This window comes from Eschscholzia californica, unplaced genomic scaffold (assembly GCF_041429995.1).
Source record: "Eschscholzia californica isolate CP2 unplaced genomic scaffold, dmEscCali1.0.p SCAF_4, whole genome shotgun sequence".
Lineage (NCBI taxonomy): Eukaryota > Viridiplantae > Streptophyta > Magnoliopsida > Ranunculales > Papaveraceae > Eschscholzia > Eschscholzia californica.
Window position 1 is genome coordinate 20,619,998 of NW_028238461.1, and position 63,183 is coordinate 20,683,180.

The following is a 63,183-nucleotide window of genomic DNA, read 5'->3' on the forward strand; positions in this document are numbered from 1 at the left end:
GTTAAAGAGAGAGAAAGTTGGAAGAAACTATAGATAGATCCTTGATGCATGTGAGTGATTGTTGCATTGGAGTATAGACCAGGCTAAAATAGTTGTTCTTAATTGGGTTAGTCGTAATTTCAACTCCGGATGTGGAGGTTCTCTAAGTTTAATGCTTCGTATTGGAAGTAATGGATGATGAATGCCTTATTTGGAACTTTGGCTTGTTGTTTCTTCAAAGTGTAACCCTTGGCTGCGAGGGGAACCTTATATTGCGCAATGGAGTCATCAAACCAGAACTTTTCTTCTATAAATTTCCTTTATCAGTGGGGGGAGAAACAAGGAGTGTTTTTTTCAGTCGAAAGTTCAAATATTATTTTCAATGAAATCATGCCAATGAGGGTATGTCATAGCTTGAGAGAAGGAACTAAGTTATGTGGAGGAGAGTACCAAAGCTAAGAAAAATTTATGAGAATGCTGCAAGGAATTGACTGATAGATAACTAGTGGGGCGATAAGAAACATTTGAATCAAATTTAGAAATAGAAAAACTTATAGCAAATGTAACCATCGACATTGAGGTTCGAAATTCACAACAACGCTGAGGAGGTCACAGAGTGCCTAAAGGCAATCGAAATTGGTCATAGGCAATGGGCTTGAGGTGTCTATAGTGGTCATGATCGTTGGGCAGGAGGAATGGAGTCAGCGGGCCCGAAAGAGTTTGAGGCAAATCCGTATTGGCTAGACCCACATGCAACACAAGAGTTGGGTCGGGCTAAGATAAACCTGACAAAGATGATGGAGATGAGAGATAGTCGTCTCAAGTAGAAGGAAAGTGTCCCGAGAGAATAGTGCAAGTGAATGAACCATCATCAAAAATTGAGACAGATGGAAAAGAAGAAGAACAAAGGGAAGAAGTGGTCGCAGATTTCTTGGGAAAACAATTTTCATGAAAAACTATGTCAAGTCAGGTGAAACTTCGCTGAAGGGAAAGGTAAAATATTTTGTACTCTCGTTAATATGAGGATCGTCAATTCGTCCACAAGAATACCTAAAACGACATGACGGTCCATTTTCATCTTAGTTGAGGTGTTAAAAGCGTAATACAAACAATCAAAAACACTTTACACCGACATGGGGACAAGAGTGTAACAATGTTCTTTTTCGAGATGGTGGTTGAATGAAAATGATGACGATTCTGTCTAATTCTTTCTCTTATTGGCAAAATATAAAATCTAATAAGAGTTTATAGAAGACAAATTAAATTTAAAATTACATATCATCATAAAACCTGACAAATGGATCTACGGAGCTATTTTTAAGTTGATAATCTTTAAGGGGGCTATTTTGGTGAGTTGACTTTTTTAGGGGGCAAAAAATAATTAACCCTTCCAATTATTAGCGAGAAAAAAATGATTGTTTCCCATCTTGCTTTTTTGGTGGCCAATATATAAGGACAATCAAATATCTAATATTGACAACAATTTTATATGGACAAACAGAACAATTAGAAATCTTATATGAACATCAGTTTTTAAGGGGACATCGCTCTAATAAATTTCACTCATGCGCCTCTAAAAGTTAGAATTTTATTTAAAGTCCTCTCACTTTTTTTTCTATAAACCCTAGACACCTTTTTATTCTTCTTCTTCATCAGCAACATAATTTGTAAAGAGAGAAATTCTGGAGACGTTGATCATGGCAAGATGAAAGAAAATTAAAAGAACTTGTTGAAGAATCTTCTTAAGGAGAATGATATGTTAATTCCAACATAACACATAGATTTGAGTTTTTTTCATCAAATTTATAAGGTTTTGGTTTGAATCTTTCCCAAATATGAGTCGTTGAACAAAATTAAGCAAGTTCATGGCTGATGTGGTCTTGTTCATGAACCCTAGAACCACTGGAAAACATAAATTAGAAAACCCTAGAAACCACATACATTATCAAGTATATAGCAAGAGATCAGCTCGTGTTTTGTGAGAAATCCTCAAAAAGATAAATAAATTTTGTGGCAAACTACAAGAAAATTGCCTATAATTTCGTGAAAAAACTCCAGAAAAAGAAGTAAATTTTCGTAGGTTTTTCACGAAACCCTGGTAAGCATCTCTTTCACTAAAAGTTTTGCTCATGAAATCTTATTTGATTTTCCTAAATTACAAAAACGAAAATACAAAATAAAATATAAAAAAGTTAGGGTTTAACCTCAGAACATCATTAATTCCTACGCCTAAAACCAATTCTTTAAGTGGAGATTGAGGAGTTTTATCTTCCTCGTCCATCTAGAGGTTTGAGAAATAAGATAGTGAAGTGGTAGAAGTTGTAGTTTACTTGTAGTAGCCGTAAAAGAATAATAACAAGACTAACAAGAAGAAGATGGTGAAGAGGAAGACAGAACAATAGTTGTTAGGTTTTCTATAGTATTTGTTTATGATCCTCAGATTAATTATTGTTTAAGGCCTTATGAAGTTGCCTCCTATTAAATCGAAGTCAATTAAGTCCAGCAAAATTGACTTATACCGGATCCGAAAATAGTTGACCACATAAGATATTTGATTGTACATATACTGACAACCGTTTTCTTTAAAACAAAAGAAAAATTTATATCTTTACCTATTTATGTGAAGGCAATGGGTTGAAGAAATAATTTGAGAAAACCTTGATTTGTTGGTCAGCCAGACTGTTGGGATGAAGATTATTTCAGAATAACCATATTATTTCAGAATTACCATATTTATGGAATGCACAACTTTTTCGATGTCTAGCCAATTGCTTCTCATTTTGCATAAAGTATGTGGCAAGTGGTTTATGAGAAATCAAGGGGCTTAACAGACTTACAATATTATGTAGCAAATTTTATACAATATGTAATACGTTTATGTAGCAAATTTGTTTATGAGAAAAAAAAAGACTTGAAAAATCATTTTCAAAAACAAACTGTTCTTGCTACCTTCAGTCATTTTGGGTAGGCTAATAATTAAGAACAACCATATTGGAGGACTCCAGAATTCTTCCTTTGGCGGAGGGTAGCTAGAAGTTAATTCTTTTGCATACAATATGTAGCAAAATCCATAAGATTTCCTAAATCATTTGGCGAATCATTTTTACTTTCATATACAGTATGTAGCAAAAGAGTTAATGAGAAAAAACTCGGCTTGACTGATCATTTTCACAAACCAACTGTCTTTGCTACCTAATCAATTATTCCTCGTAACCTAAAAATAATCATATTTGTGGACTCCACAAGTATTTCCTTTGGCACGAGGTAGCTAGAAGTTTCTCATTGTTTATATATAATATTTGACAACCGATGTACGAGAAAACAAGGGACTTGGTAGATGGTATTAGAAAACTGTTCAAATTATCTGCCTGTATAAGAGACACACAAGGCCCTTCGGTTTTTTTTTTTTGTTGGGTAAACCATTATTCCATTCATAAGTGATAACAATCACAAAATCACATGGTAGATAATTATTATTCCTCTTAGAACTACACGAGAGTTACATAAGTAAATCGAAAAAAGAATTATCTACCATGTGAGTCTGTGTCTTATGTAACTCTAAAGAAAATACTCTAAAAATCGAAAAAAGAGATCCTTAAGATCGAGAATGAAAAGACTCTAAAAGTCACAGATTAAAGATCCTATAAGATCATCGATAATAAAATAATACTAATAAGATGAAGTTGTAGGATGATACAAGAATTGATACCAATCGATGAAAGATTACTTTGTCAATCCTGTCGTGTCATTTATTCTTTTAACCCAGATCTTCTTAGTTGTTCATGTACGAACCAGATCCGAAATCTATCTTCTCTTCTCCACAAATCACAACAGTGTATAGGTCGACTTTGAAACCTTTAATTTGATTAGTGTCTCTCATGATCATCTTCACCGATGGTATGAACCCCATCCATCTCTCTCTCTCAAAGAGAAAGAGTAACTACAAACTTAAACCTAAGACTTAGAAAACTTAAAAAGAACCTTCATCCCGTTCAAAACCGAAGGGGACTCCGGTGAAGGAAGGGCTTCTTCGCCGGAAAAACAACCCAAAACTAAGGTCTCTCTCTAGAATATGCTTACTGGACTTTCTCTCTCTCTAACTTCTTGAATGTCTGGTTGGAAACATTTAGAAATCTCTTTGTTTCGTTTATAACACTTATGATGAAGAAGAAAAGAAACTCATAATATTCCCATACCACACATTCCTATTATTCTTAAGATTTTCTTTCTTTTCAGATTATGCTTCGATCCCTGTGTATTACGGATCCATTTTTGTGTGCAGGAGTTATTAATCGTTTCATATCCTTCAGGTATTATTAATGTCTTCCTCGATCATTAACTCAATATATTCATGTAATACAAACATTTTTGTTTTGTTACTGGTCCATTTCTTCTTTTAATTTAATATAACGAAATAGGCGAAAACAAAGTTCAAATACGGTCGAAGAAGAACTGTAATTTTAAAATGGCAAAAGAATCCGGTAGAGGTAAAATTATGAAAAGGATACAACAAATCGAGAATGACGTTTATATCTGTTTCTTATTTTCATCCAAAACTAGCGCCATTATTTACTTTTTCACCGTTTCTTGGTTGGTTTTTCATTTCAACACGTTTTTTTTCGTTATGTTCGCTATTTTTTCTCAAGAAATTAGGCCGAAGACCCAATTTTAAACTTTTTCAGTTAAAAAGACAAGTTATTCTTTTTTTGTTAAAAATCTAAATTTTGTATTTTTTTTTAAAAAACCCAAATATTTGTATTTTGTTTGGTTAAAAACTCAATATTTTTTACAAATGTGTTGAAAGGGGTTGCAAGGTGGTGTTGCAAGGCATTCCAAAGTTGTGTAAGGTGTTGCAAGGCGCTCAAAAGATGTTGCAAAACAGCTGTAAAGTTGTCGCAAGACTTTGTAAAGCTGTCGCAAGGCGTTGCAAAGTTGTCGCAAGGCGCTACAAATGTCGCAAGGCGTTGCAAAGCCGTCGCAAGGTGTTGCAGATTAAGAAAAATACAGAGGGAGCTGAAGATAAAAAAAATTGACCGATCGTTTTAACTAAAGTCTAAATTTTTGAGGGAGTTTTGACCAAATTATTTTTTTTCCTCAAACATTGTTATTTACTTTATTTACACTATTTTTTTTCTTCTAAAACGGTTTCTTAGTATTTTCTAATAGTTTTTGTTTTTAAGTTGTTCCTTTTTGTGCCATACAACTTTCCAGTTATTCAGGAAATAAAATGATTGTTTGTTAGGCCACAATTTCCGCCTTTTTAATTATGTGATTGAATAATATTTAGAAAGTGAAAGTAAATCTTTTTGTGCCAATACATTCTGTCTGACCACATACCCAGAGATAAAGTCAGGATTGTGGGCAGATAGTGTATCATCTCTTGTGTTGTTTTCATGGTAATTCATCAAAAACAAACCTAGAGGTCCAAAACTAGATTCCGGGGATGCAGGCTCATTTGTATCATTCGCATATGCATATATGCTAATAGAAGACGTGGTCTTTTATTGTAGAGACCGACGATGTGGTTTAGCCAAAAACTGAAACAGGCCACTAAGCAAATGGTATTGTTAGTTGCCCCGCTAAGTACAACTGCAACTCAAAGGCTTCTGGCACGCGCACTACTTCTTTCTTGATTGATATAAAATATTGTGAACTTAAACTCTAGCCCACAAGAAACAATGCTAACGAAGGGTTTGACTCTCTTATTGTTAAATGTCTGAAAACAATGTTCACCTAATCCTATTCAATGATATTTTACTGAAAATAACCATTATGTTCATAGTAAAGCTTCTTAATTATTTTCATATATGACATCCCATCTAACCAACTAACTATATTACATTCCCTTTCACAGCCTTTACAGGGGAGCCCTTTTTGTTGTTATTATCATTAATTATTAACATTGTTATTATTATTATTATTATTATTATTATTATTATCGTCGTCGTCGTTGTTGTTATTATTATTATTATATTTATCTTTTGTTTTTATTACCAATTATTTACTAATATTAAATTTAACAAATGACCTAACTTCTTTTATTTTTCGAGAAAAAGGACCTAACTAGCTAATTTGTTAGCGGAACACGTCAGATATATGATTGACTATTTTGTCACTTTTTTCTGGTTTAGTTAGATAATAGGGTATACTCGTGTTCATGGGGCACGGATAACGGGTAATTGTATAATTTCAATCATTGGATATAGTTTGACCATTGAAGATAAGTTTAGGAGACACGATCTCAACCCTTAAAGATAAATTTGATATATTTAATCTAACAAACAGTGAAAAAAAAAACAAACATCACTTAAGTTCTTCGAAATGATCGTGAGAGGTGTAATATTAGTCATTGAAGATTATGGTATATTGTAAAAGGTGGCCAATACGCGGACAACCAGTTTTCTTATACGGACAACTATTTTCGGGTCCGGTGTAAGTTAATTATGTTTGACTTAGTTAACTTTTATTTAATAAGGGGACAATTTCATAAAGCCTTAAATATTAACAATCACTAATTTGTAGACCATTAACAAAAACAAAAATAAAAATATAAAACCTAATTTCTTCTACCTTCATTATATTCCGTTCCTGTTATTGTACTGTATAACAAATCTAGAGAGAGAAAGGGATTAATAAGAGGTTTCGAGAAAAGAAGAAAATGATGCATACTTATCCAATTAGGTTTAAAAGAGTTAGTGCATCGTATATTTGTATAACAAAATCATTGCTCAAACTTTTTCCTGTGATGGAACCGATCATCACTTTCTTGATGACTCTACCAAGCTTTCTGGTCTCATTAATTCATTCATTGAGGGAAAGGACGAAGAAGAACACCAAGTAAGAGAGAAATACAATCAAAAAGAAAAATTCAATTTATGAGAAAGGTATTGCTCAATTTCAAAGATGAAGGAGATGTTAAGAAATTTGCTTCGGAAACCATTATGTGCCACTGAATTGGACGACATTAAAGAAAGGATTCGTGAAGTAACAGAACTGGCTTCTATAATTGTGGAAACAAATTCACTGTCCATATTCAGATTTAGAATTGATAGTAGTTAGAGGGAGAGAGAGATGGGTGATGGTTGTCTATGGAAGAAATTAGGTTTTATATTTTTTATTATTGTTTTTGTTAATGGTCCACAAATTAGTGATTGTTAATATTTAAGGCTTTATGAAATTGTCCCCTTATTAAATCAAAGTCAACTAAGTCAAACATAATTAACTTACACCAGATAAGAAAATAGTTGTCCGTATAAGAAAACTGGTTGTCCACGTATTGGCCACCATTGTAAAAAGATACCCTCCCTTATTATATTGGTAAGCACGGGTTATTGACGAAGTTGGACACTTGGGGACTTTGACCCATTTGACGACAATTAAATACTTAAATACAATACACCATCCTGAGCCCAACTCAATTATCAACGAGTCAATGCGGCTCAACCTAGTAAGACTCAACTGCCATAAATTTACAAATTTAAAGATTGTGATTGACTCCTGATCTAAATGTGTTAATTGACAGATTAACTAACAGAGTTATTTAACTAATTTTAACCTTGCAATATTATTTACATTTTGTACATAGATTGCAACGAAAAGTTTATTTTTGTGGCTAGTTTCTGTCATCACGTTTCTTATTGTTACATATTGTGTTTCTGCAAATCATTTATATTGTTCCAACGAGAATTGAGTGTTCTCTGTTAATGAGTAACATGTGTGTTTCTCTATTCGGTATAGAAAAATCTTGATATTTTAAACAGAAGGGAATAATAACTATAGGTAACTCCCCAATCTTCATATTATGACTAACGCTTTCTTCCAGAGCTATACTCTTCCTGAAAAGGCCAATCATACTCACATTTGCCTCCTACCCAAAACTAAAACTCCCCAATCTCCTGCGGATTACCGTCCTATTAGCCTGCTGAACACTACATATAAAATCATCACCAAAATTCTTGCTAATAGACTTAAACCCATGCTGGAAGATATCATATCACCTTTCCAGGGGGCTTATGTTCCTGGCAGACAAATCACAGATAACATCATCATAAGCCAAGAGATTATCCATTCATTCAAAAAAGTCAAAGGAGCCAAAAGCTACTTTGGTTTAAAATTAGATATGTCCAAAGCTTTTGATAGAATTGAATGGAATTACCTGGAAACTGTCATGCTGCGGATGGGCTTTTCTAACACTTGGATTAATCTCATTAGGTCCTGTCTTTCTACCAGCTCCATGGCTGTCCTCATCAATGGGAGACCGGGCTGTACCTTTAACGTTAGTAGGGGTATAAGGCAGGGTGATCCGCTCTCTCCATTCCTTTTTGCCATCGCCATGGAAGGTCTTAGTCGGCTTCTGGAGAATAATCGTAATACTTCCTCCTCCTTCATTGGCTTTCCGATCCCCCACACGAATTTTTCGATTAAACATCTGCTTTTCGCTGACGACTGCATCATTTTTGGGCAGAACTCTCTAGAGAATATCTACAACCTTAAACAGATCCTCAAGGAATTCAGCGAAGCTTCTGGCCAGATGATCAACTATGCGAAATCGAATATATTCTTTTCGAAAAATTCGCATCCCAAGTTTAAGCGCATGATTATCAGGGAACTTAAAGTCCACATCTCTTCTTCTGGGGATAAATACCTGGGCACCAATCTTTTTATTGATCGTAACAAAAAACAAGCCTTCAATTCTCTGGTCACACAAATCAAAAATAAGCTCGCCAAATGGCAAACTCATCTCCTCTCTCAAGCTGGCCGCTCGGTAGTCATCTCTACCATTGTAGCGGCTGTTCCCCGATACCAGATGCAGTGCTTTGCTATTCCTAAAGGCATAAGTAACAGCATCGAGTCCATTCAAAGGACTTTCTGGTGGGGAAAATCCAAAACTCTTCACACAATTAATTGGAACGCGATCTGCAAACCTCGCAAATTTGGAGGTCTTGGCCTTCGACTTCCTTGTCTCGATAACCAAGCTTTTCTCCACAAACTGAACTGGAGGATTATCAACACCCCGAAGGCTATTTGGGTTCAAGTGCTTAAAGGGAAATATTTTCACAACTCAAATAAGCCTAAGCCACCCAAGAACCATCATTCTTGGCCGTGGAAATCTATAGCTAAACTCTATGATCAATGTGAGAATCTGATATTTTGGAACATCAACAAAGGAGAGAAAATCAATATTTGGACGGACTACTGGATACCTACCCATCCACCTCCTATAACGAATGATAGAGGATGCTCTTTGAACTGGGTTTCACAACTTATTACCAATGGTAACTGGAATCTTAACGTGATTAATATGTTTTTTAATGATGACATTTGCAGGGCGATTCTTAGCATTAATCTCAATCCTAATGAAGAGGATAAAGCCATTTGGACATTGACAAAATCAGGTAATTTCACGATTAAATCCATGTACAATTATTTACGTAACAATTCAATCTTTAACACTTATGATCAAATGGACTGGTTTTTTATCTGGAATATGAACACTATCCCCAGGATCAAACTATTTCTCTGGAAATGTTGTACGAATAGTTTACCAGTCAGAAATAAGATAGGCAAGTTCATTGGTAATAACTATTCATGTATTTACTGTAACGAGGAAGAGACTATTGATCATGTTATGCTGCATTGCAATTTTGCAAAGGCAGTCTGGTTTTATTATAATGTTAGAACAGACCATATTGATACCATTATGCAATGGATTCCACTCTGGAAATCTCTTGATGAAGACACTATTAATTTGTACGCTAAAATCCTTTGGTTACTATGGAAGACTAGATGTGAGAACTGTTTCACAACGAACACACAGGATCCAGCTCAAACGATTGAAAGGATTAACAACACCTCTACTACCCCTCTCAAACCAGTTCAGGGTATCACAAACAAGAGCACGGATGTTACGGATATTCAAACATGGAAACCTCCGAGGGCACCTTATATCAAAATTAATGTTGATGCCTCTTTTATGAACCTTTCAGAACAAGCAGGAATTGGTTACATTATGCGTGATGCAGATGCCAAAATTCTTATGGCAGTAGCAGATACTGTGCGAGGACAGAATGCGGAAGAATGTGAATGCCTAGCTATATTACATGGACTTCTAGGAGCAAGGCAACAACAAATTGAATATGTGCATCTAGAAAGTGATAATAAGTCAATTATCCAAGCTATCAATGGTGATGAAGGTAAAACTCAATGGCAATCTCAAGACATTATCCTACAGATCAAGAACATCAAGGGCATATTCGCGGGCATTAATTTCACCTATGTTTCTAGAAATGGTAACGGTTATGCGGACGCTTTAGCAAAATGGGGACGTACTCATGGATGTAAGAAAATTTGGAGTGATGTATCTTCTTTCTTTTCTGAATTTTAGTTGGCTTGTATTTGACGCTTTTGTTTAATGTTATTCCCCTTCATCAAAAAAAAAATAACTATAGGTAACTATACAATTTCATTATTCCAATATACCATGAATAAATTGAAGATGTCTAAAAAAGTATTAGATATATACTTTGAGTTGCACACCATGATAACTTGAACGTGTGTTCGCCTTTGATATTTGATTTAGTAAGATTGAATTAAATATAACAACTTGAATCTAAACTAATATGTGTTAGTTTTCAACCAAAAAACTAATATTGTGTCTTAGATTTCATTGTGGTATTGTGGAACTAATACTCGTGCATCCAACTATATCACCAAAAAACCTATGTTTCTTGCGCTGTTTTTCATATTTTCAGAACTACCCACATAGTGGCCAACTTCAAAAGCACTATTATTTATTGTTAAGTTTGTGAACATTTAACTTATACTAATTGCAAGTGATGAAAGATGCCGTAAATATTCAATTGTTCACGAGATAATTTAGATTTTTTTTCTTCTCACAACAGTAAGATTTGATCACTGATGTCTCTCTAAGAGAAAATGTAATTATGTGGTATTTACCAACAACCCTTAGTAGGAATTGTAAGATGTTTAATCTTTCAATTTAAAGATCAATAGCTTAAGACATGGTGACAAATCAAAAAGTAAAAAGAAAAAAGTAATTATGTGATATTCTGGTAGTTTTTTTTTTTTTTTTGATGAGAGGTGATATTCTCATAGTTAGTGCTCAAATTAATTACTTCATCTCCCTTTCCATCTTAATATATAGTGGGTCCAACCTCATTACAAATCCATCTCTAATATTTATATCCTCAACTACATCTTTCTTATCATACATCTCTCATCTTATTTATCTCTCTACACTTCTAGCCTTTTCTCTCTAAGTTATTCATTTCACAATGGTTTCAGATGATGAAGATAACCAACAAAAAGGCCTAATCTCAAATACCCAAATCAAGAAATCAACAGCAAGATCCATTACAAGTTCAAGAACAAGAAAGAAACTAATCTTCTTGAAACGTCGTCGAAGTATACCTTCAATACAATTAGGAGGAAAAAAAACAAGAAATGGATTTACCCTTATGAGGCTATTAAAGAAGATGAAACTAAAATGGTTGAAATTACAGTATTTGTGTACTTTAAAGAAGTTGAAGAAGTTATATTATTCAATAATTAAAGACTTAATTGAAGCTGCTTCTGGTTCTGAACTTGAACCTGTACCACAAAGGATTGTGATGGAAAATTATTTTTCTGTTCCGGTTATGGGTGTTTCTCTTGCTATTCCTTCTCATTTTCCTCCTAAAACTGGGTCCAACCGGTTTCACTAGAAATAAATAAAACCTAGTTCATCGGTCTTCTCCTCTTTTTGTTAGTTTCCTTTACCTTCACTTGTTCTTTTTGATCTGCAATGTTAATGTGTTATTAAACATATAAAGTAGTTTTGGAAATACCCTAAATATTTGGGTTTAAGTTTTTCTCCCCTATTGAATCTACTAAACTATTACTATATGATATAGTTGTGATTTGTGGTATGTAAATTTGTGACATCTATATCTTGGTAATTATGGGGAGAAGTGCATTGGATAGTTGAGTGTATAATTTAAGAAACACCAAGTGGATAGATAATCGAGTATTACTTTATTCAAGAAATTTAGACAATGAAATTGGATTTAGTTTGATTTGATATGGTTTGTGTAGGGATCTTTTTTTCGGGTCCAAAGATCGTTTTTTATTCATATAATTAACCCATTTTATTCATATGATTAACCCATTTCGTTAAGAGAATTAGTTTTGGGTGAGGAAGTAGAAATCCTTGTGTACTTACACAACCAAGAATTCACAAAAGATGAAAACACATAGATAGAACACAAGATGTACGACTAAAAGGAAACTATATGTACAGCATAGTTATCGAATCCCTTTTGGTGGTCGGCGAGAAGATTTACCGTTACTATCCTCCCACAAGTTGAACGGCAGTGAGCACCAAAGATTCAATTTTTGGGACATAATTCCAAAGGTCGATGATGACAGACTCTTAATCAGTATATTTGCAAGATGATTGTGTGACGGTACAAATGCAATCTCAACAGGGATGAAATTGTGTAAGGGCTCCCCTGAGCCTTAACATCTTATTTTCCAACTGTTGCCTTATATTGAAAGGGTTAGTAGTTTTGCGGTAAGGTTAAATGGCCCCTTAACTCGGCCCAAACCCAATCAATCCCAAAAATAACTCTTTTTTTTTTTTTTTCTTTTTGGAGTAACAACAGTAAGATAAGAATTACATTCATAAGTAAAAATCAATCCACATCATTACACGGTATGAGAATATTTATTACTTGAAATCAATTCTTATCCAACACACCTAATAGACCTATAAATTACCTCAATATCAATTCTTCCACCACCCACAATACCCACCTCTAAATTACCTAATTTCTACCGCCTCATATTCAACCCTATATCTATAAAATAAAACAGAAGGGAAAATTGTTGACTGAGACAAGCATATTTTTTAACATAAATTATTGTCTAGAAGTCTTTCTAAAAATTTAAAATTTAGTCTTTCTTAAAAAAAAAATAGGGAGATTTTGACACTGACCTCCACTTTTATATCGATATTAGGACTACACTCCCACTTTTTAAAAACTTTTGATTTACACCCCCACGTGGACGGAAAACGTTAACTTCTAGTTAAATGTCACTTATGCGAATCACACATGTGAATCAGGACAAAAGTGTCCTTATATATGGTTTTGACATTGACTCTCACTTCCATATCGATATTAAGACTACACCCCGGATTTAAAAAAAAATTATTTATCACCCCACTTGGACGGAAAACGTTAACTTCTAAATAAATGTCAGTCGTGGGAATCAGAATCAGGACAAAAATGCCCTTATTTACATTTTAATTTTCATCTCAATACCTTCTTGTTTTTTCTTTCATTAATCAACTTCATCCACCATTGACAACTATTCTCTTCATCGATTGCCACCACCATCAGCATCATCGTCTTCAACTTCTTCGACCTATGCAACCATGGCCGCAATCTTAATCTTCACAAATTGCTTGAACTAATTTTTCTTGTAATGAATCTTATAATCTTCACCGTCTCCAAGTCCATCATTATCAGCACTACCCAGACAGTGATTTAGACAATGAGTTTGCGAAATTTTGTGAAAAGAGGTATCAACAACTTATACATCCTAAAATGGAGGTCATCTCATTTCAAAAACACAGACCAAAGTATTAACAACTTATACATCCCAAATGGAGTCATCTCTTTTCAAAAACATGAACTAGAATGAGTTTGTCTTGAAATCATGGCGATCTTTGACTATTGCCACCACCCCCACCATCATCACCATCTTCTTAATCAACCCTCAAATTTGATTTCTTCTATGAGCTGACCTCTAACTCAATTAGCTCTAATCAACCAAAGAAGACATGCAACTTTGTCACTGACTAAAACTCCTAAGGTTGATAATGGTTGTGACGATGGCTTGTAAAGATAAAAATTATGTTGGTAGTTGTGTAGGGGTGGTGGGAGGCGATGAAATGGAATGGTTGTCTGTGGTTGATGAAGTTGATTAATAGAATAAAGAAGAAGAAGGTATTGAGAAGGAGATTAAAATGCAAATAAGGGTATTTTGTCCTGATTCATATTTGTGACCGCACAACTTAAATGAAACTAATGTTTTCCGTTCACATGGGGGTATAAATCAAAAGTTTTTAAAAACGGGGGTGTAGTCCTAAAATCGATATAAAACTGGGGGTCCGTGTCAAAATCATACATAAGGGCATTTTTGTCTTGATTCATATGTGTGATTCGCACAAGTGACTTTTGACTAGAAGTTAACATTTTATGTCCACGTGGGGGTGTAAATCAAACGTTTATAAAAAACGAGAATATAGTCCTAATATCGATATAAAAATGGGAGTCAATGTCAAAATCTCCCAAAAAAATAACCTATTTTAAAAAAATTGTGCTCTTCTTAGAAATAAATTAACCAATTTAAGAAAAAAAAAGGAAACAAATGAAATTGCAAGGGATAAAAAAGGAAATTGAAATCTCTCTCAATAAAACAACTAAGAGCATCTCCAATGGGACATTTAACAAACACTCTAAAAATCCTAAGTGTTAAGGATCAAAAGATATTCTCTTTCCTAAATGTCAATATAGAGACACTCTAATTTTTGTTAGTCTCCAATGGAGATCTCTAAAGTCTCTATAATTAATACACATATCCCTCTTCAATCCAATAGATAAAAAGTAATTGAAAAACAAGATTTTCTATTGGTTGAAATTTTAAAGTAAAACTTAGAGAGTCTCAAGTAGACACTCTCATTTTAGAGTTTCTCTCTCTAGACACTCTATAATAAATGTGTCCACCTCATATTAGAGTGTCTAACAAAGTGTTCCATTGGAGATGGTTTTTTAACAAAAACTCCAAAAAGTCATATGTGGCACACAAAGTTTTAGAGATTGAGTTAATTCCTATATGGCCCCCTACTTTGTGACCAGCTTCTTTTATGACCCCCTTTTTTTCGTAAATTCAAATATGACCCCCTATTTTTAGATAAATGTCATTACTACCCTTCTTAATTCAAAATTTAAAACAATAAAAAAAATTATTTCCACCTCACCCCTCTCTCTCTCTCCACCTCACCCCTCTCTCTCTCTCTCTCTCCAATTCACCTCTCTCTCTCTCCAACTCTCCTCTCTCTCTTACTCAGCCCTTTCTTCTCCGGCAAGGTGGCCGGCCGGAAAATTTTCCGGCCGGCCACCTTCAAACTTAAAAAAAAAAAAATTTCTCTCTCCTCTCTCTCTCTAAATTTTTTTTTGGGTTAATTCCATTTTGGCCCCCGATTTGTGACCAACTCGCCGTTTTGGCCCCTATAAGTGTCCGACAGTTCGTTTTGGCCCCAATTTCCTATTTGGCCCTAACATATTTTTGTAAGCTTCTCCATTCTGCCCTTATGGCAATTTTGTAAATTAAATGTATTTTCTTTCTCTTTGTCCACCTCACTAAGCAATTGCCACGTCATATTCGTCCACATAAGGTCGCCAGAAAATGTCGCCGGCGACATCAATTCCGGCGACCACAATTTTTTTTTTTCAACTTCTTCTTCTCCAACCAACCATCTCCTTCCTTCTTCTTCTCTCTCTCTCTCTCTCTCCTTCCTCTTCTCTCTCCTTCCTCTTCTCTCTCTCTCTCTCTCTCCTTCTTCTTCTCTCTCTCTCTCCCCCCTCTTCTCTCTCCCCCCTCTTCTCTCTCTCTAAAATAATTAGGTTTCCGGCGAAGGGAAACCCTTCGCCGGAAACCGTCTGGATCTGGGGAAGACCCCAGATCCAGACGCAGGGTTCCTCTTCGTCTGGATCTGGGGTCTTCCTCAGATCCAGACGGTTTCCGGCGAAGGGTTTCCCTTCGCCGGAAACCGAATTATTTTAGAGAGAGAAGAGGGGGGGAGAGAGAGAGAAGAAGAAGGAGAGAGAGAGAGAGAGAAGAGGAAGGAGAGAGAGAGAGAGAAGAGGAAGGGGAGAGAGAGAGAAGAAGAAGGAAGGAGATGGTTGGAGAAGAAGAAGTTGAAAAAAAAATGGTGGTTGCCGGAATTGATGTCGCCGACGATATTTTCCGGCGACCTTATGTGGACGAATATGACGTGGCAATTGCTTAGTGAGGTGGACAAAGAGAAAGAAAATACATTTAATTTACAGAATTGCCATAAGGGTATAATGGAGAAGCTTACAAAAATATGTTGGGGCCAAACAGGAAATTGGGGCCAAAACGAACTGCCGGACACTTATAGGGGCCAAAACGGCGAGTTGGTCACAAATCGGGGGCCAAAACGGAATTAACCCTTTTTTTTTAAATAAAATCTCTCCACTCTCTCTCTCTCTCTCTCTCTCTTAAACTCCGGCGAAGGGGGTTTCCCTTCGCCGGAGGATCTGTTCACGAAGAGATCTGTTCGTGAACAGATCTGCTGTTCGTGAACACAGCTGCTGTTCGTGAACAGAGCTGCTGTTCACGAACAACTCTCTGTTCGTGAACAGCAGATCTGTTCACGAACAGATCCTCCGGCGAAGGGAAACCCCCTTCGCCGGAGTTTAAGAGAGAGAGAGAGTGGAGAGATTTAAAAAAAAAAAAAAAATTTAGAGAGAGAGAGGAGAGAGAATTTTTTTTTGTTTTTTTAAGTTTTTCCGGCCGGCCACCTTGCCGGAGAAGAAAGGGGTGAGTAGGAGAGAGAGAGGAGAGTTGGAGAGAGAGAGAGAGGTGAATTGGAGAGAGAGAGAGAGAGAGAGATGAGGTGTAGGGAGAGATGTGTAGGGAGAGATGAGGTGGAGAGAGAGAGAGGGGTGAGGTGGAAATAATTTTTTTTATTTGTTTTAAATTTAGAATTAAGAAGGGTAGTAATGACATTTATCTGAAAATAGGGGGCCATATTTGAATTTACGAAAAAAAAGGGGCCATAAAGGAAGCTGGTCACAAAGTAGGGGGCCATATAGGAATTAACTCTAATAAATATGGAAAGTCGGGTGACATGTTTGGAGAGAGCGCCTAGAGAAATTCTATGGGACGCCTATAGAAGACCTCTGTTAAAATTTCGTCAAATTTGATTGATACAACTGTTTGTGTCCTACATCACAGGATATACCCTAGTTATTATAATGCTATAACAACTAAATTTATTGCTTCAACAAAAAAAAAAACTAAATTTGTTGGGTATCTATCTACTATCTCCCACTGCCTTTATAGGTCTCTTTCTCTGTCCGTCTCTCTCTATCTTCTTCGCAATTACACGTTATTTCAAGTAAGTATTAATTTAATTGTCAGAAAATTTGTCTTAAGTAGGTATTGGTGATACATAAAATGGTCATCAGTTGACTATCGTCAATAAGTCAAGAAAAGACTAAAAGCCCAAACGGGTTAACCCGTCTTAAGGCAATAGGACCTCTGAGCCCAAAGAGGTCTGTCACCTAAGCCCAGAATCATGATATCGACAAGATCATCTAAGGAGCTCCAGTCCTGCCTCAAACACAATCAAGTTTGCCCTGAGATTCGTAAGGAGAGATCGGAGGTCCGCGTAAGCAAGACCAATGTCTTACACCCTGAACATGAGAAGGCAGAAGTGTGTCACACGCTTGCCGATTTAATCTCAAATCTTCCTAAAGATCTCCGTCGATCGAGATCTTAATTGTTTAATTAACTTGGGCTTGAAGAGTCTCAAAGGAGGAACCATCTCCTAACAAATCTACTAATTCAGCAGGATATCTACGAAGGATCCTTGAACATATGAACTTCTAAATATCCAAGATACGAGATAAACACAAAGAGGAAACCCTAACTACGAAATGGTAGTTTTAATACAACACGATGAATCTTAACCGCCTCAATCTCACCATCCATCACAGTCGGTCCAAAACAACCTATAAAAGAGAACTAAATCATCTCGAAGAGGGTAAGATGAATACGTTCCACAAGGTTCAATCAATACTCAATACTTTAACTGCAAAGGGCAATCTAACTTTCTTGAGCGTCGGGGAGGTTTTTCGAACTCTTTACAGGTTTTTCTCCCAAAATTTCCAGGAGCAGAAGCAGGAATTAAATAACCAGAATCATCCATTCAGGCGTGATACAACATCAAGTCTCTTATTCCAGACTGACTTTTTTTTTTTTACCTCAGCATGTATTACGATTCGTATGGCTAGCGGGAGGAATCGATTTGTTAAAGACAATTTTCTCTCAGATTCTTTGATTTGTATATTGAAAAAGAAACTGCTCAGAAGTATAGCACAAAATCCGTCATGGATGATTTTAATCATTTGGTGGAGCGACGTGTTCCAATTTGATAAATTAAAGAGAAAAACTATCAGGCATAGTAGTTCCATGTTACTTTTTGTAAAATGCTAGATAACCCAACAATTTCAGTCCACTTAGCAGACAAGTAAAATAGGATCACGAAATGAACGATACGGATTTTATCTAAGTACATTTCTTTACCAGATTGTGGTCTAGCTGTAATTGTCTACTAAGTGGGTTGAAATTCTTGTGTTATCTTACATTTCCGTATTTTTTTTATTTGTGTTTACTCCTTATGACTTCATTACTAATTGAAGTGGTAAATTTGAATGAATTTGATATATTAATTTATCAAATTGATTCATGACTAATTGGGCCACTTCCTAACAAATATTCTACTTTCGTCCCTGATCTCAACCAACCCAGTCGGTAAAGAAATGGTAATTTCAAGCAATGTGCTTAGATTGAATGAAATAGGAGAGCAACAATCATGAGACTGACACTCTAATTATCATAAAATACCTAGATTGGCCCAGAAAGACAGATCCCAAATTCTTGAAGCACATAACTAGTCGACTTTCATACCGGACCAAAAAAATGTGGGGTTTCTTCCAAGCACTCCAAACAATTCAGTTAGAACCTATAAGATGGACAATCTAAATGTAAAGCTAGAGGTGTCAAAGGAACCAACCCAGTCAGCATCTAAATATCCATGAATAGTATTTGAAGTCGAGTTGGCATGAAGAAGTAAACCCATATAAAGTGTTCCTTTGATATACGGTAGCATTACTACATGATGATGATAGTGACCAATAGTGGAGGTGTGCATAAATTGACAAGCCAGTAGCCACATTAACTCCATGACCACATAAGGCTGAATTAAGGAAAGATAATAAAGCAAACCTACCACACCTTACGATAGAGAGTGGGATCCGAGAATGAAGCACCCTAGATGGTAAGATGGATCTGGCAGTCAATGGAGTAGAAGAAGGCCTGACACCCTCCATGTTAAGAATATAAAGAATATCTTAGGCGTACTTATAATAATTGAGAAGCAAATCATGGAGAGCCCCGCCTGTTCCAGCCGGAATACGACCAAACCTAGAAATCGATCACTGATCCAATTTGAGTACCTCTACGGGATAGACCTCAACAGAAAACTGAAGAGTAACGTTCGCGGTAGAGGCTTCAATGCCAAAAATAGCGAAGAAGCCCCATATTCTTCATTTCAAACACCGAGGATATGCGAGAGATAATAGAATCAATAAAAGAAGAGTCGACCCTAGTGATGCTGTGATGATGATATTGTTCACATATACTAAACTATAAATCATACCAAAATGCGGTGGAAAGAATAATCAATGAGGTACTCGACTTACTAACAAGAAACCCATGTGAAGAAGGAAGGAGATGAAGCGAGATGAAGCGGTCATATCAAGTCCTGGGAGCCTAATTGAGGCCATATAGCACCTTATGAGGATGAAAAACATAGTAGGGACAAGTAAGAACAACAAATCCTAGAGGTCCAACCATGTAAACCTGCTTGATCAAATTGCCGTGTAAGTAGGCGTTCACATCCAATTTAATGTAGGTCAACTACGAGAAACTACTATAGACAAAATAATCTGAGGATTGTCGGTTCCATCAGGGCCTTGGCTAACAATTTAGGGGCCATTGCAAAATTTTTACCCAGGACCTTTTATACGAAAAAATAAGCAAAATAAGTTACACGTAAAGTAACACCCACAAATTCTAAAAGAATTTATCGGTAAAAAGTTATATTAAATCACTAAAAAATTCAAAATCAATGAATGGCATTGCTCTTTGATTGGCCTAAAATTCTGTCAAATAAAATTTCTCTGTTGGGAAGACTTTTACATAAAAGTTGAGTTCTAACGTTGCCATCTCATACAATCAAAAATTAAGATCTAAAAAAATAAATTTGATAAAGAACAGACGAGATTTGCAAGTTAGGTGTATATATATATATATATGAGTATTAAAATTAGAACACTTAAGTAAAACCAATAAATAAGACTAGAGTAGTTAATTAGCAAGGAGGGTTGGCAGTTTGCTCTTAGGAAAAGCTCCAAAAAAGAAGGACCTGTGGGAGAATGAACCCAAGACATTGTGAACATAACTTGAACAACTTACCAACTTGGCTGTCATCCTTCAATTCAATAACTCTGGCTCGTTTTCCTTTAGTAGGAAGTAACGAACCTCATCACCAATGGGCCCCTTGCGGTGGAGGGCCTAGTGCGGGTGCACGGCCCGCACTGAGCTTTACACGGGCCTGGGTTCCACAATGAGACTGAAGGTCTCATCCAAGTGTAACCCGGACTTTGGAGTAAAATCTCTGTCAACATAACCATCCGGTTCGAACTAAATACCTGTCAGCAGAGCCATCGAGTTTGAACTAAATACTTGTCAACAGAGCCATCCGGTTTGAGCTAAATACGAACAATCCACTTGCAGCCCAAAGAACTTTATACTTGTCAATAGATTCATTCAGTTTGAGCTAAAACGAACAATCCACTTGGAACCCACATTATCGACGAATAATAGGGTACCAAGGACCACGCGAACTGCTTCTTAAGAGTAGACATCTCATTATCTAGAACATGTTGGCTTGTGTGAAGACTGATTGACCATCCTATATCCTCGGAGCACCTTAATAGCCGAGAGAGTCGCATAAAACTGGAGCTGTAACTGCCCAAAATATCAGGATCACGATGGCAAATAAGATACCAAGAAGTTAATTGTGAAGAACACGATTTCACTAGTAGAGTATCATGCATAACCAAGTCCATCATCCACCAACCACGAGGCTTGCAATCCGGGGTGGAAACAAGTGAAACGACTGACACCGTACCATTAATAGACCTAAAAGGGTAACCACCCGCACGTGCACGGATGTCAAGTTATAATATTCGGTAAGACCAAGGTATTGATATACCTAAAAGGGTAACACCCGTAAGTGCACGGGCGTCAAGTTATAATATTCGGTAAGACCAAGGTTGATCCACAAAGACAATTAAATTTGTTTTGAACCTATAAATTAGTAGGGTTTTCGAAATGATTTTTTGATGAAAATAATAAAACAAACGAGAAGATAGAATACGGAGAACTATAAGGAAATAGGCCTAGTCTTAGAATCCATTTTAACATACATGAACTATAACCTTAACATTTATACCTTTCTTATAACTCAAAATTCCATAACCTCTACTACCGAATCTCGGAAATATCTTGTTTTAGAAACAAAATAACCCATTTATCTATTAAACTCCTTGAAGCGAATCACAATATATTGCAATGACTACCTATGAACTAGTAAGCATGCACTATAAAAGATAAAGATCTAAAGATAACCCATCAAATTTGAAGCGTATATAGTAAAGCAACTAGCTCTACAACGACTATCTATCAACTTATAAGCATGAATTATTAAAGATGTAGATCTAAACATAATACATCAAATTAAACGCAAGTAGTATAGCAAAATATGATGAATCATTGAATCAATAGTAGAAGATCAATAATCTAACATTTGAATCACATCAAAGATATTCATTAATATGAAAAATGCCATGATTCAAACATGATTAAAGTTTCATAAAAAAAACCCTAGAAAATTGGATTAGCTACACATGAAATCTATGAAAATATTCTTGTTATTACAAATAAATGGAATTACAAGAAAAGAAATGGAAAAGAAATCATCAAATGAGACTCAAGACCAACTTTGACTTTGCTTAATTTAATTGTCAAGACTCCGATTTGACTTTCATTTTCGCCTCCGGATTCGTCTTTAACTCTACTTTTCATCCGCTTATTGATCTTAGCCATATTTACCGGAATATTCATAGAATTAAATGACCGAAATGCCCCTCATGTATTGTTCTTTTTTTTTCTCTGAACTCCGTAATAGACACCTGGTTAACCAAAACAATCATTTTATTATAATAAAGTTTCGAAGTGGACATTTTCATGTCTCATCAAACATCTATTTCCAACCCATGAACTTCTTTCTCTCATCTTTATCTCTTTATCTGTTCCCTAGTGAAGGATTCAATCTTCTTTAGCCACAAGTCATACTATGTGTACGATCGTAGTCATTTTCTAACTAAACAGAGTGACCCTTAATTATGATTCGGTCTTTTTGACTATTTGATCGTATTTTCATCTCGATCAAAGGATATATTCTTCAAAGTATACAATAGAAGAAAATCTAAATTCAAGTTCATTTTGGATAATTAGGTCATGAAGAAGCAACACTAAAGATGTACTTTTGAAAAAGAATACCAGATCAGTAGGTGTTTGAAAAAAACTAACATAACTTTCTTTTATTTCCTCTCTTAGCTCTCTATATCTGCTGGTTGTTCAAAGATGGCCGCTTTGCTTTTTTGGTGTGTCGTTATACCGGTGTGGCCTTTAGAATAACCTTGGATCCCCATAAACTCCCCCAATGATACTTACAAAAACCTTTTCCATTTGGAACTCAACCTCTCAACGACCCTAAGTCACTATAAGGCCCAATCCAAATTGTGAACGGGCTGAACTGGCGAAGTGGGCCTATAACTTGTCCCCTATGAGGTCAGCCATTTTTCATAGTCTGAATTACTATACCTACCATTGAGAGCCTTAGATTTTCAAAAAACTACTGTACAGTCGGACTCACAAACGCTTCAATTTTGTACTCACGATCGGACGTGTGAGTTCAAGACTCACTGAGAGAGACAAATTGAGTTTCTCCCATTCTCTCTTACTAAGCCCTAACCCTCCACGCCTAATTGTCGGTCGAACAAACTATCATCTTTTTTAAGGAATAATAATTTCAACTACAAAAGTCAAAAACCCTCTTTTTCCTATCAATGCGTTTATGGCTTATTTAAAACATGGATCATTTCTATGCTAGACGGTAGCAAGTTCTTACTACTAAAAATGTGATAATTGATTATATTGCTTATTTGGATTTTAGTCATTTTTTAAGTAAGAATGTTTTGGTTGTCTTTTTGTTTTTAATTCCAAGATTCATTGTGTTTGTCTAGATCTGCTACTTGGATACTGTACCGTCCTTCCACAAGCTGTGTATGATAAGTGATGAGGATAGTGATACAATTACTCAGAGTGTTAATAAAAGTCTTTCTTAGTTAATTGATGGTATTTTGTGTTAATTTGGTTTTAAGCTATTGTGATGTAAAAATTGGTCAATTGATAGGAGCTTGCACACAATATCAGTTCATGTGTCGAACTCTAATTAGAAGTCCGAAAATTAAAATATTTCTTGTATGTGATAGCATGAATTTATGTTATAAAGAATTCTACTTGACGGTAGTTCTACAAAAAGGTTGTTTTGGGTGCGAAAATTGTAAAATGTGGAAGTGTTTTGAAACAATACATTTTATGTTAAACTATAAGTTAATAAGCCCATGCGAGTTTTTTTTTTGACGAAAGCCCGTGCGAGTTCTAAAAAACAAAGTTCGATTTTTTTTTTTTTCTGGTATTTACACGTGAAACTATAGACATACAAATAAGTCAAATATTTTATATTTTGAGTGAGACTTTTTTTTCTTAATTTCACCTATTGTAAATGGGATATTTTCTTAAATAGAATACGGATACTAATTTTGTTTCCAGGGTCGTGGGTTTAAGGCCCAAGCAGAGATATTAGTAGGACATGAGGCCCAATCTTGAGATAAATTCAAATTAAGCCTTTTAAAGTAATACCTACTCTACCCCGAAAATAAAAATTTCTGTCAAACTCGCCTCTACTACAATTCCCACCCGAATCACTGTGAAATAAAAGTTTGAAAGTTTTTGAACAAATTTTAGTTTCCTCTCAATAATAATGTAAATACTTAGGGTCAAGAGCTATGTTATGATATGTACAAATTTGTTTTTGCTAAAAACTTGTTTGCAAATGTGTTCTGCTTTTTTTCTTTTGCTTTTGATAAACACACTAACTGGAAAATAACATTTAGAATATTTCATTTTGTATTGTCTTGTCCAAATTTAATATTACCCTTTGTATATGACAAATCCATCAAAGGACAAATAATATTTTGGCTAATACATTTTATAATTTGTCTTATGAAAAAATAAGAGTATTATGCAGTTTTTTCTTTTGCATTTGACAAACACCTTAGGTGAAAAATAACATTTAGACTAATGCATTTTTTAAATTGCCTTGTGCAAAATGAAATATGTTATGCATCTAATCTTTTGCACTTGACAAACCCATTAACACACAAATAATATTTTGGCTTAAACATTTTTTTTATCGTTTTGAGAAAAAAAAAATATGTTCTATATTTCACCACTTGCATTTGACAAACCTATTAACGGACAAATAATATTTGCCCAATGCACTTTGTAATTGTCTTGTGAAGAAATAAATATGTTCTGCATTTTTTTTGTTTGCTTTTGACAAACACATTAACTGAAAACTAACATTTAGACTAATGCATTTTCGAATTTGCGTTGTGGAAAAATAAACATGTTCTGCATCATAACCTTTGCATTTGGCAAACTCATAAACGCGCAAATAATACTTTGGCTCAAGCAAAATTTTCAATTTGTTTTGTCATATATATTTTTTTAGTATTGACTACAATAGTCATGACAAAGGCATTGATACATCAATACGATGTGATAAGCACGATAACTGTCGAAATTACTGGCCTAAAGCCCGACGGAATGAAAAAGCCTGACGAAATTAAATTAATATGCCCATGCGAGTTCTAAAAGAAAAAGTTTGATTTTTTTTCTATTACTTACACGTGAAACTATAGATATACAAATAAGTCAAATATTTTATATTTTGAGTGAGACTTTTTTCTTTCTTAATTTCACCTATTGTACATGGGATATTTTTTTAAATAGAATACGGATACTAATTTTTTTCCAGGGTCGTGGGTTTAAGGCCCAAACAGAGATATTAGTAAGGCATGAGGCCCATTCTTGGGAATAAATTCAAATTAAGCCTTTTAAAGTAATATCTATTTTACACCAAAAATAAAAATTTCTGTCAAACTTGCCTCTACTACAATCAGTGGCGGACCCAGAAATTCTTCATTGTGGGGACACATTTAATTATATTAAATAGTAAAAAACGAATACCATCCCAAATGGCAAATTGTCGAGCTTCATTACGAAACTCTACCAAAACGAGTTATAAGTTTGGAAACAAGTGATCTCTATGTGTGATGGCAACACTCATGCCTCATCGAATTAGATTACCACTAAACGTGAGTTGATTTGACTACAATCTAATTACAAATAATAAGTATGGGCAATTAATTTATACAAAAACCAATAAGTACAAATTATATGTTAAAAGAATAAGAAGACATTTTATCTTGAAAAAAAATCTTCATAATCCATATTTCGTACAAAATAAGGAAACGGAAGAAGTCATATGAAAGTAATTTAAAATAATATTGTTAGAAAATATACATAAATATGAATGGTGAAGAGGATATAAAGGTAATATGAAGACGTAAATAACTCTACTAGAGATTGGATGGATTTTAGCATAAAGAAAAAGTCAGTCTCGAATTTCCAAAAAAACAAAAGTACAAAAAAATCTTATCGGAAAAGAAAAGTATTCGAAGTGCCACAAGCTAACTTCAAAGAAAGTTGTGACAAAAACAAATTACCCAAACAAATGGTGATGGTTAAAAGAGTATCCGGAATGCCAAAAGATCAAAAAATGTTGGGACAAAAATAAATTACCCAAAAGAGATGATGATGGCAATGGGATTCGAACCCACAACCTTTGTAGTAGACAACAACTACCTAACCATCTAGGCAATTCCAATTTCATGTTCAATTATAACAACTACTCAAATTATTTAGAACTGACCTTAGGGAATTTCGAAATCACATACATTTCAGCTCGGAACCCACTCTGGAGTCGTGGGGGCACGTGTCCCCATAGGCCCCAATGTGGGTCCGCCCCTGACTACAATTTGTCAATTTCCACCCAAATCACTGTGAAATAAAGGTTCGAAAATTTTTGAACAAATTTTAGTTTCCTCTAAATAATTATGTAAATGCTTAGGGTCAACAGTTATATGTTATCAGTTTCTTAGTCTGGTTGTTTACCGGAGGAGGGATCCCTCCTCCGGATTTTCCTCTTATTAATTTGTTTATTGGTTAAACCTACAGTAAGAATATTTAAATCTTATATCTTTCTGGTTTTTGTGAGATTAAGTCTCCTTTCATTTTTATCCTTTCTATCTTTTTCTTCAATATACAGTTATCTTTTTATGGAAGCAACAAACAATAAATTCGAGGCCGTGACTATGGAGGATCATACTAATACTATGGTTGAAGCCGATGTGCCGGAAGTTATGGATTCGGGAGTAAATACTAATGGAGTGTCAAAATTTTTGTGCACTAAAGGATCAAGATCAATATTGGTGTGGGCTATGAATAGGCTATCAAGAGTTATTGCTGGTCCTTGAAAGTTGAGAGGATTGTATATTTGTATTTTCTCTATTATTCGCATTTTCTTTTTCTTGTGTCGGTGTCTAGTCAATTTCTTTCTCTTCATGAGGCACTTTACATTTAAAAGTATGTAACTCTCATGAAGTCTTCAGAGGAGAAAAATAACAATTATCATCCATGTAATATTAGGATTTTATCACTTATGAATAAATATGTTATGCATCTAATCTTTTGCACTTAACAAACCCATTAAACACAAATAATATTTTGGCTTAAACATTTTTTTTATTGTTTTGAGAAAAAAAATATATATCCTATATTACACCACTTGCATTTGACAAACCTATTAACAGACAAATAATATTTTGGCCAATACACTTTGTAATTTTTCTTGTGAATAAATAAATATATTCTGCATTTTTTCGTTTGCTTTTGCACATTAACTGAAAAATAGCATTTAAACTAATGCATTTTCGAATTTGTGTCGTACAAAAATAAACATGTTCTTTTTTTTTTTTTGGAATCCAACTTCATATATAGGCTTAAAGCCAATGAGAAATACATCATGAAGAAAGATAACTAAGACAAAGCTTAGAAAAAGACAAAGTTACTCCATAGGAGGTGCCTACAGGGCTTGCTAGGCCAGCATATGGGCTTCCTCGTTTGCTGCCCTAGGACAGTACTGGAGTGCCTTGAGATTAGACGAATGCATCTGATGTCGGGCTTGGGCAATGAAAGCTCTGATTCTCCACGGGCTTGTATCTTGGCCGTTGATAAAGTGGTAGATCAAAACCCTACAGTCCCCTTCTATTATAAAAAGGTCATCTTCTCTTTGCCTTCCCACTCTTATCGCCTCCAGAAGCGCTTTCACTTCACTTTCCATTGCTGATTCACTTTCAATTCTTCTTGAGACTTCAAAAATCTTTGTTCCATTGTGGTTTCTGATTACAACCCCTATAGCAGCTCCTCTCTGGTTAAAAGCTCCATCAAAGTTGATTTTAAAGTGATTGTCTTCTGGAGGAATCCATTCTGTGTTGCCGAGATCTGTGGTAGTGAGTTGTGATCTGTTCATAAACCTTCTTGCATGCATACAAGCTTGGTGTATAATGCTTCCAAGTTTAATCTGTTCTCCCTTGAACACCTTCGCATTTCTAGCTTTCCAAAAGCCCCAAATCAGGTAAGAAATAAAGACTACCTTTCTCTCTTCCTTACTGTTAATTACCAAGAATTTAATTAGTTCTTCTGGATTTGTCGATTGAGGAATATTTTCGAAGGCTGAAGCTCTGTTGCATAGATCTTGGAAGACCTGACAAGTTCCGAAAAGGTGTGAGGAAGTTTCTGGTTCATTACCACATAGGACGCAAGTTGGATCGATAGTCGGATTGCCTCTTTGGATGCTTGTCATATCAGGTATTCCTTTGTTCACAATCTTCCACAAAAATTGCATTACTTTTGGTTCGATATTCTTGAGAGACCAAAATTTTGACCATGGGAAAGTGTCATTAGTTCTAGTTGATCGGATTTGTGGGGTTATTTCTCGATAATAAGATTTTGTGTAGAAGGTTCCCTTTTCATGAGGTGTCCAAATGATTTTGTCTTCTGTTATGTAAGGAGAGAGTTAGATTTTCATGATTTCTTTTGCTGAATCTTGTTCAAAAAAATGCTTGACCAGTGCTTCATTCCATTTGCCATCTTGTATGAGTTCAGATAAAATGTTCAGTTGTAGCTCCATCTGTATTTTAATGTTGGTTTAAATCCTTTTATGGTAGGTACCCATTGATCTTCAGCAAATTTGATTGTCGTTCCATCTCCTACCTGCCAACATGTGTTCTTTTGGAGTTCATCTCTCACAGATAACATTGAGGACCAGATTGGAGAGGAGTTTCTTCTTTTGCTTTCCGTCAAGTAATTACCATTTTTGTAGTATTTGGCTTGTAATAATTTCGCCCAAACAGTGGTAGGATTTGTTAGGAATCTTCAGGCGAGTTTCGCCACTAGGGATTCATTGACCCTTGCCAGTGACCTAATACCCAGACCTCCTAGCTCTTTGGCTTTCTGGATGATTTCCCAAGAGAGAAAATGCATTTTCCTCTGTTCATCCTCATGGTCCCACCAGAAATTCCTTTCAAGTTTCTCCAGTTTAACTAAGGTCCCTTGAGGAATGATGGAGAGGCCCATAAAGTAAGTGCAAATGGGACTAAGAGCTGCTTTGATTAATGTCGTTCTTCCTGCTTGAGAGGTTAATCTCTTCTTCCAACCAGCTAATTTAGCTTTAAATTTCTCTATTAGGAACTCGTGGGATGATATTTTGTTTCTTGGTTTGAGGAGCAGAGTTCCCAAATATTTTTCCCCATCCTGCATAATAGTAGTTTGGAGTGTGGTAACGTACAGATTTTTCATATTTTCTGGCACTCCCGAGCTGAAATAAAGTGACGACTTAGAGAAGTTAACTGCCTGACCTGAAAATTGAGTATAGGTCTTCATAATGTTGGTCACTGCCTCCAGATTGTGCTTTGTTGCTTCTCCTAGAATGAGTAGATCATCTGCAAATAACAGGTGAGATATACTGGGGGCATTATTATTAACTTTGTACCCCTTGAATATCCCATCATTTTCAAACTTGTTGATAAGGAGAGACAGAGCCTAAGAGGTGAGAATAAACAGATACGGGGATAAAGGGCATCCCTGCCGTAGTCCTCTAGAGGATTTAAAATTCCCATATTGTTTGTCATTGACTATAATACTGTACGTTGGTGAAGTCACACATATCATGATTAACTCTAGCAAAGTCCCTGTGATTCCGAAGGCCATCAGTATTTGTCTGAGAAAGTCCCAGTTGACTCGATCATAGGCCTTGGCCATGTCTATTTTAAGGGCGAAAGCCCCCTGTTTAGCCTTAGATAGTTTCATAGAGTGTAGACATTCGTGGGCGATGACTAGGTTATCAATAATTTGTCTCTGGGGAACAAAAGCACTCTGGTTCCAGCTAATTGAGTCATTTAGAAGAGGTCGAATCCGGTTAGCAATCAGCTTCATGATGAATTTATAGAGTGTGTTGCACAATGCTATGGGTCTGTAATCAGAAGCCATCTCCGGGTGCTCAGATTTGGGAATCAGTACTAAGTTAGTTTGATTTAAATCTGGTTCGAAAGATCCCTGGGTAAATACCTGCTGGATGTACTTGATAATGTCAGTTTTAAGGGTTTCCCAACCATTTTGGTAGAATAAACAGGGGAACCCATCTGGACCAGGGCTCTGTAAAGGACCCATCTCTAAAATAACTTTGCTGATTTCCTCTTCTGTTGGTATCCTAGATAAGGCAAGCTGATCGGACTCATTTATTTGCTTGAAATCTTGTAACACCTCAGGAGGGATTGAAGTGATGCTTTCTTCCCTGAAATAATTCTGAAAGTGTTGAACCAAATGATTTGCTATTTGAGATTCGGATTTGATTAAGTTACCTGAGGGAGTTTTTAAAGCGAGGATCCGATTCTTCTTCCTTCTCATCGATATAGAGGAGTGAAATGCCTTGGTGTTTCTGTCACCATTGTGTGCCCAAAATTGTTTCGATCTTTGCTCTAACTTTGTTCTGTATAGCTCTTCGTAAATTAAGAGCTCTTCTTGTAAGATTGATTCCCTTCGTAATGTGGCATCTGTCGGTTGATTTTTTTGAATCTCCAGAAGTTGAGCTCTTAAGACTTTTAATCTTCTTTCTAGGTTACCAAAGGTCTGCTTTCCCCACCCCTTCAAAGATTTCTTCACCTCTTGTAACTGTTTAATCAACGACCCATCTTTTCGAAGCCATAGTTGTTGTAGCTTTTCTTTATATTGATGATGTTGAGTCCAGAATGATTCAAATTTATCATAATTAGGCCCAGCAGTAGCATGAACTTCTGTTTTGAGTAAAATAGGACAATGATCACTATTATACCTCGGTAAGTAGAGAACACCCGAATTTTGATAGTGCTCCAGCCAGCTGGAGTTAGCTAAAGCCCTATCCAATCTCTCCCTGGTTAAATGATGCGTGCCTCTACTGTTCGTCCATGTGTATGCTGGACGTTGAAATCCAAGATCAATTAAGCCCGTATTCTGAATAAAGGAATTGAACTGGTTGGCAAAAGGGGTGTTTGAGGACCCCCCCCCCCCCCCCCCCCCCCCCCCATTTTTTCACTTCTGTTGCGAATTGCATTCAGATCTCCAATGCACATGTAAGGTTCTGTGATGGGCGTCAATAATTCTTCTACTTGGTTCCAGAACATTGCTCTATCATTTAGTTGAGGAGGACCATATATACCCAGGAATTTCCAAGAGAAATCACTGTCTATGATTTTAGCAATAATAAGATTATCCGAGAGGGATTCAACTTGTAAATTCACATTATCAGACCAATATAAGGCAAGACCACCACTTCTACCGTTAGCCGGGACTATGGATTTGTTAGAAAGACCATACCTGTCAAGATTGGGAGTGAGATGTGTCGTTATCTTGGTTTCAGACAATAAAATGACATCAGGTTTCACTGCCTGGAGGAACTGTTTTAACGTATGGATTGTCGATGTGTTCCCCAAACCTCGACAATTCCAAGAGGAAACTAACATGGACCTTGCGGCTCTTTTGGTGCAGCCGCCACGACCATCATTGATTGTACTTCTAAATTTTCTTGAGTTGATTTAGACAGTTTTGGATTTACCGGTTCTACCCCTTGAGTTCCTGATTGTCTTTTGAGATTACATCTGGGCCATTGAGCAAGTGGCCCATCTAAGTCTACACCCATGTCTTGGTCCATCTGATTAATTCTTGCCTCCTTGTATTGATCCATGTTGATTAGACTTTTGACCCGGTCCTTTTGGCCTGGAGTTTGACTATGCTCCCCTGAAATATGGCCCACCTTATTATGCACTCCTTCTTCCACTAACATGGTAGTTATTGGGTCATTTGTAACCGTTCTAGCCAGTTGTTCGCCGCCGGTACGGCTCAGTAGATCCGGCGTGGGGATGTCGTCCAGGGTAATCTCCTCCTCTGCCGTCGGTGCTGTTTGCATGTTACGAAGATTTCTTTCCCAAAATGGTAGAATTTTAAATTCTTCTGGATACTTTGGTAAAGCAAGCTTCATAATCTGTTCTTGTTTGGAGTTACAAGTGGTTTCCTCTAACAGTTGTAGTAATTTAAGTCTTCTTCTGCAAAATGTTAGAGTGTGTCCCAAATGCCCACAGTAAAAGCAAAATCTTCCAAGTTTTTCAAATTTTAATTGTACCTTGAACTTTTTGGAGTTTGTCATGTTTAATGACACTTCCTTAGGTAATGGCTTGCATATGTTGACCTCAACTTTCGTTCGCCCAAAGATAGTCCATTTTGCTTCATCTTCCACTGATGTAGGCACAAAACACCCAATTTGACTTGCTAGGTTGTTTATTGTCTTCGAATTTAAGAAAGCAGTTGGTAGGCCATGAAATTGAATTGTGAACCATGCTTTCCCAAATGTGTACTCCATTGGGGTCTTGTTCGCTACACACCTTTCAATCAGGAAGATATCTTCTTTTATTATCCATGGTGCCTTTGAGACTACTATATCAACTTCTCCCGTGGTTTCTAGCTTGGCCATGAATAAGTTACTTCCGACTTCTGTGATTGTATAGGGGAATGGAAGATTCCACACTCCTTTTAATTTCCTCATTAGTAAGTCTGGTTTGAATTCCTTGTAACTAAGTATCTTGATCATGCAACATTGTTTGAAATTATTGTTGAGAAAGGCTTCTTCCTCTCCCTCGGCTACTAACTCCTCTGGTTCTTCTGTTGATAGTTCGGCTAGTTGCCTAGCAAATTCTTCATCAGTATTCATAATTGAGAGACTGCAAGTAAAAGCAAAGAAAAGGTCCTATAGACCAACGAAAAATGTCCTAAAGACCAACAGAAATGAAAATTCTGGCAAGGAATAGGAAGAAACCACCGTGAGATTGGTGGTAACCGCAAGAAATCAACCTGAAACCGCTATTAAGCAAAATAACTGAAAACGCCGCTCCTCTCTTTCTCTCTCATCTCCCCCCCCCCCCCTTAAATTAGTTTAAAATAAACATGTTCAGCATCATATCCTTTGCATTTGGCAAACTCATAAATGCACAATAATACTTTGGCTCAAGCAAATTTTTCAATTTGTTTTGTCAAAAATTTAAATATATTCTTTTTTTAGTATTGACTACAGTGGTCATGACAAAGGCATTGATACATCAATACGATGTGATAAGCACGATAACTGTCGAAATACTACTGGCCTAAAGCCCGACGAATGAAAATGGCCTAAAGCCTAACGAAATTAAATGGCTTAAAACCAACATAAACTACTCTATTTATACCCAAATATCTATAAAACAACTGATATAGGTTTTGGTGTCATGTCATAACTTTCATGTATAAATCTCGGCCGTCCAATTTTTTTGTAAATCATGACACTTCTTTTTAACAAGTATTTAAAAGATAAAAGTGTAAAACTCAGAATAACTACCTACTCCCTATAAACTTTCTAACTATTTTTCTCTCTCCTATCTTAAAATAATTAATTCATAAGATCATTTCTCTCCATTTTCTTGAAGGAGTTGAAGGAGATGTCCTTCGACCAAGATGGCAATGCGAGCAATATGTCGGCTAGAACAATTGATGAAGAACATCATCAAGTCCGATTGATTTAGGGGTCGTAGTATTTAGCTAGAAACCAACTACGATCGTCGAATTACGAAGTAATTCGCGGCTAACTTCGATTGGATCCTACATCGGGTTACACATAAGAATGGGTATTTAATCGGAAGATATGACTAGTGGGAGTGTGATATAACATTGGGAATGTCCCATAAACATATCTCACAGGCCTAAATAGAATTTGGGCAAAAGATAGCAAAAAGACCCGAAATAAGGGTTTTGGTCCTAGGCCGGTTCGGGCACTTCCGGGACTCGGATTGGGCTGAATTTTGGAGGGTGAATTGCTGACATACCCAGTAGTATGCAAGCAAAATTTCGTGGTGTTTGGACACCTCCTACTTAGGGAATTGAGAAAATATCATTAATTGCTATTTTCGACTATTTCCCTAAATCTTATTCTAAAGGGTGTTTTGGGAAACCTTTGAGGAGGTGTATTTTCATTATGGTTCTATATAAACACTCTTAGGGCAGAGAATAAGATGTGGAATTTCTCTCTAAGCTTTCTTACTCTACCACATCAAGTAGAGAGGAGAAAGTAAGCTAATTCCCAAACTATCTTCTATTCAAGCAAGAAGGTCTTCTTATTATCAAACCACCATTGGAGTGCTAGCGAGCTTTTAAGGAGGGAGATTAAATACACCGTTCGGTGTCCCAAGTAGAGGAGCTACGTTTGAAGCTCTTGGTCTTCTTTAATCTATTCAACTAGCTCGAGGGAAATAGCGATTAATATAATCTACTATCTTCCTATTAGTTAATTACTAGTTTTGCATGATGATCTTGGGGATACTAGTGTTAGACATTAGATGTTATCCGCTATAAACACTAGTATAAGGGCATAATACCCTTCATTTCTCTCTTCAAACAACCCAATTATATCTCCAAACATAATGTAATGACAATTATCATTTTTACTGTATATTATTATTCTCCCATGACATAATTATATAAAATCTGTGTCCTAGGGGTACGGGCTATACTCTAGTATTCTACATTTCACCATTTGCATTGGAGAAACACATTAACTGGCACTAACAGTTTGGCTAAATCATTTTTCGTTTTGCCTTGTGAAGAAAGAAATGATTTCTACATTTTTTTTCTTTTGCTTTAAACCAACACATTAACTGTGTCATAACATTTAAACTAAAAATAAATGTTAAACTGCTTTCAACAATTTTTAGAATAGTAATAATTTTAAAGTTGTCCTGAACAAAATCCATTTTCATTTTCATCATTCATATTTCGGTGTACATAACTTAATTTTCTCTCGGTGACCCCACAAATGTGATGTACTCAGGGGCGGACCCACGTTGGGACCTGTGGGGTCACGTGCCCCCACAGGTCCCAAAGATAAATGGTTAGTATTTCACATAAAATTAAACCTATAAGTAAGAGGCAACCCACTACTTTAGCAACAAGGGTAAGTTGTTGTAGTGGTGGCAGCATGGGTTGCCCGCAAGTTAGGTCCTTGGTTCAAATCCGGAAGTACCCAACCTAATTTTATTTTTTCCTAAAAGATAAATTCATATTGCCGCCTAATTTTTCACTTAATTATCGCTTTAGTCCTATGTTTCTCCATTTTGACCCCCTATTTACAGGTGTATTCACGTTTTAGCCTTTTTTGGTAAATTTCATATTGACTTCCGCTGACATTGTGAGAACTATTTTTCTCCATATATATACATATATTATACGTGTGTGTGTGTGTTTATTTTTATTATATTTCTAGAATGAGTTTGCTCTCTCTCTATCCTTAACTTCTTCATGTAACTCGAATGTGTATAAAACTATTTATTTATATTTATTACAGTCAACACAACTCCTAAATCAACAGAGTTGAATTGGTTTAGAATGTATACAAATTACTCGCTTGGACGTCACATCAAAAAAATTTGGACGATTCACAATTTTTTATTATGACTAAAAGTGTCCCCACAAAGAAAATTTTCTGGGTCCGCCACTGGATGTGCTCCCTTGCTAGAGTGCATGTGAGACATTGCTCATTAAACAATGGCACACGTTAAGTATTTTCAGACACACGAACCAAACAAATTTGGAGAGACACGAAAAAAAATAAGAAATCAAATTATTGTTTTTAGCATATAAATTTTACCGGAAGCATTTACATGTTTTCTCAATTAAACCAAAAAATAATGTATTCCGGTGTTGTGCTGAGTACATGTGAGATAATGCTCATAAAACAATAGTTTATGTTAAGCATTTTCGTAAACACGATGCAAACAAATTTGAATAAGATAGAAACAGAAAAAGAAAAATTAAGATAGACAACTGTACGGAATTCTTGAGCATATGTACTAAGTGTAGGCTTTAGTGGTAAAATTTATCAAAATAAAAAAAGTATTTTCGAGTTTGCTCATTGTAGCAACATCGTTCCTACAAAAAATTTAAAATGCTTAACACATCAATCAATTTATGTAATGCACAAACTCTAGGTTTTAAAGGTAACATCAAATAAGAATAAATAAAGCATTTTTGGTTTGTTCGTTGTATTAACATCGTACCAACAACAAATTTAAAAATGCTTAAGACACCAATCAATTCGTCCATTGAAAATCAACATCGGTAAAAATGTAATGCCTAGAGAGAAACCGAAAAATAGATCTTAGTTTGTACCTTTTTAATCTACGAACAAAAAAAAATGTGGTAAAGTTTTTAATTTTGTTCAGAAATTATATAATGTGGAGGTAAATCCAAAAATCTCATAAGAAGATTGAACCTCACAAGATAAAGAAACACTAAAAAGAAACTCAACAATGGAGCTTCAAGTAACTAGATTTTAAAATTTTAATGTTTATTTCTCCAAAACACTATAAATGTTCCAAACAATGATGTATACAATAAGCAATTACTCGTCCAGACGATTTCTTAACTTCTTCAGAAACTCCGTTTCGGTGCTTATTGAATTTTAGATAGTGCAAAAAAAAAAAAACTGGTGTACGTTAAGAATTTATAGAAACATCATGCAAACAGATTAGAAAGAGCGAAAAAAACAAGAATATAGTGGTTATAGCTTATAATGGTTACAGTGAGCATGTACATGTTTGATCAAATGCATATATGTGACGAACTTACTCATTGTGTTGATTCCATTTTCGAAAACTATAACAGTGGTTTATGTTCTGATTTTTGAAAAACGATGCAAATAGTTTTTGAAGGAGAGAAAAAAGGAAAGAAAAATGAGATAAAAATTTGTTTAGATTTTATGTTTGAAGCATACAACGAAATGTCACTCGAAAACGATGAAATACTTACAAAAAAAATTAAACAAAAAGTATGAAAGAAAATACATGCAAGTGGATTAGAATGAGATAAATCCATGAACATAAAAGTAAAACAAAGATCATTAAAGAAGACAGAATATGAAGATATAACAAAAGATAATGGTTACGGTGAGCACATACATGTTTGGTCTAACCATGTCCATTTATGTGATGAACTAACACTTTGCGCTGTTTGATGATCCAAAAAAAGGTCATCACTTGACTGAAGTCAATGAGTCAAGAGAAGACCAAAAGTCCAACGGGTCAATTTGCTTCAAGTTAACATGGAGGTTGAATCCGAAGGAAGTCTGCCACTGGAACCTAGAACTGGAGGATTGGCACGATTATCGTAGGCGCCTTAAAGTCCTTCCCTGACTCAAATACGATCACATCCACCTTGGAATTTAAGAGAAGATAGGGGGTCGGCATCAGCAGGTCGATACCTCAATCCCGAAACATGGAGGGTAGAAGCGTGTCTAATGCTTCGCGATTTAATTCTGAATCTAATCAACGACCCTAACCGGTGAAGATCATAAGTATATAACTAACTTGGGCTTCAAGAGTCTAAAACATGTCCTAAAGAATCTACAGAACTCGGAAACATATATATCAAGGATCCTAAAATAGAAGAACTCCTAAACATTAAAGATACGGGATAACCTCAAAAGGAAACCTCAATATCTTCTAACTACTAAATAGTAGTTTCAATCCAACACGATGAATCTGAACAGCCTCAATCACGCCGCCTAACAACAGTCGGCCAAAGCAGCCTAAAAAAAGGTCATTAACTTGCCTCGAAACAGGTTTGAACTCCACGGTTCATTCAATGCTCAATCTTTTTAATTGCAAGGGAAATATGGTTGTCTTGGGTGCCGGAGGGGTTTTCGAGCTCCCTGCAGGATTTTTCCACAGGTTCAAATGAGAAGGAGCGGGAACCGGATGAAGGAGATGTCCTTCGACCAAAGATGCAATGCGAGCAATTTTTCGGATAGGACAATTGATGAAGAAGATTATCAAGTCCGGACGATTTAGGGGTCGTAGTGTTTAGCTAGAAACCAACTACGATCGTCGAATTACGAAATAATTCGCGGCTAACTTCGACCGGATCCTACATCGAGTTACACATAAGAATGTTTATTTGACCGGATGATATGATTAGTGGGAATGTGACATATAATCATGGGAGGGGCCCATAAACATGTCTGATAGGCCTAAAGGAAGTTTAGCCAAAGATAAAACAAAAGGCCCGAAAAGAGGGATTTTGGGCCCAATAGGTGGGTCGACCATGCACATTAGGTAACCCATAAGGGGCCGGCCAGATCTGGAAAAGATCCCTAGCATGGGGCGACCACTACTAGAGGAAATTGGAAAATAGAAACTTGTTTTTATTTTCGACTATTTCCTTAATCTTATTCAAAATGGACTTTTAGGAAACTCCTAATTAGGGTGGGACTCTAATTAGGGTTCTATATAAGGTCTCTTAGGAACTTGAATAAGGTGTGAAATTTCCCAAGAAACTTTCTTACTCTACAACATCAAGTAGAGAAGAGAAAGTGAGCTAATTCCTAAGCTATCTAACTAGTCAATAAAGAAGAAGGCGTTCTTCATATCAAACCACCATTGGAGTCTATCTAGATACAAGGTGAGAGATCAAGTTGATCATTCGGGTGTCTCGAGTAGAGGAACAACATGTGGGGCTCTTGGTCTTCGCATTCAATTGGAAAGGTTTGAGGGAAAACTAGCGATTAAGGTAATCCTAAACTCTTAGTTAATTATTAGCTTATGCATGATGATCCAGGGAATGATAGTGTTAGACATGAGATGTTTGAGATTCCGCTTTAAACACTAGTATGTATCATAACCCTTCACAGGATTGACCGTAGCGGGCTTCAATCTAGCAGTCTCATCAATTATAGCGGGATCCAACATCACAGATTCGTTATTCTTACTGATAATAAATTGGCGCTAGAAGGAGGGCTTGACTCCAGTAACATCAACATCGTTCGGTAACTCGAATTCTCAACTCGATTCCTTTCAGAATCACCTCTAATATTTTTTTCAAGCTTATTTCAAAAGATCAGAATCACAATAGGATTAAAGGAATAGGGCAGAACGCCTAAGAGTTGGTGCATTAGCTGCGAAAGTTGAACACCTTAAATCCGAGAAACTTCGAGAGACCGAAAACATATTTTCCTGTTGCTTTGGGACTGCCTTGTTCTGGTCAAAGCATCACAAAAGCTATGGGACTGCCGAGCTGACGAGGCAAAATAGAAGCAAAGGGCTTCGAGATGAGACCACCCTAAGGGTAGAGACTAAAGCGAAGGGGGCTGAACCGTTCCTCGAAATAACAAGGGACAGGACGAGCCATCAATAAACAATTTGGTCATCCACCAGGTGTTTGAGGTTACCAGAATATACGAGGAGAAGAACGCATCAAGAAAAGTAGAAATAACCTCACCTGCTAAACTGTGCAATACTCGGGGCCCACAGACCTCAAAACTTTAAGAATCCTCACATCGAAAACTACGACTGTTATGACAACCCAAGTGTGTTACTGGAGGATTATATCTCGTTGATGAGCTTGAGCACCATCGATAAATCGATTTGGTGTCTAGTCTCTGCGACAGTCCTGGAAGGACCACCCAGTCATGGTACAAAGCTCTCTCACCCGGATCCATCAATTCATTAGACGAGCTCGTTTCGGCCTTCTTCTCGGCCTTTTAGGGCATTCAAATACTGGATAAAACCGATGAAGAACATGTTCAACATTATTCAGGGAAAACGAGAATCGTTGGCCAACAACCGGCAAATGCTTTGGAATGAGATGGTCCAAATATCTCACCAGGATCTAAAGTCATTGTATAGCTTTGAAAAGAGGGTTGCGACATGACAACATACTTAAGTAAATAGCCAAAGATGAACCACCACTTTGAAGGGGTTCATAGAGTGGGTCCAATCTGTGGTAAAAGTCGAAGGAAACTACAGAATGATATAGAAAATCGCTAAGATTCCACCCAAAAGTGACCCACCCAGAAGAAGGGAAAGGGAAGAAGATCGGCGGCCCAAAGAGCAGGACCGATACAAACGAGTCAGATTAGATTACGGTTTTTACACCCCCTAACTAGAAAAAGGAATGAAATCCTACAAAATTTGGCGAGAGACGAAAAGGTTCAATTACCAAAGCCTAATCCTGATAAAGAGGATTTTGGGCCCAGGAATAAGAATGCATGTTTTGCACTCCATAAGGATTACGGTCACAAAACTAAGGATTGTAGGCACCTAAAAATCTCATATAGGAGATGGTAAAGAGATGAAAGCTCGACAAATACATCAAACGAGAACATCGAGACTCGACACCTGAACGTAAGACAAAGAAGTCTTCCAGAAAGGGGGGAGTCGGGTCAGGGGCTCGACACGAAAACTCACTTCACCTCAGCAAAGAGGTCTGGAAAGGAAAAGGAGCCCGAAGAGGATTTAGAAACCAAGACAGTGGGAGAGATCAACACTATAGCTAGAGGACCAGCATCAGGAGGAGCACGAAAAGTGTCTGTTGAAGATACGCGAATGAAGGTAAGGGACTGCTTCTTCCGCACATAAAATCAAAAGGAGAAACGCCCCCAATCATCTTCACAAATGAAAAATTGGGCTTCACGCACAACCCTGGTTTAGGTATGTTCCAAACTTCAAAGATTTATTTGAATTATTCATGCATCATCAACACACATGAATTACATGCATACGAAAGAGGAAAGACTTCTAAGTTCTTCTACTCCTTAGTTTCTCTACTTTCGACCAAGGAATCGCAAGACTCGTGATAATCCAAAAAATGGTCATCGATTGACTGAGGTCAGTGAGTCAAGAGAAGGCCAAAAGTCCAGTATGTCAACCCGCTTCAAGTCAACAGGGAGGTTGAATCGGAAGGAGTCTATCACTCAAGCCCTGACATGGGGGTCGACACGATTGTCCTAGGCGCCTGAAAGCCCTAACTTAAATATGATCATGCTCGCCTTGGGATTTAAGAGACGATAGGGGGTCCACGTCAGCGAGGTCGATACCTCAATCCCAAACATGGGGGGATAGAAGTGTGCCCAATGTTTACCGACTTAATCCTGAATCTAATCAAAGATCCCGATCGGTGAAGATCTTAAGTATTTAACTAACTTGCGCTTCAAGAGTTTTGCAAGGAGGAAATGTCTCCTAAAGACTCTACAGAATTCAGTAACATATATATGAAAAGATACGGGAGAACCTCAAAGGGAAGTCATAATATCTTTTGACTATGAAATAATAATTTCAATTCAATACGGTGGATCTGAACCGTCTCAATCACGCTGTCTAAAACAGGCATCCAAATCAGCCTATAAAAGGTTATAAACTCGCCCCGAAGAAGGTACGAACTCCACAATTCATTCAATACTCAATTGTTGTAACGGCAAGGGCAATCTGAATGTCTTGAGCGTCGGACAGATTTCTGAGGTCATTGTGGATTTTTTCCCAAATTTTCTAAAGGAGCAGGAGCGAGAAAAGGATTGAATATACCAGGATTCAAAGTAGCAGTTACATCAATTACAGCGAGATCCAACATCACGGGTTGGTTATTCTGACTGATACCAGATTGATAATTTTTTACATCAACACTGAGAACATTTAAGACAATGCTCCCACAGTCGTAGAATCTGTTTCATTTTTTCTCAAAAACGTTGCAAACAAAATCGGATGAGAGGGAAACATAAAAGTCAGTTAAAATGTACCAAAATTATGTTTGGAGAAAACTAAAAATATCAATAAAAGTGATGAAATGCTAATAAAAAGTAACTTGAATTAATATCATGAAAGAGAATACAAGCAAGTGGATTGGAATGTGATGAATCCATGAAAATAAAAATAAAACAAAGATCAAAATAATTAAGATTGAAGATAGAAGAATGAAGATAGAAGCTAGAAGAATGAACATAGAAGACACAAGATAGAAGATGAAGATGAGAAAGAACAGAAGATAAAAGAACAAGGATAGAAGATGGACATGAAGATGAGAGAGAAAAGAAGATGAAGATATAGGACATACTTGGAGTGAGCAGCAACTCTGAGAAGGTTACTTTCGTGGTTGAAATTCCACTCAGCAAGAGGAGAGAAAAGAGTGAGTATTATATTTTCTGGATAATGGAAGAGAAGAGAAGATGATAGTTTTTTTTTTTTTTTGTTGACACTAGAAGATGAAAGTTTGATCGATATGTGACTATATAAGGGCAAAATGGGTATTAGAGAAAAAAAATGGTGTGTGTCAATTTTTATTTAAATTTTAGTATGATTAGTATAATATAATAGTAGGAGGTTAAGGCAAAATATTTGAAAGCTTATGATTATATAAGCAAGTGATATTACTTTCTTTAATTACAAGAGTGTATGAAGTAGAATGAGAAGATGGAAAACTATATATTTCCTCATATGTAAATGAGGGAAGTATATATAGGCACATGAGTAGGTGAGGTGTGTTTTCTCCAAAAATACCCATCCGAAATTCAAGCGTATGATCATTCGCAACTTTAAAGTGCATCAATCCTCCAACCTCGATAAGTACCTGGGTACTCATCTGTTCATCAACGCCAACAAAAAGAAAGTCTTCTCGACCCTCACCACTCAAATCCAAAATAAACTCTCTAAGTGGCAATCCTCTCTCCTCTCTCCGGCTGGCCGCTCTGTTGTTCTCAATACAATAGCAGCGGCCGTTCCCCGATACCAAATGCAATGCTTTGCCATTCCGAAAGGCATAAGCAATCGCATTGAAGTTCTGCAAAGAGCTTTCTGGTGGGGAAAAACTCGTTCCATCCATACCATTAACTGGTCCACCATCTGCCTCCCAAAGAAGTTGGGAGGTTTGGGTTTTCGTTTCCCGCACCTCGACAACCAACCCTTTCTCAGTAAACTAGTCTGGCGCCTTTTTACTGACTCCGGCTCTCCTTGGGCGGAGATCCTCAAAGCCAAGTACTTCACCAAAGAGCACAGACCAAAATCCGCGAAAAATCATCACTCGTGGCTCTGGAAATCCCTAGCCAAACACGTAGAGAAAGTAACCACTTTAACTTTTTGGGACATCAATAAGGGCACGAATATTAATATCTGGCATGATTACTGGATTCCCAATTACCCTCCACCCCTCAGTAACCCTATGAATAGTACCCTCACGATTGTCTCTCAATTAATTACTAATAATACGTGGAACCTGACGATCTTAAACCAATGCTTTACTCGTGATATATGCAATGCTATTTTAAGTATCAATTTACAGGAACATATGCAGGATATCCCCAGATGGTCACTTACCAAGACAGGTAAATTCTCTATCAAATCTATGTATTACTATCTCCGCACAGAACATTACCCGGTTGAAAATAAGGAGTGGGCCTTCATATGGGATATGCATGTACAGCCAAAAATCAAACTATTCCTATGGAAATGTTGTACGAACAGCCTACCGGTTAGAGAGAAAATTGGTAAGTATGTGGGAAACAAATTTAATTGTGAATTCTGCCCACAGACAGAAACTCTGATTCATATGCTTTTACACTGCGATTTGGCTCAGGTGATTTGGTTCCATTTTAATATCTTGTCCACTAATATCACTAATCTTGTTGATTGGATCATTTCGTGGAAATCTCTTGACGATCAAATCAGAAATCTTTTTGCTAACATACTTTGGCAGATTTGGAAAGCTAGGTGTGATAAATACTTCTCCAACATACAAATAGTACCAATGAAAATCATAGACCAGATTAAATGTATGGCCCTTGCCCCTCTGACTCAATCCACCAATAGCAAGATTGATAGAACTACTCCTTGGGTACCACCGGCTCCACCATTCAAAAAAATCAATGTCGACGCCTCCTTCATTATAGCCCAGGAATTTGCAGGGATTGGTCTTATCATGCATGATGACAGAGCAAACTTTGTCGCAGCAATGGCTTGCAATGTGCGGGGTCAAAATGCGGAAGAATGTGAAGCTTGGGCGATCTTTAAAGCTCTCCAATGGTCGAGAAAAAAGAACATTCATTATGTACATATCGAAAGCGACAACAGTTGTCTAGTGAAGTGGCTCAACAGGGAGGCTTCGGAGATATCCTGGCAATCAAGCAAAGTCCTCGATAAAATTCTTCAGATGGAAGCACAATTCACCAGCGTGATCTACTCTCACATCCATAGAGAAGGCAACTACAAAGCTGATCAACTAGCCAAGTGGAGTAAGATTTATATAGGCTCCTGGGTGTGGCTATCTTTATCGGACCTTCCAGCAGTGTTGTACCAGTGTTGGTCGTAGTTATGTCGGTCGGCTTGGTGTTCGTTTTTGCTCAACAAAAAAAAAAAAAAAAAAAAGAGTAGGTGAGGTGTGAAGAGGAGATGAGGTGTGTTGGTGAAGTGCCACATAAGGAGGTAAGGTGTGAAGAGGAGATGAGGTGTGTTGATGAAGTGCCACCTTTAGTTGCCATGCAAAACAATCTCATCCACATTGCCTATTCAAAGGCTAACTCTTTTGCCGGAGAAAACATTATCTCCATAAGTAACTCTATAGGCACCTTGGATAAGGTAATGCTAAAGGTACCCATATGTCATATATTATGAGCAGCCAATACTTATAACACTCCCTCTTGGATGACCATCATATAGAGTTTCTGAATGGCACTGGATATACAAAATGCTGCCTCGTTAAAACCTTGCCAGAAAAATCCATTGGGACAAAAACTGGACGAAGGAAAAAGAGTACAGAGTGTAGATATCCAGTATTAGTGATTTGTAAATCTTGACACGATAATATTCTCCCTCTGACGAATATCATACCGTGGACGATGTAGTATTACGTCATTTGATTATTCAAGCTTCGCATTCCGATACCTTCTACTAGTTTTCTGAACGTTGAAGTAGGCAGAGACTTTGTAAACAGGTCAGCATAATTCTCACATGATTGTATCTTCTGAATATCAATTTCTCCATTTTTCTGTAGATGGTGTGAGAAAAATAACTTTGGCGAAATGTGTTTCGTTCTGTCACCTTTGATATATCCTTCTTTGATTTGGGCAATGCAAGCCGCATTGTCTTCATAAATAATGGTAGGTGACTTTGTAATTTCAGGAAGTTCACATGAAATTCTGATATGCCTGATAATAGACCTTAACCATACACATTCTCTAGTAGCTTCATGAAGAGCAATAATCTCTGAGTGGTTGGAAGATGTAGCGGGCATACTTTGCTTACTTGATCGCCAAGAGAAAGCTGTACCACCACTAGTAAAAACATAACCTATTTGTGAAACTCCCTTATGTGGATCAGAGAGATATCCTGCGTCAATATATCCTGTTACTTGTGAACTATCGGATGAATTTTTCGAATAGAATAACCCCATGTCAGTAGTTCCCCGAAGGTATCGAAGGATATGTTTTATTCCCATCCAATGTCGCTTTGTTGGTGCCGAACTGAACCTGGTTAATAAATTTACTGCAAAAGAGATGTCAGGTCTAGTACATTGAGCCAAATATAATAAAGCACCGATTGCACTTAAATATGGTACTTCAGGACCAAGTAGTGCTTCATTATCTTCTTTAGGACGATAAGGATCTTTTATAGTATCTAGAGATCTGACAACCATCGGAGTACTAAGAGGATATGAAGTGTCCATGTAAAATCTTTTCAAGACTTTTTCAATATATAAATTTTGATGAACAAGTATGCCACTTGTGCTCCTCTCAATTTGTAAACCAATGCAGAATTTTGTTTTTCCAAGATCTTTCATCTCAAATTCTTTCTTCAAATATTATGCAGCTTTTGAGACATCTTCAACTGTCCCAATTAAGTTTATACCATCAACGTATATTGCAATGATACCAAATCCAATATTTGATTTCTTGACGAACACACATGGACAAATCGGATCATTTACATAACCTTCCTTGGTCAAGTATTCACTGAGACGATTGTACCACATTCGCCCTGATTGCTTTAAACCATATAAAGCTCTATTAAGTTTAAGTGAATACATGACACGTGGTTTTCCTTCAGGTAACTTGAATCCTTCAGGTACCTTCATATAAATATCAGTATCTAGATTGTCATATAGATATGCAGTAACGACATCTAGTAGATGCATATCGAGTCCTTCTTAAGCGGTTAGACTGATTAAATATCTAAATGTAATGGAATCCATAACAGGAGAATATGTTTCCTCATAATCTATCACAGGTTTTTGTAGAAAACCCTGTGCCACAAGTCGTGCTTTGTAGCGAACGATTTCATTATTTTCATTTCGTTTTCTTAGAAAAACCCATTTGAACCCAACTGGATTTACATCCTTGGCTGTAAAGACCACTGGTCCAAAAACACTACGCTTATTGAGTGAATCTAGTTCTGCCTGAATTGCATCTTTCCATTTCGACCAATCAGGTCTTTGTCGACATTCCTCAATAGAGCGTGGTTCATAATCATCATTCTCTTTCAGAATTGAGGTTGCCACTGCAAAAGAGAATACCTCGTCGATAATTGTTTCATTTCGGTCCCATACTTCCTTTGACCATTCATAATTTATAGAGACTTCCTCATTGTTTTGTAACAGTGCCTCATCTAGGGCTTTACCCTCTTCAAGGGGTATTTGTTCAGAAAGTGTTGGTGTATCATTTATAGTCTCTTCTAGAGAACTATTATTTTGTGATTGGTTCTTCCTCTTTCTGGGAATAGTATCTTTAGAACCAATTGGTCGTCCACGTTTCTGACGTGGCTTAGACGACTCATTTGCTATAGCAGTTTCTCCTGGTCCTTCAGGAATATTAATTCGTGCACGAGCATTAGCAGCAGGGATATATGATTCTGTTACCCTTGCAGCATCATTAAATGCATCCGGCAGTTTATTTGCAATGCCTTGCAAATGTATTATCCTTTCTACTTCTAGTTCTGACTGACTAGTTCGAGGGTCTAGATAAGACAAACTCTCTGTATGCCAACATAAATCATTTTGTTTATTATCCGATGTAGACGGATTTTCTCCCCCTAATGGTGGGAAAATTGTCTCATCAAAATGACAATCTGCAAAACGTGCGGTAAAAGTATCACCTGTCATAGGTTCGAGATATCTTATAATAGATGGTGAGTCAAAACCAACATATATACCTAGCCGCCGCTGAGGTCCAAATTTAGTACGTTTTGGAGGTGAAATAGGGATATGCACCGCACACCCAAACACACGTAAATGTGTAATATTTGGTTGATGACCCAAAACATGTTGTAACGGAGAATAACCATTTGCTCTAGGCCGAAGACGGATCAAAGCTGCAGCATGTAATATTGCAGATCCCCATGCCGAAATAGGTAATTTAGTTTTCATCAACATTGGTCTTGCAATTAGTTGTAGATGTTTTATGAATGATTCTGCTAGACCATTCTGGGTATGAACATATGCTACAGGATGTTCAAGATCGATACCAGCTGCCTGACAGTAAGCATCAAATGCTTTTGATATAAATTCTCCTGCCCCATCAAGACGTATCTTTTTTATAGGAAAATCTGGAAAATGAGCACGTAGTCTAATTATCTGAGCTAGTAATCGTGCAAAAGCATTATTACGTGTTGATAAAAGATTAACGTAAGCCCATTTGGTAGATGCATCAATTAATACCATAAAATATCTAAATGGTCCACATGATGGGTGAATAGGACCACAAATATCTCCTTGAATCCTTTCCAAAAATTTAGGAGATTCTATATGAACTTTTGTGTAAGATGGTTTTACAATCAATTTACCAAGAGAGCAGGATTTACAATTAAAATTCTTAGTTATCAGAAACTTCTGGTTCTGTAATGGGTGTCCTTGAGAATTTTGGATTATTCTACTCATCATGGTAGATCTAGGATGTCCCAAACGATCATGCCAAAGTGTCACCACACTAGGGTTGTAAAGCTTCTGGTTTACGACAATATATGATTCAATCGTTTTTATCCTTACAAGATACAATCCAGAAGAAAGAGTCGATAGTCTCTCTAAATCATGCTTCTTGCCAGAAGTATTTTAAGTAATATATAAATATTCTTCATTATTTTCATCTCTAGTCTCGATGTGGTAACCATTTCGACGAATGTCTTTAAAGCTTAATAAATTTTTCAAAGACTTGGTTGAAAACAATGCGTCATCAATGGTTATTTTCGTACCATGCGGTAATATTATAGTTGCTCTACCAGAGCCTTCAATGAGACTAGATGAACCAGCGATTGTTATCGCATTAGCCTTGTATAACTTCAAGGTCTCAAAATATTTATTGTTTCGAAAGATAGAGTTTGTAGTTCCACTATCAACTACACATATATCCTCATCATCCTTTGATATTGTCTTTCTGTAATCCATACCTTATGTACACAAAAATAAGACATAAGATTATAACATATTTGTATTATATGAACATGACAATATATTACATTAATTATTTAAGAAACAAAGTAACATATACAAATTTAACACTATTCTGAGAAAATTTTGTCAAACTCTTCATCAAGTAGTTTGTCAAATTCAGTGGGAGGTAGATGATCAAAGCTACCATCGTATATATCTCTTTCGACTGCTGGGACACAATCTTTTGGAATTTCAAGATTACTGCCGTAATCAATAGGAAATAACTCAGTTTGTGATTCAGTATGATGAATTTCCACTTCATCAACTAGAAAATCAGATAGGAGGAACCACCTATATCCATCTGGTTCATTTCTGTATTGGTCGTTGATTTCTTTAACGACGCTTGATAAAGATCTACCAGATGTTTAGCAGTTTTACAGGTCCTTTGCCAATGACCTGTCATACCACATCTATAACATGACTTAGTTTGCATTTCAGAAGGTTCATTTAATGCCCCTTTTCCTTTGTCTTGTCGGCTAAATGGATGAGGTCTACTACTCGAGTTATTATTACGTCCTCGACGACCACGGCCGTAACCACGACCACGTCCACCAGAGTGGTAGCCACCATCTCTGTTATTCCAATTTTGACCATTCCCACGTCCTCGTCCTCCAGAGTGGTAGCCACCATCTCTGGTATCTATTTGGTGATCGTTGCCACGACCACGTCCTCTAGAGTGGTAGCCACCACCTCTATTATTTTTGTTGTGATCGTTGCCACGACCACCTCGTCCATAAGATGTCACATAGGTTTCAGATACTTCTGAATAACCTGTTGGACGAGCCTCTTGATTTTTCATAATAACTTCTCTATTTTGTTCGGCAACAAGTAGACAAGAAATTAAATCAGAATGATATTTAAAATTCATATTTCTGTACTGTTCTTGCAGGTTCATGTTAGATACATGAAAAATAGAAAATGTTTTCTCCAGCATTTGTTGTTCACTAACAGGAAAACCACAATGTGTCAATTTTGTCGTTATTTTAAACAGAACTATACTCAGAAACAGTTTTATAATTCTGCAGTCTCAGATGCAGCCAGTCATTTAAAGCCTTAGGAAGGATAACTCTTTTTAAATGGTCAAAACGTTTCTTTAACCCGATCCATAACAATAAAGGGTCTCTCATATTTAAATATTCCGATTTTAGATCTTCACATAGATGGTGTCGGATAAAATTCAGTGCAGCCGCACGATTCTGAGAAGTTTCATTATTTCCCTCTGCTATGGTTTTCTTTATATTCCTTTCCTCTAAATGAGATTCAACATCAGGAGCCCAATTCAGATAGTTACTTCCTGTTAGGTCAAGAACTGCAAAATTTATATTAGTTAGATTCGACATTTTAAAAGTAATAACACAACTTACTTTGATCTTCAAACGGTCTTCAAGACAACCCTTCGTCTATAACTGAAATTATTTACCCACTTGTAGAAACGATCGTGTTGATAACGTAGTGTGATTAGTATAATATAATAGTAGGAGGTTAAGACAAAATATTTGAAAGCTTATGATTATATAAGCAAGTGTGTTGTAAATTGTCGGTCTATTTGCTTCAATGTGTATCGATATTTGCATGCAACTTAATGGAAATAAAGGAAGAGAAAAAGATAGAAATATTAAGATATACTAAAACAAAGAGATGATCTTGAACCAAACTATATTTAGAAGAATTCTTTCCAAATCTTTTCCATACACTTTCTTATCTCTTACAAACTTATATCAACAATACACAAAGTACATCTATTTATAGGGTGGGAGAAGTAATAGGATGTTGACACATATCCTATGTGTTGTCACTTGCATGGTGTGTTGTCACCACCAAGATGACACTTTGCATATGGAGTTGTAGAATGGTGACACATAACCTCATGTGTTGTCACTTGCATGATGTGTTGTCACAACCAAGATGACACTTTGCATATGGAGCTCCCATGCAATGACACATCTCATATGAACTACCACAAGATGACACCACATCATGGTGGTAATATAGGAATGGTGGGCTGCAATAGATGTGAGTTTGGCAAGAGGAAGATAATCTTAAAGGCACCCAAAACATATGCTAAACCAATAATTCTATGGGCAGCCACATCCCTTATAACAAAGTGATATTACTTTCTTTAATTACAAGAGCGTATGAAGTAGAATGAGAAGATGGAAAACTATATATTTCCTCATATGTAAATGAGGGAAGTATATATAGGCACATGAGTAGGTGAGGTGTGAAGAGGAGATGAGGTGTGTTGGTGAAGTGCCACATGAGGAGGTAAGGTGTGAAGAGGAGATGAGGTGTGTTGATGAAGTGCCACCTTTAGTTGCCATGCAAAACAATCTCATCCACATTGCCTATTCAAAGGCTAACTCTTTTGCCGGAGAAAACATTATCTCCATAAGTAACTCTATAGGCACCTTGGATACGGTAATGCTAAAGGTACCCGAATGTCATATATTATGGGCAGCCAATACTTATAACAAATTTTGAATTCTTTTTGTGTTCTTTATTTTTTTATGGGTGGACCCTATTTTGTATTTTGGCCCTTTGTGTTGGCTTTTTTAGTTAGAGTTCCCTTTTTTCCATGAATCAATAGGTCGATTATGACCTTTCAAGAAAAAAAAAAGGTCTTATTATGACTTAAGAAATCCTAGTTGGAATATTAACTACTGTTGTAAAGAGTGGACTTTTGGTCAACGTTCTCTACAAAAACAGCCCATTGTTTCAGACGACACTCAACCTAGGAGAGTAGTCAAAGAACTTAAGGGAGGTCTCAACATTTCAACCAAGTACAATAGACTTTTATTTTGGAGAGAGACATAGAAAGAGAATTTAGAATGAGAGAGAGAGAATTTAGAGAGAGTGTTAGGTACAAATTAGGTTTACAAAAGCTTGATTTGGACAAGGAGAAGCGTGCATGGATTATCTAATAAATCTATCATTTTGGATACTTCCCCACTAGTTTCCGTCCTAATCAAACTACAAAGTTCCTAAACTCAGACCAAAAAAGCAAGAGAGAAAAACCAAATTAAACAACTAAAGTTTAGAAAAGAAGTTGTTTTCTTTTGATTCTTCTTCTCTTTTGACAATCAGTAACCTAGTTAAACATTCCTACTAGGTATAAAAATGATAAAACATGTAAAATTTGGGGTCAAGGTAAGCAAAGTCATCATGTCCCTTAAATGTCTCATAAAGGGTACAAATCAACAAGGAAGGCAAATACAAACTTTGAACCTTCCTCTAGTTTAGGACGCCTTTGTCTCTAACATATCTAAGACTAAGAGCCATGTTTTGAAGGAGCTACAAGTCAAAGACTTCTCCACACCTACACAAAATGATCAACGTATCTATATTCGAGTCAACTGTCTTCATCTATATAAATCCGGATCCCAAGGGGTATGAGTTCAGAAAAAGACGAGAAAGTCATTATGTCCCTTAAATGTCTCATAAAGGGTACAAATCATCAAGGAAGACAAATACAAACTTTTTTTTTGTTAAGAGAGACAAATACAAACTTTGAATCTTCTTTTTGTTTAGGATGCCTTGGTCTCTAAATATCTAAGAGCAATGTTACGAACAAGCTACAAGTCAAATACTACTCCACACTTACATAAATGATCAACGTATCTATATTCGAGTCAACTATCTTCCTCTTTATAAATGGTCATATGTAATAAGTTTTTAAATGATTTTTGTTTTCACTCCCGAGCCGGTCTATGCCAAAGCCACCACTTTAGACCCCAAATTGTATATATAGTTGTTGATGAAAATTGTAGTTTGTCACGTTAACACGTCATTTTTCTAAAAAAGTGGTAGACACTCAAATTTTGTTATTTCATTGAAAGTTGTTGGTCATAATAATTCGTCATTCTTTCATAATTAGTAACAAAACAAAAAATCATTGAATTTTTTGAACTATTGAACAATTCATTTTTTTTTTGGAAGTCAACTACGATATACGTTAGTTGTTACATTTGGCATTGATACATCAAAGATGTGATAAGCTCGATAACCGCCCACTCAAACTCTAACAGAACCGGGCCTATAGCCCAACTAGACAATGGCCTAAAGCCCAACTACATTATTTATAGCCTAATAATCTCAATTCAAATAACCAAAGATTTCATCTTCTCTGAGATTCGAATCTGGGACCTCCAGGACTTTCTGGAGTTTATGTCAACACCTTGGAACAATTCATATTTGAACTGCCACAATACCTTAAAAAAATTTAAACACACAACTATTTGGACGTTTTAGTTTAATTTTTCTTCTAAAAACTTGCGAAGAGACAACTGATGCAATATAGCACAAGTATAATTTTTTAGACCTCAATTTCTATATAAGTTCGCTTTCGACCTCTACAAACCTAAGGTCTATCTGATCTTCCCATCAACTTTTTAATGTTATTTCCGCGGCAGACCCAGGAATTTTTACTCTTTTCCTTTTGATGAAATAGACTAACATTAAAACAAAAGCGAACCATACAAAGTATCTAATTTAAAGCGGAAATAAAAAAGGGTACTACATTCCCAATTCTTTTCTGACAATTGGTTATACCCAATTTAGCAAGAGCATCGGCTTTGGCGTTGCATTCCCTGGGAGCATATGAGAAGACTATATCTGTGAACTGATCCTTGAGAGCAAGAGATTGTGCTATGACTTGTTTGGATTGCCAGTGTAAACCATCACTTTTGCCGTTTATGTACTGGATTATGTTTTGATTGTCGCTCTCTATGTGCACATGTTGGATGCGCAGTTGAATGACCCATAAAATGCACTGAATCGCCATACTTTCACATTCTTCCGCATTTTGACCCCGAACTGTGTCTGCTGCTGCTATAATGAAATTTGCTTCTTCATCATGAATAATACATCCAACGCCTGCTGGTTCTGAGAGTTTCGTGAAGGAAGCGTCTACATTGAATTTCAAGAATGGTGTCGATGGAAGTCTCCATTTTTGTTGCTTTGGTTTTTCCCGGCATTTGTTAGTAGTAATAGATTCAATTTTGAGAGGTGTGGTTGAGGTGTTATTTATACGAGCGATCATCTATAGTGGGGTTTGTTTATTGGCCGTAAAGCAGTTTTCGCACCTGGCTTTTCATATAAATCATAGAATTTTGGCATATAAATTAGTTGTATCCTCATCCAAATTTTTCCATTGTTTGATCCATAGACTAACTGTGCTTAATGATTCCAATCTGACCTGAAAATAGAACCATATCGCTCTAGCATAGTTGCAGTGTAACATCACATGGTCTAGCGTTTCATTTTCATTGCAATTGATACAAGAGTAAGAGTTGTCAATATACTTACCGATTTTGTCCTTTACTGGTAGACTATTTGTGTAACATTTCCATAAGAATAATTTTATACGAAGAATCGTGTTCATGTTCCAAATGAAGAACCAGTCGTGTTGATCATGCATCGGTCCAGAGCTACCTGTTCTAAGATAATTATACATAGATTTAATCGTGAAATTACCAGATTTTGTGAGCGTCCATTTTGCAGTGTCCTCCTTGCTTGTTTGTAAATTTATACTTAAAATCGAGCTGCAAATATCACTATCAAAACAGTTGTTAATCAAATTTATATTCCAGGTAATATTTGTGATGAGTTGGGCAACCTATTCAAGATTCGTACCGCTTTGATTAGTAAGAGGGGGGGATGATTAGATATCCAGTAATCATGCCAGATATTGATGTGACTGCCATTGTTGATATCCCAGAAGATGAGACCATCCACCTGACTGAACTGTTTACAAATAGATTTCCAACGCCAAGAGTGGTTGGCTTTAGGGGGTGTGGGTTTGTACGATTTGGGAGCATATTTACTTTTGAGGACTTGGACCCAAATCGCCTGGGGGTTGTTGAGCAGACGCCAATTAAGCTTGTTAAGGAATGCTTGATTATCAAAGAGGGGGAGACGAAACCCTAATTTACCAAATTTGCGAGGCTTGCAGATGACGGACCAGTTGATAGTGTGGAAGGTTTCAGATTTTCCCCACTAGAAAGTCCTTTGAAGGGACTCGATGCTGTTACAAATGCCTTTTGGGATGCCAAAGCACTGTATTTGGTATCGGGGAACGGTTGCTGCAATAGTCGAAATAACTATCGAGCGCCCAACTTGAGAGAGAAGATTGGTTTGCCACTTGGCGAGTTTGTTTTTCATTTGAGTAAGAAGAGACTTGAAGGCTTGTTTCTGTCGATGAAAAGGTTTGTACCGAGGTACTTATCGCCAGACAAAGATTGATGGATTTTGAGGTTACGGATGATCATTATCTTGAATTTGGGGTGTGAGTTTTTAGAGAAGAAGATGTTAGATTTCGCATAATTTATCATTTGACCACGGGCCTCGCTGAATTCTCTCAGGATTTGTTTGAGGTTGTGAAATTGTCAAGGGAATTCTGACCGAAGATGATACAGTCGTCTGCGAACAAGAGGTGCTTGATTATGACTTTTGAGTTTGGGATAGGAAAACCGACAAATGGGTTTTGGTTATTGTTGTTTTCTAATAAGCGACTGAGGCCTTCCATGGCAATGGAAAACAAGAAATGATAGAGAGGGTCACCTTGCCTTATCTCGCGACTGACATCGAAAATTGAGCCAGGACGACCATTGATCAGAACTGCCATGGTGCTAGTGTTAAGACAAGAATTGATAGGGTTAATCCAATTTGAGGAGAAGCCCATTTGATGCATGATTTTTTCCAGATAGTTTCATTCAATGCGGTCAAAAGCTTTAGACATGTCCAGTTTGATACCAATGTAGCTTTTAGACCCTCTGCTTTTCTTGAAAGAATGAACCAATTTTTTACTGATGAGGATATTATCGGTGATCTTCCTGCCTGTCACATAAGCTGCCTGAAAAGGGGAAATGAGATCTGGCAGAATGAGTTTGAGACGATTTGCCATTATTTTAGTGATTATTTTATTGGTCTGTAGTCCGTCGGGGTTTGAGGGGTTTTTGTTTTCGGGAGCAGACAGATGTGAGTGTGATTAGACTGGTCGGAAGGATCGTAGTGCAAAAAAGTGAGTGACCATGTCATTTATGTCCTCCTGCACTGTATCCCAGTTGGCTTGATAGAAGAAAGGAGGATAACCCAGGCTTGAGGGAGAAAGTGGCCTTCCGTATCTCCTCCATAATGGGGGTAGCGATAAGAGAATCATTCTGAAGGGTGGAGAGTTGAGAAGAGAAACACTCTAGCAGGTTGAGGGAAAGGTTGGAGCCAACCAACGTGGATATGTTAAGAAGATGGTTGGAAAAGATGAAAGAGATTTCCGCCTCGTCTTTGGTCCAAGAGTTATCATCTTTCTTGATCGAGTGAATTTGATTCTTACGGTTCCGGGTTGCCGCTTTAGCATGAAAGTATTGAGTGTTTCTGTCGCCGAGGTTGATGTTGGCGATTTTAGGTTTTTCTTTCCAAAGACTTTCTTGCTGAAGCAGCAGAGTTTCGATCTGAGAGTAAGTCTCTTTGAATGCCACGGGATCCTGGATAGTCTGAATTTTGTTGGTGAGTTGTTTTATATTGGTGTCCAGATGGCCGAAAACTTCTTTGTTCCATTTTGACAGCCGAATGGCCAGGGAGTTAAGCTTGGCTTGAATATGATTAGAGAGGGAGAGCCAATTTGTTTTGATGAAGTGGCCGCACTTGGGATGAGACATCCAAGTCCGTATGAATTTGAAAGGTCTTCGCCCTAAAGAAGAGTTGTGTTTAGTGGTGAGGAGAATGTGGCTATGGTCAGAACCAAGGGTGGGGAGGTGAGTGAGTTTAGAATGTGAGAAATTTGTGAGCCATTTATGGTTGACCAGAGCACGGTCAAGTCTCTGCTGAATAAGATTGCCCTTAAATTGTTTGTTAGTCCAAGTGTAAGGGTAACCCGAGTAGCCAATGTCATGGAGGCCTAACCGATTAATGGCTTGCTTATAATTGACCATGTTAGAACTGTGGGCCTCCTTCCCCTCAGATTTTTTCGGCGGGTGCAGAATGCAGTTAAGATCACCAATGACTAACCATGGAGACTGATTATCCAGGGTGTGACTAGCCAGGGTCTCCCAGGGTTTCATTTTGTTGTTGTTGTAAGGACACACATAGAATCCAGTGACAAAGAATTGACTATTGTTATCAATTTGGGTGCCTTTAGCATGGATCATATTTTGGTCTGTGTAGAAAATGTCAATACAGTAGTTGGGCGAACAATACAGAGCAAGCCCACCGGCTTTATTGATTGGATCAACGACGTGGTTATTGTAAATTTATTGAGATTGAGGATCTTATCTAGGTTGGTGTTCATACATTTCGTCTCAGAGAAGAAACTGAACTCAGGGTTATTTTCGTTTATGAGACGCCACAAGTGTTTTCCTATTAGTAAAGTTCCCACATCCCCTAACATTCCAGCCCAAAACGGCCAGGTCAATTGGGGTGTGATTGTAATTAAATAAAAGAAAAACTAAATCTAAATAAAAGAAAATTCTTTCAACAAAAAAAATAAAAGAAAATTCGTATTTTTTTTTTCATATTACCATAATTAAATACAAATCTATAGTTAACTACATCGAGTTTTTATCTTCTGAAATCGTTGCATAATAGCTTCGTTATCGATAGAATAAAAATATCTCTCTCAACCTATGCGAACAATTTATCGGTCATCTATTCATCTTTATCTTTTTCTCGTGGACTACTCTTGAGTCTCTTAGTATTTGATGACTATTTAAGGGTACAAATTTATTTTAGCATATCTCTGTATTATTTTTCTAATATATAGTGAATACAAAACATAATTGGTTTATAAATTTTAGTATATCTATTGTGTCATTTTAATTTTGGTATGAATGTAAAATAATATTTCACAAAAAGATATAAAAAACAGCAATAGACTAGTCAACACTTGGTTGCCCAAGTAGTTAGTTTGACATAAACTCCAAAACCCTAGGGTCGTAAGTTTGATTCCTATAATAAGTGGAGCCAGCGGATTCTTAATTTAGGTTATTAAAAATATGAATAATAATAATAATAAATTTGCCTCCTCGATAAATAAAAGATTAAATAACTGAAATACATAAACTCAAATTGATTTGGATGAAATAATAGAATCATGAAAACAAATACAAAGAATAAAAGATGATGGAAAAATAGAAAGAGGTGGGATTTTAAATTGTTTACTAAACCCTAGTGTATAGTTACCTACTTACCTTGAATTTGACTTACCTTAAATTAGGGATGTCAATGGACAATAACTTAGGGGGGGGGGGTAGTGGATTAAGACATTGGGGGACATTTTCATGTCCCCCAATGTCCGTTTTATTCGTTGGGGACATTTGAAATGTCCCCAAATGTCTGTGTTATTGGTTGGGGACATTTTAAATGTCCCGAAATGTCTGCGTTATTGGTTGGGGACATTTCAAATGTCCCGAAATGTCTCCAAATGTCCTTGTTATTGATTCGGGACATTTCAAATGTCCCGAAATGTCTGTGTTATTGGTTGAGGACATTTCAAATGTCTCCAAATGTCCGTGTTATTCGTTTGGGACACGAATTTGGGACATTTCAAGACAAATTAGTTTTGGGGACATTTAGACACATTTTAGTGTAAATTTGGAGAGCTTTTGGAGAGAAAATGTCTCTCAAAATATGGAAGACATTTGAGGAAACTTGGGGACATTTCAGTGAGGAAGATAATAAAAATAATTATTATTATCAAATTAGATTAAATAATATATAATAAATAATATATAAAATATTATCATATTACCGAATTATACTATTATTATATTATTATAATATTATCTTATTATTATATTATTATTATATTCTCTTATTATATTACTATGTTATTATATTATATTATATTATATTATATTATATTATATTATATTATATTATATTATATTATGTTATTATATTATATTATATTATATTATATTATATTATTATTATATTATAGTAATAATGATATTATTATCATATTACTATATTGTGCTATTATTATATTATTATAATATTATCTTATTATTATATTACTATATTATTGTATTATTATTATAATATATTATATTATTATATTATTATATTATGTTATTTTATTATATTATATTATTATTATATCAATGTCCACAGATATCTACGGATGTCTACGAAAGTCAAAAAATATATTTCAGATTAATGGTACAAATATATTATTTCATATGATTATACAATAATGATAATATTAAAATAATAAATGTCCAACAATTGTCCATCAATGTCCTCAGATATCCACGGATGTCTACAAAAGTCTAAAAATATATTTTTGAAATATGAGTAAAAATATATTATTTCATAATTTATATGGTTAAACAATAATGATAAAATTAAAATAATTGTCTACCAACTGTCCTTCAATGTCCTCGGATATCCACAGATGTCTACCAATTGTCCTTCAATGATGAGATAATAATAATAATAATAATAATAATAATAATAATAATAATAATAATAATAATAATAATAATAATAATAATAATATCCACTACACATTTTGTCCATGAATTCAGTATGTTGAAATGTCCCCGGAACATTTTGTCCGTGAACCAAATGTCTTGAAGTGTCTCCAAGATATTTTGTCTATGAATCAAATGTCTTGAAATGTCCATAAAGACATTTTGTCAAATGTCTATAAAGACATTTTGTCTACAGACAAATGTCTTGAAATGTCCACGGAATATTTTGTCTCTGATTGTTCACTAATGTCCTCCAATGTCTTGATCCACTACCCCTTAGAGTAGGATTCTTCCTAACACCCAACAGTCCAAGATGTCACTTTATTAGAGTAGATAGTTTTGTAATTTCGTGGGTCCACCCGAGTGTTATTTTATGTGGAGAAGTTGGGCGGAAAGTAATAGTAGGTCATTTGAGTTGATCGCCCTTTATTTAAGTAGGACTTTTTTTTGAATTGCTATTTAAGTAGGACTTATCTTGTGACTTGTGAGAGTTGTCCACAATGTCGAAGATGATTCTTAAGATAAACAACAAAGGCATCTCCTTCATTCCCTATCAGCTTAAAATTAGATATCCAAAACTTAATATGTTATCCGAGTATCTCGACAAATTAGAAACTTCTATCTCTTATCTCTTAGCCAATCGGAAATATGTGAAACTGAAGTGTACAAAGCAGTTTATAGTTTTAAGTTTGGCAGCCGTAATAGTATGGATAATGTGGTTAAGGAAGAACATGTGACGGTTCTTAACATATTCGTACTTTATCTCAACCGGTTAACTCAATTCTTATCTCATAAAAAAAAAACTCAATTCTTAGTTGGTGTATGAATGAAACATGAAAAATAATAGAATCATCGATCGTCTAATTTTTGCTATAGAGAAATGAACCTTCCAATGCTATTCTTTGGTACAATTAGGTGCCACCATGACACTTAATATATGAATACAAAATTTGTTGTTATATATCATTTGAGCAACAGCTAGCCAGCCACAAGCCCACAAACTATACACCCTGTCTTTTCTTTTTCTTTTTTTGTTGAACAGGGGGAGAATTACACAAACACATCCTTCTGAACCTCGCAAAAGGAGTTTCAAGTCCTACTTCTATTATTTTTCCTTCCCCACTTAGCCAGTTTGTCAGCCTATTTGTTGAATTCTCTAGAGATGTGGGTGAATTTGATGGAGACGAATTGGTGTTTGAGCTCCCGGATGTTTTCCATGATTTTCTCTGTCTGCCAATCAATTGACCTGCCACCATTGTTGAGTGTGTTATGATGTTTTGGTTGTCACTTTCCAAATGGAGGTGAGTAATCTGAAGTTGCGTTGCCCATTCCATTGCTCTCAGTATGGCTTGACCTTCACATTCTTCCGCCGTCTGGCCTCTGATCGCGCCTGCCATAGCGATGATGAATTCCGCCTTTTCGTCATGGATGATACCGCCATAGCCTTTTCGTCATGGACTATACACCCTGTCGTTACATCAGCAGTCCATGAACAATAAAGTCACACTGTTTAACTATACTTGTTTGTATACTATTTAGCGGTCAAATAAAATAATATTTGAAGCAGATATAATATATATATATATATATATATATATATTATATTTAACATTGTTCTTATTCTTATTCGCTATATATACATCTAAAGAATTCTAATCTCATGTTTAATTTTATATAGGTAGATAACTCATCTCATCCATGAAAAATTTGTTACTATTGGTTGGGAAGCTAAAGTTGGTTACTAATGCATAATCTCTCTCATTATAATAAAAAGGCAAGTTGGGGTTATCATTCTAAATCATATTATCCCTCTCTCTCTCCATCTCTTTTCTACGAGAGGATATATAAAGCATATATCTACGGTAGTACGTGGGTTTAAATGTAAAAAAAATATGGGAAGTTTTATAAGGCCTCCCCAATTTTGTTAAAAGGCCTCCATGAACCATTTTACTTGCTAAATTATCACTAAGGGGAGGCCTTTTAACAAAAATGAGGAGGCCCTATAAAATCTCCCAAAAAATATAGCCCAACCAATGTACTTTATGCTTTAAAGCAAATTCTAGAAATTACTAAAATTGTGTTTGTTTGCTGGCCCAAATATTTGGGAGGCTTCAAGCGAAGTTAAAATTTGAGGTTCTAATATAGTGTAAATTTAAAAAAATAAATCAAATTTCTAATAATGCTTAGAAGAGAAATCGGACCCCCGACCTCTTACACAAACTCGTGCTCCTATCCACTAAGCTACAACTTAACTCCTGTTTTAAATCTACTTGAAATATAATTATTATTTTGTAAATATCATACAAAATGCAAAATTTGAGGCCCTTAACTACGTTGGGCCCAAAACGGACGCTTTGGTGGCTTTGGACCCGGGCCGCCTCTGATTTTTTCGTTTATATTTGAATCTAAACTGAATTGGTTGAATCTGAATTAGCTAAATTATTGTGAACGTCAGGTGTTTGTTTTCTAAGTCTGATTCTTTTTTTTTGAAATCGACTACGATCTACGTTAGTCGTTACAAGGAATTGATACATCATGAAGATGTGATGACCACGATAACAACCTAATTTACACCATAATGAAAGAGCCATGAAGCCCGACAACATGAAAGAGGCCTAAAGCCCGCCAAATTTATTATTATTATTATTTACTTTATATATTGCATAAATTACATGGGATAAATCTTGATGACAAACTGCTTCCACCGAGACTCGATCTCACGACCTCACAGGCTTAAGAGGGGTGTCCAACCACTGCAACAAAGAGTGGTGGACCTAAATCTGAATTATTATGTCTGGATTAAACTTCTAACATTTATACCTTTAATCTATTTGATAGTTTGACAAATAAAACATAATCTCTATCTGTCATATTTTTTTTCCCTTGTCTAAATAGAAAGAAAAACAAAACTCTAAACTACTCTTCTCTCTCTCTCTCTCTCTCTCTAACCCAAGATTGAATGAAGTTCAGGCTCTCTCTAACTCGAGATTGACAAAGAGTAAAGGTATTTGTGGGCCCCAAGCCTCGTAAGGATACATGTCAAGATCACTAAGTTTAAGTTTTAGTACAAATATCGTGACATATACACATATGATCTTTTTTTATAGGATTTGAAATTAATAAGTAATATTTATGTTTATGAATAAAATTTAATTTTAGATAAATTTCTATTTAGGTTTACGAACAAAATTTTATTTTAGATAAATTTTTATTAAGATATTTATTTATTATCTTTAAATTCTAATCCTTTGATGTAACGTGTTATTATTTCATACCTACCAATTTGAAAAAATAATACGAATTTTAATATATTACAAAGTTGATGAGTATATTTTATGCTAAAAAAAAAAAAAGTTAATGTATATTTTATGCAGTTTAAGTAAGGGTAAAAGTGAACTTTTACAAATACTTACATTCCTATTCCTATACGAACCAAACACCTAATTAGGAATATGTCAGGAATCAAATTCCCATTCCTGGTCAAACCAAACATCAAACTACAGTAATCTGATTCCCAGGAATCACGTTACGGGAATGTGATTCCCCCATTCCCGCGCGCCAAACATGGCCTTAGTGTCCTCATCAACAATATTCACTAATTCAGGTGGAAGTTGTCCTATTATTAACATTGTTTCGCCGGTATTTAACCTCATTTTTGCCAGATAATCTGATGCTCTATTTAATTTTCTAATAGTATGGGTTATTATCACACTAGTGAACTGCCCTCGCAACTTTTGAACTCGTCTCCACACCCGTTTTGCTCGCCACGGAACTGAGCCTGCTGGTTTAGTGAGTAGAGAAGTAACATTTTTTTAATCCAGTCGTATTTCCACGTTGTCTAGGCCATGGTCCTTAGCAATTCGAAGGCTCAGTTCCACTCCTTGGAGCTCATGCAAGAAGATTGTTCCTTTAGTTGTCGTTGTCGTGGCTGTGGCTGCCACTAAAATCTGACCTGTTGGATCTCGAACGATTGCTCCGTAACCCGCGGTGTCTGTATCCAAAGACCCATCTGTGTTGATAAGAAAAGTTCATGGGTTTGGCCCAACCCACCTAATAGCAATATACTTTGGGTGGGATACATTCAGATTCAAATTCCACCTTTCCACAATGTCGTTGGTTTCTATGCTAGCTTATATTCGCTTTGAACCATTGCTTATTTTAATAATGATTTCTTCATTGATCTCACAAATCACTTCTGATTGTGGTCGACACTTCCCTTCAAAGACATACGTGTTTCGCTCTCGCCAGATGTGGTAGATGTAGGCATTTAATAATGTCATATTATATGTAATGGGTTTATAGCTCAGTCAGTTGTGCGCCTCCCTGAAGTAATCAAGAGATCGTGGGTTCGAGTTTGAGGAAGCCCTTGAGGTTACTTCAAGAATTTTTAGATTAAACTTATACATGTAAATAAAGTATATTTGGATGGTTTTGTGATTCTTTATATAGCCTATAATAGTGTCATATTATACGTAATGATGATATTTTGACAATTTCATCCTGTACCCATCCCAATAATGGTGTGATGACATTGGGGATTCTTTGTCCAAAAAAAAAAGTAGAAGCTACATAGGTACAATATAACATAATAATCAATTACACAGCCACTATTGTGCTGTGCGGGCCAAGCAAAACATGGTGGGATTGGGGAAGTGGATTCAGAAAAAGGAAGATTCTGATTTGTGAATGGACGGAGGGG

At 36.2% G+C, this 63,183-nt stretch overlaps 3 protein-coding genes across 3 annotated transcripts; 1 reads left to right on the plus strand and 2 right to left on the minus strand.

Moving 5' to 3' along the window:
- Window positions 1-7,780: 7,780 nt before the first annotated feature.
- LOC147543557 (uncharacterized) lies at window positions 7,781-11,702 on the plus strand. The gene is made up of 2 exons (XM_086635465.1): window positions 7,781-10,316; window positions 11,284-11,702. The coding sequence occupies exons 1-2, from the start codon at window positions 7,781-7,783 to the stop codon at window positions 11,700-11,702; spliced, it is 2,955 nt and encodes a 984-aa protein (XP_086491591.1).
- Window positions 11,703-27,268: 15,566 nt separating this feature from the next.
- LOC147543558 (uncharacterized) lies at window positions 27,269-28,078 on the minus strand. The gene has a single exon (XM_086635466.1). It carries the CDS (start codon window positions 28,076-28,078, stop codon window positions 27,269-27,271), a length of 810 nt encoding a protein of 269 aa, XP_086491592.1.
- Window positions 28,079-28,608: 530 nt separating this feature from the next.
- Window positions 28,609-47,973, minus strand: LOC147543559 (uncharacterized). The gene is made up of 6 exons (XM_086635467.1): window positions 47,781-47,973; window positions 46,804-47,138; window positions 31,322-32,506; window positions 30,803-31,163; window positions 29,395-30,524; window positions 28,609-29,274 (listed from the first exon to the last, which is right to left on the minus strand). The coding sequence occupies exons 1-6, from the start codon at window positions 47,971-47,973 to the stop codon at window positions 28,609-28,611; spliced, it is 3,870 nt and encodes a 1,289-aa protein (XP_086491593.1).
- Window positions 47,974-63,183: the final 15,210 nt, after the last annotated feature.

Bases quoted from the DNA above. Each gene is read 5' to 3' on its own strand.
- LOC147543557 (XM_086635465.1), top strand. From the start codon at position 7,781: ATGACTAACGCTTTCTTCCAGAGCTATACTCTTCCTGAAAAGGCCAAT. The intron at 10,317-11,283 runs GTAAGAAAATTT...CAATGGTTTCAG, and splicing joins ATGGGGACGTACTCATGGAT to ATGATGAAGATAACCAACAA.
- LOC147543558 (XM_086635466.1), bottom strand. From the start codon at position 28,078: ATGCAATTTTTGTGGAAGATTGTGAACAAAGGAATACCTGATATGACA.
- LOC147543559 (XM_086635467.1), bottom strand. From the start codon at position 47,973: ATGGATTACAGAAAGACAATATCAAAGGATGATGAGGATATATGTGTA. The intron at 47,139-47,780 runs GTACGAAAATAA...CTCATTTTCCAG, and splicing joins AACTATAATATTACCGCATG to ATTTTCCTATAAAAAAGATA. The intron at 31,164-31,321 runs GTAAATCCAAAA...ACGTTAAAACAG, and splicing joins GAACTCAAGGGGTAGAACCG to TTCCTCCAGGCAGTGAAACC.